The sequence below is a fragment of the Cetorhinus maximus genome, unplaced genomic scaffold, assembly GCF_964194155.1.
Source record: "Cetorhinus maximus unplaced genomic scaffold, sCetMax3.hap1.1 HAP1_SCAFFOLD_215, whole genome shotgun sequence".
NCBI lineage: Eukaryota > Metazoa > Chordata > Chondrichthyes > Lamniformes > Cetorhinidae > Cetorhinus > Cetorhinus maximus.
Genome location: NW_027596187.1, coordinates 599,786 through 670,317, shown reverse-complemented (window position 1 = coordinate 670,317; position 70,532 = coordinate 599,786). Strand labels below are relative to the sequence as shown.

Sequence of the window (70,532 nt, the reverse complement as noted above, 5' to 3'; positions counted from 1 at the left end):
AATGGGGCAGTATATAAATTTTGGATTGATACACAGATGTGCGGAGTGAATGGGACTTTATATTAATTTTAGATTGATAGCGAGCTGTGCAGAGTGAATGGGGCAGCGGCTTAGTTTTGGTTTGATACAGAGCTGTGCAGAGTGAATGGGGCAGTGTATTAGTTTTGGAATGAATCAGAGCAGTGGAGAGTGAATAGGGCAGTGTATCAGTTTTGGATTGATACACAGCTGTTCAGAGTGAATGTTGCAGTATATTAGATTTGGATTGATACAGAGCTGTGGAGAGTGAATAGGGCAGTCTATTAGTTTTGGATTTATACACAGCTGTTCAGAGTGAATGTTGCAGTGTATTAGTTTTGGATTGATACAGAGCTGTGGAGAGTGAATAGGGAAGTGCATTAGTTTAGGATTGATACAGAGCTGTGCAGACGGAATGGGGCAGCGTATTAGTTTTGGATTGACACAGAGCTGTGCAGAGTGAATGGAGCATTGTATTAGGTTTGGATTGATACAGACCTGTGCAGAGTGAATGAGGCAGTGTATTAGTTTTGGATTGATACAGAGCTGTGCAGAGTGAATGGGGCAGTGTATTAGTTTTGTATTGATATACGGCTGTGTAGAGTGAATAGGGCAGTGTATTAGTTTTGGATTGATACAGAGCTGTGGAGAATGAATAGGGCAATGTATTAGTTTTGGATTGATACACAGCTGTGCAGAGTGAATGGGGCAGTATATTAGTTTTGGATTGATACAGAGCTGTGCAGAGTGAATGGGGCAGTGTATTATATTTGGATTGATACAGAGCTGTGCAGAGTGAATAGAGCAGTGTATTAGTTTTGGATTGATACACAGCTGTGCAGAGTGAATGGGGCAGTATATTAGTTTTGGATTGATACGGAGCTGTGCAGATTGAATGGGGCAGTGTATTAGTTTTGGATTGAAACACAGCTGTGCAGAGTGAATGGGGCAGTGTATTAGTTTTGGATTGGTACAGAGCTCTGCAGAGTGAATGGGGCAAAGTTTTTGTTTCGGATTGATAATGAGCTGTGCAGAGTGAATGGGGCATTGTATCAATTTTGGATTGATACACAGCTGTGCAGAGTGAATGGTGCAGTGTATTCGTTTTGGACTGATACACAGCTGTGCAGAGTGAATGGGGCAGTGTATTAGTTTTGTATTGATATACGGCTGTGTAGAGTGAATAGGGCAGTGTATTAGTTTTGGATTGATACAGAGCTGTGGAGAATGAATAGGGCAATGTATTAGTTTTGGATTGATACACAGCTGTGCAGAGTGAATGGGGCAGTATATTAGTTTTGGATTGATACAGAGCTGTGCAGAGTGAATGGTGCAGTGTATTATATTTGGATTGATACAGAGCTGTGCAGAGTGAATAGAGCAGTGTATTAGTTTTGGATTGATACACAGCTGTGCTGAGTGAATGGGGCAGTATATTAGTTTTGGATTGATACGGAGCTGTGCAGATTGAATGGGGCAGTGTATTAGTTTTGGATTGAAACACAGCTGTGCAGAGTGAATGGGGCAGTGTATTAGTTTTGGATTGGTACAGAGCTCTGCAGAGTGAATGGGGCAAAGTTTTTGTTTCGGATTGATAATGAGCTGTGCAGAGTGAATGGGGCATTGTATCAATTTTGGATTGATACACAGCTGTGCAGAGTGAATGGTGCAGTGTATTCGTTTTGGACTGATACACAGCTGTGCAGAGTGAATGGGGCAGTGTATTCGTTTTGCATTGATACAGAGCTGTGGAGAGTGAATAGGGCAGTGTATTAATTTTGGATTGAAATAGAGCTGTCCAGACGGAATGCGGCAGTGTATTACTTTTGGATTGATACAGAGCTGTGCAGAGAGAATGGGGCAGTGTATTAGTTTTGGATTGATACAGATTTGTGCGGAGTGAATGGGGCAGTGTATCAATTTTTGAAAGATACAGGACTGTGCAGAGTGAATGTGGCAGTGTATTAGTTTTGGATTGATACAGAGCTGTGCAGAGTGAATAGGGCAGTGTATTAGTTTTGGACTGATACAGAGCTGTGCAGTGTGAATGGGGCAGTGTATTAGTTTTGTATTGATACACAGCTGTGCAGAGTGAATGGGGCAGTATATTAGTTTTGGATTGATACAGAGCTGTGCAGAGTGAATAGGGCAGTGTATTAGTTTTGGATTGATACAGAGCTGTGCAGAGTGAATAGGGCAGTGTATTGGTTTTGGATTGATATAGAGCTGTTCAGACGGAATGGGGCAGTGTATTAGTTTTGGATTGATAAAGAGCTGTGCAGAGTGAATCGGGCAGTGTATTAGTTTTGGATTGATACAGAGCTGTGGAGCGTGAATGGGGCAGTGTATTATTTGTGGATTGATACAGAGCTGTGCAGAGTGAATGGGGCAGTATATTAGTTTTGGATTGATATAGGGCTGTGGAGAGTGAATAGGGCAGTGTTTTAGTTTTGGATTGATACACAGCTGTGCCGAGTGCATGGGGTAGTGTATTCGTTTAGGATTGATACAGTCCTGTGCAGAGTGAATGGTGCAGTCTATTAGTTTTGGATTTATACACAGCTGTTCAGAGTGAATGTTGCAGTGTATTAGCTTTGGATTGATACAGAGCTGTGGAGATTGAATAGGGCAGTGCATTAGTTTAGGATTGATACAGAGCTGTGCAGACGGAATGGGGCAGTGTATTAGTTTGGGATTAATAATGAGCTGTGCAGAGTGAATGGGGCAGTTTATAAATTTTGGATTGATACACAGATGTGCGGAATGAATGGGACTTTATATTAATTTTGGATTGAAAGCGAGCTGTGCAGAGTGAATGGGGCAGCGGCTTAGTTTTGGTTTGATACAGAGCTGTGCAGAGTGAATGGGGCAGTGTATTAGTTTTGGAATGAATCAGAGCTGTGGAGAGTGAATAGGGCAGTGAATCAGTTTTGGATTGATACACAGCTGTTCAGAGTGAATGTTGCAGTATATTAGATTTGGATTGATACAGAGATGTGCAGAGTGAATGGGGCAGTTTATTAGTTTTGGATTGTTACAGAGCTGTGCAGAGTGAATGGTGCAGTGTATTTGTTTTGGATTGATACAGAGCTGTGGAGAGTGAATAGGGCAGTGCATTAGTTTTGGATTGATACAGAGCTGTGCAGAGTGAATGGGGCAGTGTATTAGTTTTGGATTGATAAAGAGCTGTGCAGATTGAATCGGGCATTGTATTAGTTTTGGATTGATACAGAGCTGTGCAGAGTGAATGAGGCAGTGTATTAGTTTTGGATTGATACAGAGCTGTGCTGAGTGAATGGGGCAGTGTATTAGTTTTGTATTGATATAGGGCTGTGGAGAGTGAATAGGGCAGTGTTTTAGTTTTGGATTGATACACAGCTGTGCCGAGTGCATGGGGTAGTGTATTCGTTTTGGATTGATACAGTCCTTTGCAGAGTGAATGGTGCAGTCTATTAGTTTTGGATTTATACACAGCTGTTCAGAGTGAATGTTGCAGCGTATTAGCTTTGGATTGATACAGAGCTGTGGAGATTGAATAGGGCAGTGCATTAGTTTAGGATTGATACAGAACTGTGCAGACGGAATGGGGCAGTGTATTAGTTTTGGATTAATAATGAGCTGTGCAGAGTGAATGGGTCAGTTTATAAATTTTGGATTGATACACAGAAGTGCGGAATGAATGGGACTTTATATTAATTTTGGATTGATAGCGAGCTGTGCAGAGTGAATGGGGCAGCGGCTTAGTTTTGGTTTGATACAGAGCTGTGCAGAGTGAATGGGGCAGTGTATTAGTTTTGGAATGAATCAGAGCTGTGGAGAGTGAATAGGGCAGTGAATCAGTTTTGGATTTATACACAGCTGTTCAGAGTGAATGTTGCAGTGTATTAGATTTGGATTGATACAGAGCTGTGCAGAGTGAATGGGGCAGTTTATTAGTTTTGGATTGTTACAGAGCTGTGCAGAGTGAATGGTGCAGTGTATTTGTTTTGGATTGATACAGAGCTGTGGAGAGTGAATAGGGCCGTGCATTAGTTTTGGATTGATACAGAGCTGTGCAGAGTGAATGGGGCAGTGTATTAGTTTTGGATTGATAAAGAGCTGTGCAGATTGAATCGGGCATTGTATTAGTTTTGGATTGATACAGAGCTGTGCAGAGTGAATGAGGCAGTGTATTAGTTTTGGATTGATACAGAGCTGTGCTGAGTGAATGGGGCAGTGTATTAGTTTTGTATTGATATAGGGCTGTGGAGAGTGAATAGGGCAGTGTTTTAGTTTTGGATTGATACACAGCTGTGCCGAGTGAATGGGGTAGTGTATTAGTTTTGGATTGATACAGAGCTGTGCAGAGTGAATGAGGCAGTGTATTAGTTTTGGATTGATACAGAGCTGTGCAGAGTGAATGGGGCAGTGTATTAGTTTTGTATTGATATATGGTTGTGTAGAGTGAATAGGGCAGTGTATTAGTTTTGGATTGATACAGAGCTGTGGTGAATGAATAGGGCAATGTATTAGTTTTGGATTGAAACACAGCTGTGCAGAGTGAATGGGGCAGTATATTAGTTTTGGATTGATACAGAGCTGTGCAGAGTGAATGGTGCAGTGTATTAGATTTGGATTGATACAGAGCTATGCAGAGTGAATAGAGCAGGGTATTACTTTTGGATTGATACACAGCTGTGCAGAGTGAATGGGGCAGTATATTAGTTTTGGATTGATACAGAGCTGTGCAGAGTGAATGGGGCAGTGTATTAGTTTTGGATTGAAACAGAGCTGTGCGGACGGAATGGGGCAGACGATTAGTTTTGGATTGATACAGAGGTGTGCAGAGTGATTCGGGCCGTGTGTTAGTTTTGGATTGATACAGAGCTGTGCAGAGTGAATGAGGCAGTGTATTAGTTTTGGACTGATACAGAGCTGTGCAAAGTGAATGGGGCAATGTATTAGTTTTGGATTGATAATGAGCAGTGCAGAGTGAATGGGGCATTGTATCAATTTTGGATTGATACAGAGCTGTGCAGAGTGAATGGAGCAGTGTATTATTTTTGGATTGATACAGAACTGTGCAGAGTGAATGTTGCAGTGTATTAGTTTTGGATTAATACATAGGTGTGCAGAGTGAATGGGGAGGTGTATTAGTTTTGGATTGATACAAAGCTGTGCAGAGTGAATGGGGCAGGGTATTAGTTTTCTATTGATACAGAGCTCTGCAGATTGAATGGGGCAGTGTGTTAGTCTTGGATTGATACAGATTTGTGCGGAGTGAATGGGGCAGTGTATTAGTTTTGGATTGATACAGAGCTGTGCAGAGTGAATAGAGCAGTGTATTAGTTTTCGACTGATACACTGCTGTGCAGAGTGAATGGGTCAGTGTATTAGTTTTGGATTGATACAGAGCTGTGTAGAGTGAATGGTGCAGTGTATTAGTTTTGGATTGATAGAGAGCTGTGGAGAGTGAATAGGGCAGTGTATTGGTTTTGGATTGATATAGAGCTGTGGAGACGGAATGGGGCAGTGTATTAGTTTTGGATTGATACAGAGCTATGCAGAGTGAATGAGGCAGTGTATTAGTTTTGGATTGATACAGAGCTGTGCAGATTGAATGGGGCAGTGTATTAGTTTTGGATTGAAACACAGCTGTGCAGAGTGAATGGGGCAGTATATTAGTTTTGGATTGATACAGAGCTGTGCAGATTGAATGGGGCAGTGTATTAGTTTTGGATTGAAACACAGCTGTGCAGAGTGAATGGGGCAGTGTATTAGTTTTGGATTGGTACAGAGCTCTGCAGAGTGAATGGGGCAATGTATTAGTTTCGGATTGATAATGAGCTGTGCAGAGTGAAAGGGGAATTGTATCAATTTTGGATTGATACACAGCTGTGCAGAGTGAATGGTGCAGTGTATTCGTTTTGGACTGATACACAGCTGTGCAGAGTGAATGGGGCAGTGTATTCGTTTTGCATTGATACAGAGCTGTGGAGAGTGAATAGGGCAGTGTATTAATTTTGGATTGAAATAGAACTGTGCAGACGGAATGCGGCAGTGTATTACTTTTGGATTGATAAAGAGCAGTGCAGAGTGAATGGGGCAGTGTATTAGTTTTGGATTGATACAGATTTGTGCGGAGTGAATGGGGCAGTGTAACAATTTTGGAAAGATACAGGACTGTGCAGAGTGAATGTGGCAGTGTATTAGTTTTGGATTGATACAGAGCTGTGCAGAGTGAATAGGGCAGTGTATTAGTTTTGGACTGATACACTGCTGTGCAGAGTGAATGGGGCAGTGTATTAGTTTTGGATTGATACAGAGCTGTGCAGTGTGAATGGGGCAGTGTATTAGTTTTGGATTGATACACAGCTGTGCAGAGTGTATGGGGCAGTATATTAGTTTTGGATTGATACAGAGCTGTGCAGAGTGAATAGGGCAGTGTATTAGTTTTGGATTGATACAGAGCTGTGGAGAGTGAATAGGGCAGTGTATTGGTTTTGGATTGATATAGAGCTGTTCAGACGGAATGGGGCAGTGTATTAGTTTTGGATTGATAAAGAGCTGTGCAGAGTGAATCGGGCAGTGTATTAGTTTTGGATTGATACAGAGCTGTGGAGCGTGAATGGGGCAGTGTATTATTTGTGGATTGATACAGAGCTGTGCAGAGTGAATGGGGCAGTATATTAGTTTTGGATTGATATAGGGCTGTGGAGAGTGAATAGGGCAGTGTTTTAGTTTTGGATTGATACACAGCTGTGCCGAGTGCTTGGGGTAGTGTATTCGTTTTGGATTGATACAGACCTGTGCAGAGTGAATGGTGCAGTCTATTAGTTTTGGATTTATACACAGCTGTTCAGAGTGAATGTTGCAGTGTATTAGCTTTGGATTGATACAGAGCTGTGGAGATTGAATAGGGCAGTGCATTAGTTTAGGATTGATATAGAGCTGTGCAGACGGAATGGGGCAGTTTATTAGTTTGGGATTAATAATGAGCTGTGCAGAGTGAATGGGGCAGTTTATAAATTTTGGATTGATACACAGATGTGCGGAATGAATGGGACTTTATATTAATTTTGGATTGATAGCGAGCTGTGCAGAGTGAATGGGGCAGCGGCTTAGTTTTGGTTTGATACAGAGCTGTGCAGAGTGAATAGGGTAGTGTATTAGTTTTGGATTGATACACAGCTGTGCAGAGTGAATGGGGCTGTATCTTAGTTTTGGATTGATGCAGAGCTGTGCAGAGTGAATAGGGCAATGTATTAGTTTTGGATTGATACACAGCTGTGCAGAGTGAATGGGGCAGTATATTAGTTTAGGATTGATACACAGCTGTGCATAGTGAATGGTGCAGTCTAGCAGTTTTGGATTGATACAGAGCTGTGCAGAGTGAATAGGGCAGTGTATTAGTTTTGGATTGATACACAGCTGTGCAGAGTGAATGGGGCTGTATCTTAGTTTTGGATTGATACAGAGCTGTGCAGAGTGAATAGGGCAATGTATTAGTTTTGGATTGATACACAGCTGTGCAGACTGAATGGGGCTGTATATTAGTTTTGGATTGATACAGAGCTGTGCAGAGTGAATGGTGCAGTGTATTAGATTTGGATTGATACAGAGCTGTGCAGAGTGATTAGAGCAGGGTATTAGTTTTGGATTGATACACAGCTGTGCATAGTGAATGGGGCAGTATATTAGTTTTGGATTGATACAGAGCTGTGCACAGTGAATGGGGCAGTGTATTAGTTTTGGATTGAAACAGTGCAGTGTATTAGTTTTGGATTGATACAGAGCTCTGTAGAGTGAATAGGGCAGTGTACTGGTTTTGGATTGATACACAGCTGTTCAGAGTGAATGTGGCAGTATATTAATTACGGATTGATAGGGAGCTGTGCAGAGTTAATTTGGCAGTTTATTAGTTTTGGATTGATAAAGAGCTATGCAGAGTGAATGAGGCAGTGTATTAGTTTTGGATTGATACAGAGCTGTGCAGACGGAATGGGTCAGTTTATTAGTTTTGGATTGATACAGAGCTGTGCAGAGTGAATCGGGCAGTGTATTAGTTTTGGAATGATTAAGAGCTATGCAGAGTGAATGAGGCAGTGTATTAGTTTTGGATTGATACAGAGCTGTGCAGAGTGAATGGGGCAGTGTATTAGTTTTAGATTGATACTGAGCTGTGCAGAGTGAATGGGGCAGTGTATCAATTTTGGATTGATACAGAGCTGTGCATAGTGAATGGGGCTTTGTATTGGTTTTGGATTGATACAGACCTGTGCAGAGTGAATGGGGCAGTGTATTAGTTTTGGATTGATACAGAGGTTTGCAGAGTGAATGGAGCAGTGCATTAGTTTTTGATTAATACAGAGCTGTGCAGAGTGAATGGGGCATTGTATTAGTTTTAGATTGATACACAGCTGTGCAGAGTTAGTATTGCAGTGTATTAGTTTTGAATTGATACAGAGCTGTGCAGAGTGAATGGGGCACTGTATTAGTTTTCTATTGATACAGAGCTGTGCAGAGTGAATGGGGCAGTGTATTAGTTTTGGATTTATACAGAGCTGTGCAGAGTGAATGGGGCATTGTATTAGTTTTGGATTGATACGGAGCTGTGCAGAGTGAATGTTGCAGTGTATTAGTTTTGGATTGATACAGAGCTGTGCAGAGTGAATGGGGCAGGGTATTAGTTTTCAATTGATACAGAGCTCTGCAGATTGAATGGGGCAGTGTATTAGTTTTGGATTGATACAGATTTGTGCGTAGTGAATGGGGCAGCGTATCAATTTTGAAATGTTACAGGACTGTGCAGAGTGAATGTGGCTTTGTATTGGTTTTGGATTGATACAGTGCTGTGCCGAGTGAATAGGACAGTATATTAGTTTTGGATTGATGCAAAGCTGTGCAGAGTGAATGGATCAGTGTATTAGTTTTGGATTGAGACACAGCTGTGCAGAGTGAATGGTGCAGTGTATTCGTTTTGGACTGATACACAGCTGTGCAGAGTGAATGGGGCAGTGTATTCGTTTTGCATTGATACAGAGCTGTGGAGAGTGAATAGGGCAGTGTATTAATTTTGGTTTGATATAGAGCTGTGCAGACGGAATGGGGCAGTGTATTACTTTTGGATTGATAATGAGCTGTGCAGAGTGAATGGGGCAGTGTATTAGTTTTGGATTGATACAGAGCTGTGCAGAGTGAATGAGGCAGTGTATTAGTTTTGGATTGATACAGAGCTGTGCAGAGTGAATGGGGCAGTGTATTAGTTTTGGATTGATACAGAGCTGTGCAGAGTTAGTATTGCAGTGTATTAGTTTTGGATTGTATCAGAGCTGTGCAGAGTGAATGGGGCACTGTATTAGTTTTGTATTGATACAGAGCTGTGCAGAGTGAATGGGGCAGTGTATTAGTTTTGGATTTATACGGAGCTGTGCAGAGTGAATGGGGCACTGTATTAGTTTTGTATTGATACAGAGCTGTGCAGAGTGAATGGGGCAGTGTATTAATTTTGTATTGATATACGGCTGTGGAGAGTGAATAGGGCAGTGTATTAGTTTTGGATTGATACAGAGCTGTGCAGAGTTAATGGGGCAGTATATTAGTTTTGGATTTTAACAGAGCTGTGCAGAGTGAATGGTGCAGTGTATTAGTTTTGGATTGATACAGAGCTGTGCAGAGTGAATAGGGCAGTGTATTAGTTTTGGTTTGATACACAGCTGTGCAGAGTGAATGGGGCAGTGTATTAGTTTTGGATTGATACAGAGCTGTGCAGAGTGAATGGTGCAGTGTATTAGTTTTGGATTGATACAGAGGTGTGGAGATTGAATAGGGCAGTGTATTTGTTTTGGATTGATACACAGCTGTTCAGAGTGATTGCGGCAGTATATTAGTTTTGGATTGATACAGAGCTGTGCAGAGTGAATGGTTCAGTTTTTTAATTTTGGATTGATACAGAGCTGTGGAGAGTGAATAGGGCAGTGTATTAGTTCTGGATTGATACAGAGCTGTGCAGACGGAATGGGGCAGTGTATTAGTTTTGGATTGATACAGTTTGTGCAGAGTGAATGGGGCAGTGTATCACTTTTGGATTGATACAGGACTGTGCATAGTGAATGGGGCTTTTTATTGGTTTTGAATTGATACAGAGCTCTGCAGAGTGAATAGGGCAGTATATTAGTTTTGGATTGATACAGAGCTGTGGAGAGTGAATAGGGCAGTGTATTAATTTTGGATTGATACAGAGCTGTGCAGACGGAATGGGGCAATGTATTAGTTTTGGATTGATACAGAGCTGTGCAGAGTGAATGAGGCAGTATATTAGTTTTGGATTGATACAGAGCTGTGCAGAGTGAATGGGGCAGTGTATTAGTTTTGTATTGATATAGGGCTGTGCAGAGTGAATGGGGCACTGTATTAGTTTTGGATTGATACAGAGCTGTGCAGAATGAATGGGGCAGTGTATTAGTTTTGGATTGATACAGAGCTGTGCAGAGTGAATGGGGCAGTGTATTAGTTTTGGATTGATACAGAGCTGTGCAGAGTGATTGGGGCAGTTTATTAGTTTTGGATTGAGACAGCTGTGCATAGTGAATGGGGCAGTGTATTAGTTTTGGATTGAGACAGAGCTGTACAGAGTGAATGGAGCAGTGTATTCGTTTTGGATTGAGACAGAGCTGTGCAGAGTGAATGAGGCATTGTATTAGTTTTCGATTGATACAGAGCTGTGCAGAGAGATATGTGGCAGACTATTAGTTTAGGATTGATGCGGACCTGTGCGGAGTGAATGGTGCAATTTATTAGTTTTGGATTGATACAGAGCTGTGCAGAGTGAATGGAGCAGTTTATTAATTTTGTATTGATGCAGAGCTCTGCAGAGTGAATGGAACAGTGTATTAGTTTTGTATTGATGCAGAGTTGTGCAGAGTGAATGGGGCAGTGTATTAGGTTTGGATTGATACAGAGCTGTGCGGAGTGAATTGGGCCGTGTACTAGTTTTGGATTGATACAGAGCTGTGCGGAATGAATTGGGCCGTGTATTAGTTTTGGATTGATACAGAGCTGTGCAGAGTGACTGGGGCAGTGTAATAGTTTTCGATTGATACTGAGCTGTGCAGAGTGAATAGGGCAGTGTACTAGTTTTGGATTAATACAGAGCTGTACAGAGTGAATGGGGCAGTGTATTAGCTTTAGATTGATACTCAGCTGTGCAGACTGAATGGGGCAGTGTATTAGTATTGGATTGATCCAAGGCTGTGCAGAGAGAATGGGGCAGTGTATTAGCTTTGGAATTATACTCAGCTGTGTAGAGTGAATGGGGCAGTGTATTAGCTTTGGAATTATACTTATCTGTGCAGAGTGAATGGGGCAGTGCCTTAGATTTGGATCTATACAGAGCTGTGTAGAGTGAATGGGGTAGTATGTTAGCTTTGGATAATTCAATTATGGTCAAAAGAAAAATCCATCCAAGTGTTAATACGCACTCTCCAATCTATCCATCTATTTATATTCACCAATGTAATATTAGATAACCGGCTGTTGGATTACATTGGTAGGCACATGATTGAATGTGATGTTTGTCCACTCACAGGAGAGAACACTACATCAGTGAGAATGTCTACTTCAGACCTGAAAGTCACAGCAAGGGTGAAATCTCTAAAGCTATATGTGATCTCCTTGAATTGTTACTGTTACTGTTCTGGAGGCTAGGATGTGCAGTCATTGTCCAATTTGTGAACTCTGGAATGCACCATGTGTCTGAGATAGACATGACTGCAGGTCACAACTTGCAATCGAATTCACGGTGTCTGAGAGTGCAGGACAGCAAAGGGACACTGTCACATATGGGAGGCTGAGGGACTATCTTTGCCTGAATCTTCCTCTGTAAAGCTCTTTCCAATAGTTGTATATGTTCAAGAAAAAAAAGATTTGTATTTGTACTACAATATAAAAGTATTTTAATGAATAAAAGGAGCAAAAAGAAGTATGTGTTGATGGGGTGAAACAGATTGTGTGGGAGCAGATGAGAAAAAGAGTGCAGTCTGAAAATATTTAGTAGGTCAGGCAGCATCTTGAGAGAGGAAAACCAAGTTAATGTTTCAGGTCGATGGCCCTTCATCAGAACTGGGAAATTCTAGAGACATAACCAGTTTTGAGCAAATGAAAAGGGGAAGGCTGGGAAAAAGTACAGAAGGGAGGTCTTTGATAGAGTGGAGGCCAGGAGAGCTTAACTGACCAAAGTTTAGTTGGTGCAATGAGATGATTAAAAAATAAAACGTGTCTAGAGATGGTGTAAATGGCAGAATGATGAATAGCTGCTGTGTGAAAGCCAAAAAAAAGAGGAAAATGAGTTAACCAAGACAGGCTAAGAAAAAGGAAACAAAATGCAAGCAGAAATTAACGTCTGAAATTGTTGACCTCAATGTTCTGTCCAGAAGGTTTCATTGCAACAGTGCGGGAGGCTGAGGACAGAGAGGTCAATGTGACAGCAAAGTGAATTAAAATATAAAGTCACCGGAAGTTTAAGGTCATACTTTCAGACTGAATGGGGGTACTGTACAAAGTGATCATCGAGTCAGCCTTTGGTCTGACCCAGTGTGGAACAAACTACACTGTGAGCAGAAAGTGCAATATACTAAATTGAAAGAAGCACATGTAAATCACTGGAAGGAGTGTTTGGGGCTCTGGACAGTGAGGAGGAGACTTATATGGAGCATAAACACTGACATAGATCAGTTTGAGTGAATGGCCTGTTTCGCTACTGTGTATTTGACAAAAAATGCTCATTTCCTGTCTGTTCTAACAGTGAATTTGGTAGCGATCACAATCCTGTGTCGAGGAAAGTGCGGCCTCTCCCGATGTGTTAGCCACTATTTGGTGGCCATGGCCGTGACGGACTTGCTCTTGGTCATCACCGCAGTGATAATGAACCGCATCAAGGCCATCTATTTCCCCTTCAGCCTCCTCTCCAGCACGCCAGCCTGCAGCCTCAGCACCGTGCTCATTTACACGACCAGAGACAGCTCCGTCTGGCTGACGGTGGCTTTTACTTTCGATCGGTTTACCGCCATTTGTTGCCAGAAGCTGCAAGTCAAATACTGCACCGAGAGAACGGCAGCAGTGGTTACCGGGACGGTGTGCACAATGTGCTGTTTGAAAAACATTCCCTATTACTTCACGTATGAGCCCCTGTACATGGTCAATGAGACACCGGTGTTTTGCAGTATCAAACCCATATTCTATTCTTCGCCTGCCTGGAAAGCATTCGATTGGGTTGATCGTGTCTTCACCCCGTGTGCCCCATTCGTTCTCATCCTCCTGCTCAACGCTTTGACCATCAGGCACATCTTAGCAGCGAACAGAGCCCGTGGGAGACTCCGAGCGCCCAGCGCCAGAGAGGGACAGACTGATCCAAAGATGGAGAATAGGAAGAAGTCCATTGTCCTGCTCTTCACCATCTCAGGCACCTTCATCCTGCTCTGGATGACCTACATCGTCAATTTCTTCTACGTCCAAACCCAGAAGGGCTCCTATTTCTCCGGTTTCAACTTCAGTGACCCGAGGTTTATTCTCCAGGAGAGTGCAAACATGCTACAGCTTCTCAGCTGCTGCTCGAATACCTGTGTTTACACGGTAACTCAGACAAAGTTCCGGCAGGAGCTGAAAGAAGGGCTGAGATATCCTCTGAATGTCCTTATTAAAGCACTTCAACAGTGACCGGCTCTGCTCCTTCCATATTCGATCCTATCTCACCTCTTCCTGTCTACGCTCTGAACCAAACCCCCCAGCACAAAAAACCTGACATTTTTTTGCCATAAGCCTCGTGATCCGTTTCATTTTGATCTCTGTCATCCAGCGGGATCTACTTTCGGGTATCCTCCCTTTTAGCTCCTTGGGAATGTGTCCTCCTCGTACGTGAACCATCTCCACATTGAAATCCTTGCAGCATTCGTCCTGCCTCCCTTCAACTCCAGTCCACCTGGGGCAGATCCCGCCTTCACCCACCAGAGGGAGCCTTTCTCCAGCAACTCAACCACTCCTTGTCCTTTTCCATCACCACCGCACTGAATATTGTGATCATTTTACCCCGAACACTGCACCGACTGAAACATCCTCCACTCGCCCAGCTTTATTCACTACAACCTGGGCTGCTTCTTTCATCTCTCAGCAGCCTCTTGTATACAATTCAGGAATTCCTCCCACTCCTTTTCCCATTACACACTCTTTTCCACAGGCGATAGAACAGGTGAAGTCCCCCAGTTATGAGTTAAGAAGAGAGGTTGAATAGAGTTGGGTTGTTTTCGTTGGAGCAGAGAAGACTGAGGGGGGGGACCTGATCGAGGTGTACAAGATTATGAGGGGCATGGACAGGGTGGATAGGGAGCAGCTGTTCCCCTTAGTTGAAGGGTCAGTCAGAAGGGGGCATAAGTTCAAGGTGAGGGGCAGGAGGTTTAGGGGGAATGTGAGGAAAAACTTTTTTATCCAGAGGGTGGTAACGGTCTGGAATGCGCTGCCTGGGAGGGTGGTGGAGGCGGGTTGCCTCACATCCTTTAAAAAGTACCTGGATGAGCACTTGGCACGTCATAACATTCAAGGTTATGGGCCAAGTGCTGGTCAATGGGATTAGGTAGGTAGGTCAGGTGTTTCTCACGTGTTGGTGCAGACTCGATGGGCCGAAGGGCCTCTTCTGCACTGTGTGAATCTGTGACTCTGTGATTATCATGAGTCCGTAGCGCTTGCATCTAACGGTCGTTATTTCATTCAAGTGTATAAAATTCCCACAGGGCTCAACAGGGTAGACGCAGGATGTTTCCCTTGGTTCATGGGGGGGCTGGGGGGGTGAAGAGGAGGAGGCCTTTCTTCAGTCAGAGAGTGGTGAATCTTTGGAATTCCCTCCCCCAGAGGGCAGTAGAGGTTCAGTCATTGAGTATGTTCAAAGCAGAGGCTGATAGATTTCTTGATACCAATGACATTAAGGGATATAGGGATAGTGCGTGAGTGTAGAGGTAGAAAATCACCATGATCCAGTTAAATGGCGGAGCAGGCTCAGGGGGTCAAATTGCCTACTCCTGATCCGATATTCCTCTGTTTGCTCTCTATTTCCTTCCTGCTATTTGTTTATCTATACCACACAGCCAGCGGTATAATAGCTCCACCTCCGCTTCAACCAAATTGATTGTGAATTTGAATTCTCAAGTACATCACCGTCTTTCCAGGTGCAATCTATTATCAATGATGCAATTTGGTCTTTCACCATTGTGATCTAAACAATTGCAGCCAGGGATGTTAAGCGGCCGTACCCAGTCTTTGTAATTGCCACTCCAAAACCTATTTTAGTCCAGCTTGCATTTCTCCCCTGTCTGTCTGATTGCACCTATCACAGAATCACACAGTGCAGAAGAGGCCCTTCGGCCCATCGAGTCTGCACTGACATGTGAGAAACACTTGACCGACCTACCTACCTAATCCCACTGACCAGCACTTGGCCCATAGCCTTGAATGTTATGACGTGCCAAGTGCTCATCCAGGTACTTTTTAAAGGATGTGAGGCAACCCGCCTCCACCACCCTCCCAGGCAGCGCATTCCAGTCCGTCACCACCCTCTGGCTAAAAAAGTTTTTCCTCACATCCCCCCTAAACCTCCTGCCCCTCACCTTGAACTTGTGTCCCCTCCTGACTGACCCTTCAACTAAGGGGAACAGCTGCTCCCTATGCACCCTGTCCATGCCCCTCATAATCTTGTACACCTCGATCAGGTCGCCCCTCAGTCTTCTCTGCTCCAACGAAAACAACTCAAGTCTATCCAACCTCTCTTCATAACTTAAATGTTTCATCCCAGGCAACATCTTGGTGAATCTCCTCTGCACCCCCTCCAGTGCAATCACATCCTTCCTATAATGTGGCGACCAGAACTGCACACAGTACTCCAGCTGTGGCCTCACCAAGGTTCTTATATAGAACCTTGGCTAGGCCACACTTGGAATATCGTGTGCAATTCTGGTCGCCACATTACCAGAAGGATATGGAGGCGTTGGAGAGGGTGCAGAGGTTTACCAGGATGCTGCCTGGCCTGGAGGTTATCAGCTATGAGGAGAGGTTGGAGAAACTCGGATTGTTCTCACTAGAGCGACGGAGATTGAGGGGCGACTTGATAGAAGTTTACAAAATTATGAGTGGCATGGACAGAGTAGATAGTCAGAAGCTTTTTCCCAGGGTGGAAGAGACAATTACTAGGGGACATAGATTTAAGGTGAGAGGAGAAAACTATAGAGGAGATGTGCGGGGCAAGTTTTTTTACGCAGAGGGTAGTGAGTGTCTGGAATTCGCTGCCAGAGGAGGTGGTGGAAGCAGGTACGATAGTGGTGTTTAAGAGGCAGCTTGATAAATACATGAATAGGATGGGAATAGAGGGATACGGACCCCGGAAGTGCAAAATGTTTTAGTTGACGGGCAATATGATCGGCGCAGGCTTGGAGGGCCGAAGGGCCTGTTCCTGTGCTGTACTTTTCTTTGTTCTTTGTTCTATACAACTCCAACATGACCTCCCTACTTTTGTAATCTATGCCTCGATTGATAAAGGCAAGTGTCCCATATGACTTTTTCACCACCCCACTAACATGCCCTCTGCCTTCAGAGATCTATGGACACACACGCCAAGGTCCCTTTGTTCCTCAGAACATCCTAGTGCCATGTTGTTCATTGAATATTTCCTTGTCAAATTACTCCTTCCAAAGTGTATCACCTCACACTTTTCAGGGTTAAATTCCATCTGCCACTTATCTGCCCATTTGACCATCCCGCCTATATCTTCCTGTATCCCAAAACACTCAATCTCACTGTTAACCACCCGACCAATATTTGTGTCATCCGCAAACTTACTAATCCTACCCCCCACATAGTCATCTATGTAGTTTATATAAATGATGAATAACAGGGGACCCAGCACAGATCCCTGAGGTACGCCACTGGACACTGGCTTCCAGTCACTAAAGCATCCTTCTGTCATCAAGCTCTGTCTCCTACAACTAAGCCAATTTTGAATCCACCTTATCAAATTACCCTGTATCCCATGTGCCTTTGCCTTCTTTATAAGTCTCCCATGTGGGACCTTGTCAAAGGCTTTGCTGAAATCTATACAAACGACACCAACTGCACTACCCTCATCTACACACCTGATCACCTCCTCAAAAAATTCAATCAAATTTGTTAGGCATGACCTCCCTCTGACAAAGCCATGCTGACTATCCCTGATCAAACCTTGCCTCTCCAAGTGGAGATAGATTCTCTCCTTCAGAATTTTCTCAGTTTCCCTACCTCCGACGTGAGACTCACTGGCCTGTAGTTCCCTGGCTTATCTCTACAACCCTTCTTAAGTAGCGGAACCACATTAGCTGTTCTCCAGTCCTCTGGCACCTCCCCCATGGCCAGAGAGGAATTAAAAATTTGGGTCAGAGCCCCTGCGATCTCCTCCCTTGCCTCCCTCAGCAGTCTGGGACACAAATCATCCGGACCTGGAGATTTGTCCACTTTTAAGCCTGCCAACACCTCCAATACCTTGTCACTCCCTGTATCAATTTGCTCAAGAACCTTGCAGTCTCTCTCCCCGAGTTCGATACCTTCATCCTCATTCTCTTGGGTGAAGATGGATATGAAGAATTCATTCAACACTCTATCAATGTCCTCTGGCTCCACCCATAGATTTCCCCCTTGGTCCCTAATGGGCCCTACTCTTTCCCTGGTTATCCTCTTCCCATTGATATTCTTATAAAATATCTTGGAATTTTCCTTACTTTTACCAGCCAGAGCTTCCTCATATCCCCTCTTTGCTCTCCTAATTGCTTTCTTAAGCTCCACTCTGCACTTTCTGTACTCCACAAATGCCTCTGCTGATTTGCTTCCCTTGTACCTGCTAAAAGCCTCTCTTTTCCATCTCATCGTAACCTGAATATCTCTGGTCATCCATGGTTCTCTGGGCTTGTTACTCCTTCCTATCACCCTAGAGGGAACATGTTGAGCCTGTACCGTCCCCATTTCCTTTTTGAACACCCCCCACTGTTCCTCTGTAGATTTCCCCACAAGTAACTCTTCCCAGTCTACCTTGGCCAGATCCTGCCCTATTTTACTAAAATTCACTCTCCCCCAATCCAAAACAATTTTTTTGCAACTTGTCTATTTCTTTGTCCATAACAAACTTAAACTGTACCATGTTGTGGTCGCTAAAATACTCGCCCACCACCACCTCAGCCACCTGTCCGGCTTCATTCCCCAGAATTAGGTCCAGCAATGCGCCATCCCTTGTTGGACCCTCTACATATTGACCTAAAATGTTCTCCTGTACACATTTCAAGAAATCCACTCCATCCAATCCCTTAACACTATGTCTATCCCAATTAATGTTGGGAAAGTTGAAATCACCTAATATAATTACCCTATTGTTATTGTTTTTACACACCTCCACAAATTGTGCACATATTTGCTCCTCAATTTCCCGCTGACTATCTGGGGTTCTATAATAAACACCTAACAATGTGGCTGTCCCTTTTTTATTCCGAAGCTCTACCCACAAAACTTCATTCGATGCCCCCTCCAAGATATCATCTCCTTACTGCAGTAACTGACTCCTTAACTAATAACGCAACACCTCCTCCTCTTTTACCCCCTCCCCTGTCTCGCCTGAAGATTCTATGTCCCGGAATGTTGAGCTGCCAATCCTGCCCCTCTCTCAACCATGTCTCTGTGATGGCTCCTATATGACAATTATGTCGCGGGACTACTTATTACCCTCGTGTTGTTTTGTCTTGTCCCCCCCCTCCCCGCCCCCCCCAAGACTCTGGTTCAGCAACATTTCATCCCGGTACCCATTTCACAGAAGGGACAACACGAGAGTCAGTCAGTCTGTTTGTACCTGTTGTGACACGCTTAATCCCGAAGCTTCCGGCCGCATGGTCCTGAATCACGAAAACCACCAACTTCCACCTCTGTCAGATCACCCAACTGGATACCTGTCTAAGCTCACTTCCAGCTGAAACCCTTAGTCACCTCTCAATGTGGCTGCTCCCGTACACTCCTGGCTGGTCTCTCACATTCTACCCTCTGTAAATTCGCAAACCTCAGATGCCCGTCTCTTAACTTCCACAAAGTCCCGTTCCCTGAGCGCGCAGTTCTCGCAAACCTACACTGGTTCCTGATCAAGCAATCCCTTGATTTTAAATTTATAGTCCTTGTTTTCAAATCCCTCCGTAGCCTCATTCCTCCCTATCTCTGGAATCTCCTCCGGCCCCGGGATACCCTCCAAGGAGTTTGGGCTCATCGAATTTTGGCCTCTTGCGAATCCCTGTTTTTAACAGCTCCACCAGCAGTGGCCGGGCCTTCAGCTCTGCACAACACTCACGACAGGGAGAGAGGATCAAAATGCAGTTTGACTGGGCTGCTACGCTCAAGAGAACCTCATGTACCTGGGGGTGTGACCCTTCTCTCCTGGTGACAGCACAATTAAAACTCAGATTGGTGGTCTCCAATTCCCAGGAAAGGGGCACCCATCATTTCATCAGGACCAGTCTCCAAAGGCATGGGCATTCCTGCTACATCTCTGGTTGTCACCGGAGGCACAGCACGATCACAGCAAGGAGAATCTGCTCAGAGAACAACTCCAAACTGTGCTGTACCTGTCCTGGGAGCGTTTGATAGGGACAGTGTAGAGGGAGCTTTACTCTGTATCTAACCCCATGCTGTACCTGTCCTGGGAGTGTTTGATGGGGACGGTGTAGAGGGAGCTTTACTCTGTATCTAACCCCGTGCTGTACCTGTCCTGGGAGTGTATGATGGGGACGGTGTAGAGGGAGCTTTACTCTGTATCTAACCCCATGCTGTACCTGTCCTGGGAGTGTTTGATGGGGACAGTGTAGAGGGAGCTTTACTCTGTATCTAACCCCATGCTGCACCTGTCCTGGGAGTGTTTGATGGGGACAGTGTAGAGGGAGCTTTACTCTGTATCTAACCCCATGCTGTACCTGTCCTGGGAGTGTTTGATGGGGACAGTGTGGAGGGAGCTTTACTCTGTATCTAACCCCGTGCTGTACCTGTCCTGGGAGTGTTTGATGGGGACGGTGTAGAGGGAGCTTCACTCTGTATCTAACCCTGTGCTGTACCTGTCCTGGGAGTGTTTGATGGGGACAGTGTAGAGGGAGCTTTACTCTGTATCTAACCCTGTGCAGTACCTGTCCTGGGAGTGTTTGATGGGGACAGTGTAGAGGGAGCTTTACTCTGTATCTAACCCTGTGCAGTACCTGTCCTGGGAGTGTTTGATGGGGACAGTGTAGAGGGAGCTTTACTCTGTATCTAACCCCGTGCTGTACCTGTCCTGGGAGTGTTTGAAGGGGACAGTGTAGAGGGAGCTTTACTCTGTATCTAACCCCGTGCTGTACCTGTCCTGGGAGTGTTTGATGGCGACAGTTCTTTACTCTGTTCCTAAGCAGCCTCATTTTTAAGTAGGGAGGGGGGGGAACGGTTTGCTGATGTTAATAGTATGTTAATGATACTGTTCAAGTACACAGGTGAAGGGCTTTGTTTTATTAAGTACTTTGAGCACATATAAATAGGGAACACTCCGTGCGCTGTGGGAGCTGGGCTCCTTTACTGACCCCCTTGATCATGTTTTGATTTGAATATTTTAAGTTTCCTTTAAGATTTTGTCTTTCTGTTTTTTACAGTATCCTTTAAGAGGCTGTCTTTGAATTTGTCCTTGGTTTGTTAATTTGGTTTAATGGGCTCACTCAAAAGAGTAGAAACAGGGAACAGCTCCGACACTGGGTGTGGAGATTGAACGAAGCGAATAAACTCTCTCGGTAAAGAGAAGGTGTGTGTCTTGGCTTTGAGTTCTGTTCACAGTCAGCCTGGGGCCTCTGAAACCTCACATCCTGAAAAAGAATCGTTCAAACTGTAAAGGAAATATTCTGCACACTTTTATTACACATCATTTCTGTTAAATTCTCTGTTCCCCATTCCCCCTGCTGCCTGTCCCTCACCACCTTTATACCCTAAATGCCCCCATTGGCTGACTGAAGTTGGCCTGGGGCAGGAGTTGTTGTGGGGAGTGGGGGGAGTGGGGGTGGGGAGGATCACAGATCTTCCGTTTAGTCTCTCTGCCTCCACTCCCACCACCCCACCCTCCGCTGCAGGTGTTCCCCAAGTCCTCTGCTGAAGTCCCAGTGATGGTGGAGACCAGTTGCCTTGCCCAGGGGGTAGGAGCGGAGGCACTGCTGAGACCCGGCACGTTCCAACCGCCGAGGAGCAGCACACAAAGCCTCTCCGTCTCCGTGCGCGCCAGGCCACAGAGAGAGCCCGGCTACTGGGGAGAGGAAACCCCGCTCCCCGCTTCAGGGGGAGGGGCAGAGGGAACGGGGAAGAGGAAGGGGCAGCGATCGGAGGAAGAGCCCGTCAATGTTTGGAATGGTTCACACAGAGCACAAGGAGCTGAGGGGGTGTCCAGCAGGAAGTGGCAGGTGATGATGCTGCACGTCCTCCACAGTCGCCTCACCGCAGACTCTCCCGGAGTCCCCACTCTCCTCCTAGCTCTTGTCCTGTCCTTCTTTGTGTTGGATGAATCCTTTAGTGATCAGCTCTGGGATCTCCACGGCGAGCCAGGGTCCTAACTGGGAGGGAAACAGACAAGCAATTGTCAGTCTAACCCTGCCACCCTATACACCCAGCCCACCCTGTACACCCAGCCCACCCTATACGCCCATCACACCCTGTACACCCAGCCCACCCTGTACACCCAGCGCACCCTGTACACCCAGCCCACCCTGTACACCCAGCCCACCCTGTACACCCAGCCCACCCTATACGCCCATCACACCCTGTACACCCAGCCCACCCTGTACACCCAGCGCACCCTGTACACCCAGCCCACCCTGTACACCCAGCGCACCCTGTACACCCAGCACATCCACACCAGCCCACCCTGTACACCCAGCGCACCCTGTACACCCAGCCCAACCTGTACACCCAGCCCACCCTGTACACCCAGCCCACCCTGTACACCCAGCCCACCCTGTACACCCAGCCCACCCTGTACACCCAGCCCAACCTGTACACCCAGCCCACCCTGTACACCCAGCCCACCCTGTACACCCAGCGCACCCTGTACACCCAGCGCACCCTGTACACCCAGCGCACCCTGTACACCCAGCCCAACCTGTACATCCAGCCCAACCTGTACATCCAGCCCAACCTGTACACCCAGCCCACCCTGTACATCCAGTCCACCCTGTACACCCAGCCCACCCTGTACACCCAGCCCACCCTGTACACCCAGCGCACCCTGTACACCCAGCCCAACCTGTACACCCAGTCCACCCTGTACACCCAGCGCACCCTGTACACCCAGCGCACCCTGTACACCCAGCACATCCACACCAGCCCACCCTGTACACCCGGCCCACCCTGTACACCCGGCCCACCCTGTACACCCGGCCCACCCTGTACACCCGGCCCACCCTGTACACCCAGCCCACCCTGTACACCCAGCCCAACCTGTACACCCGGCTCACCCTGTACACGCACCCTGTACACCCAGCCCACCCTGTACACCCAGCCCATCCTGTACACCCAGCCCACCCTGTACACGCACCCTGTACACCCAGCCCATCCTGTACACCCAGTCCACCCTGTACACCCAGCGCACCCTGGACACCCAGCCCACCCTGGACACCCAGCCCACCCTGGACACCCAGCCCAACCTGGACACCCAGCCCAACCTGGACACCCAGCCCAACCTGGACACCCAGCACATCCACACCAGCGCACCCTGTACACCCAGCCCACCCTGTACACCCAGCCCACCCTGTACACCCAGCACATCCACACCAGCCCACCCTGTACACCCAGCGCACCCTGTACACCCAGCGCACCCAGCCCACCCTGTACACCCAGCCCAACCTGTACGCCCAGCCCACCCTGTACGCCCAGCCCACCCTGTACGCCCAGTCCACCCTGTACACCCAGCCCACCCTGTACACCCAGCCCACCCTGTACACCCAGCCCACCCTGTACACCCAGTCCACCCTGTACACCCGGCCCACCCTGTACACCCGGCCCACCCTGTACACCCGGCCCAACCTGTACACCCGGCCCACCCTGTACACCCGGCCCACCCTGTACACCCGGCCCACCCTGTACACCCGGCCCACCCTGTACACCCGGCCCACCCTGGACACCCGGCCCACCCTGGACACCCGGCCCACCCTGGACACCCGGCCCACCCAGTACGCCCAGACCACCCAGTACGCCCAGACCACCCAGTACGCCCAGACCACCCAGTACGCCCAGACCACCCTGTACACCCGGCCCACCCTGTACGCCCAGACCACCCTGTACGCCAACCCACACACACCTGCCCTCCAGCAAGACCCCAAACAAGCCCGCCGTGATCGCAATGGTGTACAGGTGAAAATCTTGTTCCCAGTACAGCTCTCCCACAGACAGGCCCGCCAGGTACTGAGGAGGGAATCTGGATCTGAATTCAGAACACGTGGATAGTCTTTCAGTTTCATTCCAAGTCACACAACCATTTTGTCAGAGACGAGTGGGTGCAAATGGAGCCAAGGGGTACCTCCCATTTTATCAGGCGATTGGCGGGGGGGGAACTCACACTGCCAGAGGTCTCACCTGCTGCACAGGGCTAGACACTGGGATAAACACCCTCTACATTCTCCCCATCACTGAAAACAAGCATACAGGTGCAGCAAGCAGTTAGGGCAAATGGCCTTCATTGCGAGAGGACTTGAGTACAGGAGCAAGGATGTCTTACTGGAGCTGCACAGGGTCTTGGTGAGACCACACCTGGAGTGTGCAATTTTGGTCTCCTTACCTAAGAAAGGATGTACTTGGTATAGAGGGAGTGCAGCGAAGGCTCACCAGACTGAATCCTGGGATGGCAGGATTGTCGTATGAGGAGAGATTGGACTGACTAGGCCCTGTATTCACTGCAGTTTAGAAGAATGAGAGGGGATCTGGTTGAAACGTATAAAATTCTGACAGGGCTCGACAGACTGGATACAGGGATGCAAGCGCCCTCTACACTGTCCCCATCAAACACTCCCAGGACCGGTACAGCACGGGGTTAGATACAGAGTAAAGCTCCCTCTACACTGTCCCCATCAAACACTCCCAGGACAGGTACAGCACGGGGTTAGATACATAGTAAAGCTCCCTCTACACTGTCCCCATCAAACACTCCCAGGGCAGGTACAGCACGGGGTTAGATACAGAGTAAAGCTCCCTCTACACTGTCCCCATCAAACACTCCCAGGACCGGTACAGCACGGGGTTAGATACAGAGTAAAGCTCCCTCTACACTGTCCCCATCAAACACTCCCAGGACAGGTACAGCACGGGGTTAGATACATAGTAAAGCTCCCTCTACACTGTCCCCATCAAACACTCCCAGGGCAGGTACAGCACGGGGTTAGATACATAGTAAAGCTCCCTCTACACTGTCCCCATCAAACACTCCCAGGGCAGGTACAGCACGGGGTTAGATACAGAGTAAAGCTCCCTCTACACTGTCCCCATCAAACACTCCCAGGACAGGTACAGCACGGGGTTAGATACAGAGTAAAGCTCCCTCTACACCGTCCGCATCAAACACTCCCAGGGTAGGTACAGCATGGGGTTAGATACAGAGTAAAGCTGCCTCTACACTGTCCCCATCAAACACTCCCAGGACAGGTACAGCACGGGGTTAGATACAGAGTAAAGCTCCCTCTGCATCGTCCCCATCAAACACTCCCAGGACAGGTACAGCACGGGGTTAGATACAGAGTAAAACTCCCTCTACACTGTCCGCATCAAACACTCCCAGGACAGGTACAGCACGGGGTTAGATACAGAGTAAAACTCCCTCTACACTGTCTCCATCAAACACTCCCAGGACAGGTACAGCACGGGGTTAGATAGAGAGTAAAGCTCCCTCTACACTGTCCCCATCAAACACTCCCAGGACAGGTACAGCACGGGGTTAGATACAGAGTAAAGCTCCCTCTACACTGTCCCCATCAAACACTCCCAGGGCAGGTACAGCACGGGGTTAGAAACAGAGTAAAGCTCCCTCTACACTGTCCCCATCAAACACTCCCAGGACATGTACAGCCCGGGGTTAGATACAGAGTAAAGCTCCCTCTACACTGTCAGGACCTTTCTGATCTTGAATTGATGCATCATCATTATTCGTGTTGATCCCTCGCCTCCAGGAGGGTGGGGACTCGCTGAACTCCGCACTGTCACTCACTGACGTTCAGGCCTGAGTGTAATCCCCATTTGACAGTTTCCAAGATGGCCCTGCACTGTGTTACTCACTAATGCCAGGGATTCGAATGTTTGAAGAATGATTCAGGAACTTACCCCCAGGGCCATCAGGTGCCCCAAGCCGAACTTGGGGACATTGCGTGCCCACAGTGGCTTGAAGTGGTCTGTCAGACAAATCTTTCCACCTCTGCATGAAGAGAAGAGAGATGTTGTGAACATGCAGTAGCAGTGGGCAGGCAGTCACTCCGTGCTCAGCTAGGCTGGGGCTTGTGGACTGAACTGCCAGAGGTTGCATGAGTATTTCAGAACATCGATTAAATTCTCACTCGCACTCTCTGTATCTCCATGTCCCTCCCTGTCTTTATCTCTCTCTCTCTTCCTGCCTCTTACCCTTCTCTCTCTCTCCCCATCTTTCACTCACCCTCATCACACTCTCTCACCTCTCCGTGTCTCTCGCTCCCACTCTCCCCATCACTCAGTCCTTCACTCCCACTGTCATTCTCTCTCCCCATCTCATCCTCTCTCTCCGCGTCTCTCTCTCCCTGTCACACTCTCGCTCTCTCCGCATCTCTCTCTCTCTCTCCCACTGTGACTCTCTCCCCGTTTCTCTCTCCCTCTCTCCGCATCTCTCTCTCTCTCTCTCCACATTCTCTCTCGCCCGTCACTCTCTCTCTCTTGGCCATCACTCTCTATCTCTCCCTCCACTCCCTCTCTTCCCCCGTCACTCGCTCTCTTCCCCCGTCACTCGTTCTCTTCCCCCGTCACTCACTCTTTCCCCCGTCACCTTCTCTCTCTCCCCGTCATTCACTCTCTCTCCTCGTCTTCTCTCTCCCAGTGTGTAAATCAGTGATTCTCTCTCTCTCTCCATCCTGGGACTCTCGCCCTCTCTCTCTGTCTCCCCCAGTGTGTAAATCAGTGTTTCTCTCTCTCTCTCTCCATCCTGTGACTCTCGCCCTCTCTCTCCCCCAGTGTGTAAATCAGTGTTTCTCTGTCTCTCTCTCCATCCTGTGAATCTCGCCCTCTCTCTCTCCCAGTGTGTAAATCAGTGTTTCTGTCTCTCTCTCCATCCTGTGACTCTCGCCCTCTCTCTCTCCTAGTGTGTAAATCAGTGTTTCTCTCTCTCTCTCCATCCTGTGACTCTCGCCCTCTCTCTCTCCCAGTGTGTAAATCAGTGTTTCTCTGTCTCTCTCTCCATCCTGTGACTCTCGCCCTCTCTCTCTCCCCCAGTGTGTAAATCAGTGTTTCTCTCTCTCTCTCTCCATCCTGTGACTCTCGCCCTCTCTCTCTCTCCCAGTGTGTAAATCAGTGTTTCTCTGTCTCTCTCTCCATCCTGTGACTCTCGCCCTCCCTCTCTCTCCCCCAGTGTGTAAATCAGTGTTTCTGTCTCTCTCTCCATCCTGTGACTCTCGCCCTCTCTCTCTCCACCAGTGTGTAAATCAGTGTTTCTCTCTCTCTCTCCATCCTGTGACTCTCGCCCTCTCTCTCTCCACCAGTGTGTAAATCAGTGTTTCTCTGTCACTCTCTCCATCCTGTGACTCTCGCCCTCTCTCTCTCCCCCAGTGTGTAAATCAGTGTTTCTCTGTCTCTCTCTCCATCCTGTGATTCTCGCTTTCCCTCTCTCTCCCAGTGTGTAAATCAGTGTTTCTCTCTCTCTCTCCATCCTGTGACTCTCGCCCTCTCTCTCTCCCAGTGTGTAAATCAGTGTTTCTCTCTCTCTCTCCATCCTGTGACTCTCGCCCTCTCTCTCCCCCAGTGTCTAAATCAGTGTTTCTCTCTCTCTCTCTCCATCCTGTGACTCTCGCCCTCTCTCTCTCCCCCAGTGTGTAAATCAGCGTTTCTCTGTCTCTCTCTCCATCCTGTGACTCTCGCCCTCTCTCTCTCCCCCAGTGTGTAAATCAGTGTTTCTCTCTCTCTCTCTCCATCCTGTGACTCTCGCCCTCTCTCTCTCCCCCAGTGTGTAAATCAGTGTTTCTCTCTCTCTCTCTCCATCCAGTGACTCTCGCCCTCTCTCTCTCCCCCAGTGTGTAAATCAGTGTTTCCCTGTCTCTCTCTCCATCCTGTGACTCTCGCCCTCTCTCTCTCCCCCAGTGTGTAAATCAGTGTTTCTCTCTCTCTCTCTCCATCCTGTGACTCTCGCCCTCTCTCTCTCCCAGTGTGTAAATCAGTGTTTCTCTCTCTCCATCCTGTGACTCTCGCCCTCTCTCTCTCCCAGTGTGTAAATCAGTGTTCCTCTGTCACTCTCTCCATCCTGTGACTCTCGCCCTCTCTCTCTCTCCCCCCCAGTGTGTAAATCAGTGTTTCTCTCTCTCTCTCCATCCTGTGACTCTCGCCCTCTCTCTCCCCCAGTGTGTAAATCAGTGTTTCTCTGTCTCTCTCTCCATCCTGTGACTCTTGCCCTCTCTCTCTCCCCCAGTGTGTAAATCAGTGTTTCTCTCTCTCTCTCCATCCTGTGACTCTCGCCCTCTCTCTCTCCCCCAGTGTGTAAATCAGTGTTTCTCTGTCTCTCTCTCCATCCAGTGACTCTCGCCCTCTCTCTCCCCCAGTGTGTAAATCAGTGTTTCTCTGTCTCTCTCTCCATCCTGTGACTCTCGCCCTCTCTCTCTCTCTCCCCCAGTGTGTAAATCAGTGTTTCTGTCTCTCTCTCCATCCTGTGACTCCCGCCCTCTCTCTCTCACCCAGGGTGTAAATCAGTGTTTCTCTCTCTCTCTCTCCATCCTGTGACTCTCGCCCTCTCTCTCCCCCAGTGTGTAAATCAGTGTTTCTCTGTCTCTCTCTCCATCCTGTGACTCTCGCCCTCTCTCTCTCCCCCAGTGTGTAAATCAGTGTTTCTCTCTCTCTCTCTCCATCCTGTGACTCTCGCCCTCTCTCTCCCAGTGTGTAAATCAGTGTTTCTCTCTCTCTCTCTCCATCCTGTGACTCTCGCCCTCTCTCTCTCCCAGTGTGTAAATCAGTGTTTCTCTCTCTCTCTCCATCCTGTGACTCTCGCCCTCTCTCTCTCCCCCAGTGTGTAAATCAGTGTTTCTGTCTCTCTCTCCATCCTGTGACTCTCTCTCTCTCTCTCTCTCTCAGTGTGTAAATCAGTGTTTTTCTCTCTCTCTCTCTCCATCCTGTGACTCTCGCCCTCTCTCTCTCCCAGTGTGTAAATCAGTGTTTCTCTCTCTCTCTCCATCCTGTGACTCTCGCCCTCTCTCTCTCCCAGTGTGTAAATCAGTGTTTCTCTCTCTCTCTCTCCATCCTGTGACTCTCGCTCTCTCTCTCTCCCCCAGTGTGTAAATCAGTGTTTCTCTGTCTCTCTCTCCATCCTGTGACTCTCACCCTCTCTCTCCCAGTGTGTAAATCAGTGTTTCTCTCTCTCTCTCCATCCTGTGACTCTCGCCCTCTCTCTCTCCCAGTGTGTAAATCAGTGTTTCTCTCTCTCTCTCCATCCTGTGACTCTCGCCCTCTCTCTCTCCCCCAGTGTGTAAATCAGTGTTTCTCTGTCTCTCTCTCCATTCTGTGACTCTCGCCCTCTCTCTCTCTCCCAGTGTTTAAATCAGTGTTTCTCACTCTCTCTCTCTCCATCCTGTGACTCTCGCCCTCTCTCTCTCCGCGTGTGTAAATCAGTGTTTCTCTCTCTCTCTCTCCATCCTGTGACTCTCGCCCTCTCTCTCTCCCAGTGTGTAAATCAGTGTTTCTCTCTCTCTCTCCATCCTGTGACTCTCGCTCTCTCTCTCTCTCCCAGTGTGTAAATCAGTGTTTCTCTCTCTCTCTCCATCCTGTGACTCTCGCCCTCTCTCTCTCCCAGTGTGTAAATCAGTGTTTCTCTGTCTCTCTCTCCATCCTGTGACTCTCGCCCTCTCTCTCCCCCAGTGTGTAAATCAGTGTTTCTCTCTCTCTCTCTCCATCCTGTGACTCTCGCCCTCTCTCTCTCTCCCAGTGTGTAAATCAGTGTTTCTCTCTCTCTCTCTCCATCCTGTGACTCTCGCCCTCTCTCTCTCCCCCAGTGTGTAAATCAGTGTTTCTCTCTCTCTCTCTCCATCCTGTGACTCTCACCCTCTCTCTCTCCCAGTGTGTAAATCAGTGTTTCTCTCTCTCTCTCTCCATCCTGTGACTCTCACCCTCTCTCTCCCCCAGTGTGTAAATCAGTGTTTCTCTCTCTCTCTCTCTCCATCCTGTGACTCTGACCCTCTCTCTCTCCCCCAGTGTGTAAATCAGTTTTTCTCTCTCTCTCTCTCTCCATCCTGTGACTCTCTCCCTCTCTCTCTCCCAGCGTGTACATCAGTGTTTCTCTCTCTCTCTCTCCATCCTGTGACTCTCGCCCTCTCTCTCTCTCCCAGTGTGTAAATCAGTGTTTCTCTCTCTCTCTCTCCATCCTGTGACTCTCGCCCTCTCTCTCTCCCAGTGTGTAAATCAGTGTTTCTCTCTCTCTCTCTCCATCCTGTGATTCTCGCCCTCTCTCTCTCCCAGTGTGTAAATCAGTGTCTCTCTCTGTCTCTCTCTCCATCCTGTGACTCTCGCCCTCTCTCTCTCCCCCAGTGTGTAAATCAGTGTTTCTCTGTCTCTCTCTCCATCCTGTGACTCTCGCCCTCTCTCTCTCCCAGTGTGTAAATCAGTGTCTCTCTCTGTCTCTCTCTCCATCCTGTGACTCTCGCCCTCTCTCTCCCCCAGTGTGTAAATCAGTGTTTCTCTGTCTCTCTCTCTCCATCCTGTGACTCTCGCCCTCTCTCTCTCCCAGTGTGTAAATCAGTGTTTCTCTCTCTCTCTCTCCATCCTGTGACTCTCGCCCTCTCTCTCTCTTCCAGTGTGTAAATCAGTGTTTCTCTGTCTCTCTCTCTCCATCCTGTGACTCTCGCCCTCTCTCTCTCTCCCCCAGTGTGTAAATCAGTGTTTCTCTCTCTCTCTCTCCATCCTGTGACTCTCGCCCTCTCTCTCTCCTCCAGTGTGTAAATCAGTGTTTCTCTCTCTCTCTCCATCCTGTGACTCTCGCCCTCTCTCTCCCCCAGTGTGTAAATCAGTGTTTCTCTCTCTCTCTCTCTCCATCCTGTGACTCTGACCCTCTCTCTCTCCCCCAGTGTGTAAATCAGTTTTTCTCTCTCTCTCTCTCTCTCCATCCTGTGACTCTCTCCCTCTCTCTCTCCCAGTGTGTAAATCAGTGTTTCTCTGTCTCTCTCTCCATCCTGTGACTCTCGCCCTCTCTCTCTCTCCGAGTGTGTAAATCAGTGTTTCTATCTCTCTCTCTCCATCCTGTGACTCTCACGCTCTCTCTCTCCCAGTGTGTAAATCAGTCTTTCTCTGTCTCTCTCTCTCCATCCTGTGACTCTCGCCCTCTCTCTCTCTCTCCCAGTGTGTAAATCAGTGTCTCTCTCTGTCTCTCTCTCCATCCTGTGACTCTCGCCCTCTCTCTCTCCCCCAGTGTGTAAATCAGTGTTTCTCTGTCTCTCTCTCTCCATCCTGTGACTCTCGCCCTCTTTCTCTCTCCCAGTGTGTAAATCAGTGTTTCTCTGTCACTTTCTCCATCCTGTGACTCTCGCCCTCTCTCTCTCCCCCAGTGTGTAAATCAGTGTTTCTCTGTCTCTCTCTCCATCCTGTGACTCTCGCCCTCTCTCTCTCCCAGTGTGTAAATCAGTGTTTCTCTCTCTCTCTCTCCATCCTGTGACTCTCGCCCTCTCTCTCCCCCAGTGTGTAAATCAGTGTTTCTCTGTCTCTCTCTTTCCATCCTGTGACTCTCGCCCTCTCTCTCTCCCAGTGTGTAAATCAGTGTTTCTCTCTCTCTCTCTCCATCCTGTGACTCTCGCCCTCTCTCTCTCTCCCAGTGTGTAAATCAGTGTTTCTCTGTCTCTCTCTCTCCATCCTGTGACTTTCGCCCTCTCTCTCTCTCCCCCAGTGTGTAAATCAATGTTTCTCTCTCTCTCTCTCCATCCTGTGACTCTCGCCCTCTCTCTCTCCTCCAGTGTGTAAATCAGTGTTTCTCTCTCTCTCTCTCCATCCTGTGACTCTCGCCCTCTCTCTCTCCTCCAGTGTGTAAATCAGTGTTTCTCTCTCTCTCTCTCCATCCTGTGACTCTCGCCCTCTCTCTCTCCCAGTGTGTAAATCAGTGTTTCTCTCTCTCTCTCTCCATCCTGTGACTCTCGCCCTCTCTCTCTCTCCGAGTGTGTAAATCAGTGTTTCTCTCTCTCTCTCTCCATCCTGTGACTCTCACGCTCTCTCTCTCCCAGTGTGTAAATCAGTCTTTCTCTGTCTCTCTCTCTCCATCCTGTGACTCTCGCCCTCTCTCTCTCTCTCCCAGTGTGTAAATCAGTGTCTCTCTCTGTCTCTCTCTCCATCCTGTGACTCTCGCCCTCTCTCTCTCCCCCAGTGTGTAAATCAGTCTTTCTCTGTCTCTCTCTCTCCATCCTGTGACTCTCGCCCTCTCTCTCTCTCTCCCAGTGTGTAAATCAGTGTCTCTCTCTGTCTCTCTCTCCATCCTGTGACTCTCGCCCTCTCTCTCTCCCCCAGTGTGTAAATCAGTGTTTCTCTCTCTCTCTCCATCCTGTGACTCTCGCCCTCTTTCTCTCTCCCAGTGTGTAAATCAGTGTTTCTCTGTCACTTTCTCCATCCTGTGACTCTCGCCCTCTCTCTCTCCCCCAGTGTGTAAATCAGTGTTTCTCTGTCTCTCTCTCCATCCTGTGACTCTCGCCCTCTCTCTCTCCCAGTGTGTAAATCAGTGTTTCTCTCTCTCTCTCTCCATCCTGTGACTCTCGCCCTCTCTCTCCCCCAGTGTGTAAATCAGTGTTTCTCTGTCTCTCTCTCTCCATCCTGTGACTCTCGCCCTCTCTCTCTCCCAGTGTGTAAATCAGTGTTTCTCTCTCTCTCTCTCCATCCTGTGACTCTCGCCCTCTCTCTCTCTCCCAGTGTGTAAATCAGTGTTTCTCTGTCTCTCTCTCTCCATCCTGTGACTCTCGCCCTCTCTCTCTCTCCCCCAGTGTGTAAATCAGTGTTTCTCTCTCTCTCTCTCCATCCTGTGACTCTCGCCCTCTCTCTCTCCTCCAGTGTGTAAATCAGTGTTTCTCTCTCTCTCTCCATCCTGTGACTCTCGCCCTCTCTCTCCCAGTGTGTAAATCAGTGTTTCTCTGTCTCTCTCTCTCCATCCTGTGACTCTCACCCTCTCTCTCTCCCCCAGTGTGTAAATCAGTGTTTCTCTCTCTCTCTCCATCCTGTGACTCTCACCCTCTCTCTCCCCCAGTGTGTAAATAGTGCACAGAGATGGTTTGATGAAACATGATGCTGAGCATTCAGTTTTAGCGATGAGGACCCCAGTGGGGAGTCCCCATCCCTCCTGTCAGTCCCAGGAGTGAGCTCACACCCCTCCCATCTCCCTCTCTCCAGCAGCCTCTCCCACACCCATCCGGTCTCCCCACCCTCCCATCTCCCTCTCTCCAGCAGCCTCTCCCACACCCATCCCGTCTCCCCACCCACCCATCTCCCTCTCTCCAGCAGCCTCTCCCACACCCATCCCGTCTCCCCACCCTCCCATCTCCCTTTCTCCAGCAGCCTCTCCCACACCCATCCCGTCTCCCTCTCTCCCACACCCATCCCGTCTCCCCACCCTCCGATCTCCCTCTCTCCAGCAGCCTCTCCCACAACCATCCCGTCTCCCCACCCTCCCATCTCCCTCTCTCCAGCAGCCTCTCCCACACCCATCCCGTCTTCCCACCCGCCCGTCTCCCCACCTTCCCATCTCCCTCTCTCCCACACCCATCCCGTCTCCCCACCCTCCCATCTCCCTTTCTCCAGCAGCCTCTCCCACGCCCATCCTGTCTCCCCACCCTCCCATCTCCCTCTCTCCCACACCCATCCCGTCTCCCCACCTTCCCATCTCCCTCTCTCCCACACCCATCCCGTCTCCCCACCCTCCCATCTCCCTTCCTCCAGCAGCCTCTCCCACACCCATCCCGTCTCCCCACCCGCCCGTCTCCCCACCCTCCCATCTCCCTTTCTCCAGCAGCCTCTCCCACACCCATCCCGTCTCCCCACCCTCCCGTCTCCCTCTCTCCAGCAGCCTCTCCCACACCCATCCCGTCTCCCCACCCTCCCATCTCCCTTTCTCCAGCAGCCTCTCCCACACCCATCCCGTCTCCCCACCCTCCCATCTCCCTTTCTCCAGCAACCTCTCCCACACCCATCCCGTCTCCCCACCCTCCCGTCTCCCTCTCTCCAGCAGCCTCTCCCACACCCATCCCGTCTCCCCACCCTCCCATCTCCCTTTCTCCAGCAGCGTCTCCCACACCCATCCCGTCTCCCCACCCTCCCATCTCCCTTTCTCCAGCAGCCTCTCCCACACCCATCCCGTCTCCCCACCCTCCCATCTCCCTTTCTCCAGCAGCCTCTCCCACACCCATCCCGTCTCCCCACCTTCCCATCTCCCTCTCTCCCACACCCATCCCGTCGTTCCCACCCTCCCATCTCCCTTTCTCCAGCAGCCTCTCCCACACCCATCCCGTCGTTCCCACCCTCCCATCTCCCTTTCTCCAGCAGCCTCTCCCACACACATCCCGTCTCCCCACCATCCCATCTCCCTCTCTCCAGCAGCCTCCCACACCCATCCCATCGTTCCCACCCTCCCATCTCCCTTTCTCCAGCAGCCTCTCCCACACACATCCCGTCTCCCCACCCTCCCATCTCCCTCTCTCCAGCAGCCTCTCCCACACCCATCCCGTCTCCCCACCCTCCCATCTCCCTCTCTCCAGCAGCCTCCCACACCCATCCCGTCTTTCCTACCTGTACATTTTGGCTGTCTTCCCATCCAGTTCTGGGATGGCGATCTCCGGCGCCGTCGTGGGGTATGTGACGGGAATCTGCGGAAGGCGAGATCTCAGTCAGTCCCGGAAGTGTACACGACAGGCTGTACCAACCCCATCGCTGGTGAGCACGTCCCATCACCACTGATCCTCTGGGACCTCACACAAGGGGGACACTCTTCGCGTGAGCACCCAGAGGGGCAACTCCAAAACAAGGGACAGAACAAGCCTGATTGCCTCCTCGCCATTCCCAGCCTGGGCTGCAGGAGAGATTGACTGGGAGAATCCCAGGGATCAGAGGCTGGAGTTCAGAGGAGAGGTGAGAGAAACAGAGGCTTTTCTCATTGCGACAGAGAAGGTGAAAAGAGATTGGGAACCGCAGTATTGTGCAGTCTCCCTCCGCTTAAAAAATATACCGCTTTCCTAGTGTACACCTCACATATTCCCACGTTAAACCCCATCTGCCAATATTGTGCCCTCTCACTTAACCCGTCTATACCCTTTTACAGACACTTTGTATCCTCCACACAACTTCCTTCCTGATCTATCTTTGTACTATCAGCAAACTTGGGCTCAATACAGTCAGACCCTTCATCCAAGTCATCAATTTAGACAGTAAAGAGTTGAGGCCCCAGCACTGATCCCAATGGCGCTCCACTAGTTACAGTTTGCCAACCTAAAAATGACCCATTTATCCCGGCTCTCTAGTTCCTGTTAGTTAGCCAATCCTCTATCCATGCTACTATATCATCCCCAACACCAGGAGCTCTGATTTTGTGTAGTAACCTTTTATGTGGCACATTACCCTTTTTGAAATCCAAGTACACCACATCTACAGGTTCCCCTTTATCTACCTTGCTTGTCACATCCTCAAACAACTCTACAACCGGATATAGATCGGTTGGAGACTTGGGCGGAGAAATGGCAGATGGAGTTTAATCCGGACAAATGCGAGGTAATGCATTTTGGAAGGTCTAATACAGGCAGGAATTATACAGTAAATGGCAGAACCCTTAAGTGCATGGACGGGCGGAGGGATCTGGGTGTACAGGTCCACAGGTCTCTGAAAGTGGCGACGCAGGTGGATAAGGTAGTCAGGAAGGCATATGGCATGCTTGCCTTCATTGGCAGGGGTATTGAGTATAAAAGCTGGGAAGTCATGCTGCAGCTGTATAGAACCTTGGTTAGGCCACACTTGGAATATTGCGTGCAATTCTGGTCACCACATTACCAGAAGGATATGGAGGCATTGGAGAGGGTGCAGAGGAGGTTTACCAGGATGCTGCCTGGTCTGGAGGTTATTAGCTATGAGGAGAGGTTGGAGAAACTCGGATTGTTCTCACTAGAGTGACGGAGATTGAGGGGCGACCTGATAGAAGTTTACCAAATTATGAGTGGCATGGACAGAGATAGTCAGAAGCTTTTTCCCAGGGTGGAAGAGACAATTACTAGAGGACATAGATTTAAGGTGAGAGGAGAAAACTATAGAGGAGATGTGCAGGCCAAGTTTTTTACGCAGAGGGTAGTGAGTGTATGGAATTCGCTGCCAGAGGAGGTGGTGGAAGCAGGTACGATAGTGGTGTTTAAGAGGCAGCTTGACAAATACATGAATAGGATGGGATTAGAGGGATACGGACACCGGAAGTGCAAAATGTTTTAGTTGACGGGCAATATGATCGGCGCAGGCTTGGAGGGCCAAAGGGCCTGTTCCTGTGCTGTACTTTTCTTTGTTCTTCTAATGAATTCATCCAACTTGATTTTCCTTTCACAAAACCATGTTGACTCTGCCTGATTGTATTATATAACAACATGGATAAGAAATTTGCTGAGTGACAGGAAACAGGGAGTAGTGGTTAATGGACAGTATTTGGGCTGGAGGAAGGTGTGTAGAGGAGTTCCCCAGATGTCAGTGTTGGGACCCTTGCTCTTCCTGATTTATATTGATGACCTGGACTGTGGTGTACAGGGCACAATTTCAAAATGTGCGGATGATACGAAACTTGGAAATAGAGAGGTAGAGAGAGAGAGCGTGTGTGAGCGTGTGTGTGGAAGAGAGAAAAAGAGAGTGCGAGTGTGTGTGTTTATGTGAGAGTGGAAGTGTGAGAGATTGAGAGAGAAGAAGAGAGTGTGTGTGTTTGAGAGAGAGAGAGCGAAAAAAGAGTCTGAGTGCGTGTTTGTGTCAGTGTGTGTGTGGGAGTGAAAGAGTGTGAGTGTGTGAGAGTGAGAAAAAGAGAGAGTGTGTGAGAGAGAGAGTGTGTGTGTATATGTGTTTGTGTGAGTGTGTAATGTATATGTGAGAGAGAGAGAGAAGAGGAATGAGAGAAGAGAGAAAAAGACAGTGAGAGTGTGTGTGTGTGTGTGTGTGTGTGACAGAGAAAAAAGTGTGAGTGTGTGTAACAGAGAGGGGGTGAGTGTATGAGAGATAGGGAGAGAACAACAGTGAGAGTGTGTGTGCATGTGTGTGAGAGAGAGAGTGTGTGTATATGTGTGTGTCTGTGTGTGAGAGAGAGAGTGTGTGTATATGTGTGTGTCTGTGTGTGTGAGAGAGAGAGTGTGTGTATATGTGTGTGTCTGTGTGTGAGAGAGAGAGTGTGTGTGCATGTGTGTGTCTGAGTGAGAGAGAGTGTGTGTGTATGTGTGTGAGAGAGAGAGTGTGTGTATATGTGTGTGTCTGTGTGTGAGAGAGAGAGAGTGTGTGTGCATGTGTGTGTCTGTGTGAGAGAGAGTGTGTGTGTATGTGTGTGAGAGAGAGAGAGAGTGTGTGTATATGTGTGTGTCTGTGTGAGAGAGAGAGTGTGTGTGCGTGTGTGTGTCTGTGTGAGAGAGAGTGTGTGTATGTGTGTGAGAGAGAGAGTGTGTGTATATGTGTGTGTCTGTGAGAGTGTGTGTGTATGTGAGAGAGAGAAGAGAGCATGTGTATGAGAGAGAGAAAAAGACAGTGAGTGTGTGAGAGAGAGAGAGAGAAAGATAGTGTGAGTGTGTTTGTATCAGTGTGTATGAGAAAGAGAAAAGTGACAGAGAGCGAGAGGGTGAGTGTATGAGAAACAGAAAGAGAAAAATACAGTGTGTGTGTGTAAGTGGGAGTGTGATTGTGTGTGCGAGAGAGAGAGAAAGACAGTGTGAGTGAGTGTGCGTAAGTGGGAGTGTGATTGTGTGTGTGAGAGAGAGAGAAAGACAGTGTGTGTGTGTGTGTGTAAGTGGGAGTGTGATTGTGTGTGTGAGAGAGAAAGACAGTGTGAGTGTGTGTGTGTGTGTAAGTGGGAGTGTGATTGTGTGTGAGAGAGAGAAGACAGTGTGTGTGTGTGTGTGTGTGTGTGTGTGTAAGTGGGAGTGTGATTGTGTGTGAGAGAGAGAAGACGACAGTGTGTGTGTGTGTGTAAGTGGGAGTGTGATTGTGTGTGCGAGAGAGAGAGAAAGACACTGTGAGTGAGTGTGTGTAAGTGGGAGTGTGATTGTGTGTGTGAGAGAGAGAGAAAGACAGTGTGAGTGAGTGTGTGTGTAAGTGGGAGTGTGATTGTGTGTGTGAGAGAGAAAGAGTGTGTGTGTGTGTGTGTAAGTGGGAGTGTGATTGTGTGAGAGAGAAAGACAGTGTGAGTGTGTGTGTGTGTGTGTAAGTGGGAGTGTGATTGTGTGTGAGAGAGAGAAGACTGTGTGTGTGTGTGTGTGTGTGTGTGTGTGTAAGTGGGAGTGTGATTGTGTGTGTGAGAGAGAAAGACAGTGTGAGTGTGTGTGTGTGTGTAAGTGGGAGTGTGATTGTGTGTGAGAGAGAGAAGACAGTGTGTGTGTGTGTGTGTGTGTGTAAGTGGGAGTGTGATTGTGTGTGAGAGAGAGAGAAGACGACAGTGTGTGTGTGTGCGTGTGTAAGTGGGAGTGTGATTGTGTGCGTGAGAGAGAGAAGACGACAGTGTGAGTGTGTGTTTGTGTGTAAGTGGGAGTGTGATTGTGTGTGTGAGAGAGAAGACGACAGTGTAAGTGAGTGTTTGTGTGAGTGTGTGTGTGTGAGTGTGTTTGGTGTCTATCTATTGGATATGTTTGTCTGTGTGATGTATTGATGTATAAGTGAGAAGTGGAAAAGATTTAAATGAGTTGCGCAGTGAAAGGAAAGTTATTACTCACATCAAACTCAATGTCAAATTCATATTTCAAAAGCTCGTGTATAAACCAGCACTTTCCAAACCACCTGAGAGAGAGAGAGAGACATGTTGAAAACTCCTCCACATCTGATCAAAGCAACTTCCCCAGCGCTCCCTCCCTCCGCCAGCGCTCCCTCCCTCCGCCAGCACTCCCTCCCTCCGCCAGCGCTCCCTCCCTCCGCCAGCACTCCCTCCCTCCCTCCGCCAGCGCTCCCTCCCTCCGCCAGCGCTCCCTCCCTCCGCCAGCGCTCCCTCCCTCCCTCCGCCAGCGCTCCCTCCCTCCGCCAGCACTCCCTCCCTCCCTCCGCCAGCGCTCCCTCCCTCCGCCAGCGCTCCCTCCCTCCCTCCGCCAGCGCTCCCTCCCTCCGCCAGCGCTCCCTCCCTCCGCCAGCGCTCCCTCCCTCCCTCCGCCAGCGCTCCCTCCCTCCCTCCGCCAGCGCTCCCTCCCTCCGCCGGCCTCCCTCCTCCCTCCCTCCGCCAGCCTCCCTCCCTCGCTCCGCCGCCCTCCCTCCGCCGCCCTCCCTCCCTCCGCCAGCCTCCCTCCCTCCGCCAGCCTCCCTCCCTCCGCCAGCCTCCCTCCCTCCCTCCCTCCGCCGCCCTCCCTCCGCCAGCCTCCCTCCCTCCGCCGCCCTCCCTCCCTCCGCCGCCCTCCCTCCCTCCCTCCGCCAGCCTCCTTCCCTCCCTCCGCCGCCCTCCCTCCCTCCGCCAGCCTCCCTCCCTCCCTCCGCCGCCCTCCCTCCCTCCCTCCGCCAGCCTCCCTCACTCCCTCCCTCCGCCCTCCCTCCCTCCACCCTCCCTCCCTCCGCCAGCCTCCCTCCGCTGGCCTCCCTCCCTCCCTCCCTCGGCCAGCCTCCCTCCCTCCCTCCGCCGGCCTCCCTCCCTCCCTCACTCCGCTGCCCTCCCTCCCTCCGCCGGCCCTCCCTCCCTCCGCCGGCCCTCCCTCCCTCCCTCCGCCGCCCTCCCTCCCTCCGCTGGCCTCCCTCCCTCCGCCGCCCTCCCTCCCTCCCTCCGCCGCCCTCCCTCCCTCCCTCCGCCGCCCTCCCTCCGCCGCCCTCCCTCCCTCCCTCCGCCAGCCTCCCTCCAAGGATTGATTATTGGTTCCCTCCTTTTCCTCATCTACAGGCTGCCCCTCGGTGACATCGTCCCAAATCCCAGCGCCTGTTGTCACATGGACGCTGACACCACCCAGCTCAACCTCACCAGCACCTCTGTGACCCCCCCCTCCCCCACCACCCCCACCCGCCTCCCCCACCTCCACCCCCCACCCCCACCCTCCTCCCCCACCTCCACCCCCCACCCCCACCCCCCTCCCCCTCCACCACCACCCCCCCCACCACCACCCTCCTCCCCCTCCCCCACCACCACCCTCCTCCCCCTCCCCCACCACCACCACCCCCCCACCACCACCACCCCCCCTCCCCCTCCCCCACCACCCCCTCCTCCTCCCCCACCACCCCCACCACCCCCCCCACCACCACCACCACCCCCCTCCCCCTCCCCCACCACCCCCACCCCCTCCCCCACCACCATCACCACCCCCACCCCCACCACCCCCCTCCCCCACCCCCCCACCCCCCCCTCCCCCACCACCCCCCTCCCCCACCACCACCACCCCCACCACCCCCACCCCCTCCCCCACCACCACCACCACCCCCCTCCCCCACCACCACCACCACCACCCCCACCCCCACCCCCTCCCCCACCACCCCCCACTGTCTAGAAATTGTCCGACTGCTCCTCCGGTATCCGGTCCTGGAAGGGCAGAAACTTCCTCCAATTAAATATTGGGACGACTCCGGCCATCGTTCCCAGTGCCTGCTCCAAACTCCAACCCCCTAGCTCCTGACCCCGTCCCTCTCTCCAGTCTGCGACCAAGCCTTGATTTGTAACCTTACTGTTCTGCCGCTGCAAAACTGCCTCTGTAACATCACCTAACCTCACCTGGCTCAGCTCATCGGCTGCTGTAACCCTCATCCATGGCCTCCGGACACCATCTATCCCCACGCACTCCTGGCGCAGCTCCCCCATCCCAGTGCCTTAACCCGAGTCCCACTCCCCTGAACCCCTGTGCCCTCTGATCTCTCTTGGCCTGCACTCAAGCAACCTCTGGATTTTAAAATTCTCATCCTTGTTTTCAAATCCCTCGATGGCCCCACAAACCCCCCCCTGTCCTCCGAGATCTCCGGGCTCCTCTAATTCCGGCCTTTACAGCATCCCAAAATTTTAACCGCTCCACAACTTGGTGGCCGTGCCTTAACCCCAAAGCCTGGAATAGCCTCGCTGCACCTCTCCGCTATTCTCTCCTCCTTCGGAAAGCCTGCGGAATGACCAAGCCTTTTCTTCAGCGAACCCTCTAACTCACTGTTACTCGGTGACATGTTCTGTTTTCTAACACTCCACCCAGACAGGTCTTCTTATGTTAAAGGTGCCAAATAAATATAAATGATTGTTTACATTGCATTCCACAGGCAAAGGAAGAGGTCATTTGGCCCAACACTCCATGCTGGTGTTAATGCTTCACTCCAACCCCCTCCCATTTTCTCTCACCTGTATCTATTATCGTAACCCTCTATTCCCTTGTCCCTCATCTACTCATCTTGCTTCCCCCTAAATGCATCTGTATTATTCGCTTCACCCACTCCCCGTGACACATTCTCACCAGTCTCTGGGTGAAAGGGCTTCTTCTGAATGCTTAGTGACCATCCTACACGGACAACCCTCCCGTTCCGCTTTTCCCCACGAGACAAAGCATTCTCTCCGTCTTCACTCAGCCAAACCCTTTTGTCGTTTTAAATTAGCTCACCCCTGTCAGCCTTCTTCCCTCAAGAGAGAAGGGCCGCAGCCTGTCAATCCTTTCCTGAGGTGTTATACCCACTCATTTCCGGTTTCATCCTGTAAATCTTCTCCGGGCCCTCTCCAGTGCCTCGATAATCCTTTTTAATAACGTGGCGACCAGGACTGCACACAGGGATCTAACCGAGGTTCAATACAGGTCCAGCATACCCTTCTCTACTCTCCAATTCTCTCCCCATAGAACCCTAGAACCACAGAACACTACAGCACAGAAAACAGGCCATTCGGCCCTTCTAGTCTGTGCCGAAATATTATTCCACTAGTCCCATTGACCTGCACCTAGTCCATAATCCTCCAGACCTCTCCCATCCATGTATCTATTCAATTTATTCTTAAAGCTTAAGAGTGAGCCCGCATTTACCACGTCAGATGGTAGCTCGTTCCACACTCTCACCACTCTCTGACTGAAGAAGTTCCCCCTAATGTTCCCCCTAAACCTTTCCCCTTTCACCCTAAAGCCATGTCCTCTCGTGTTTATCTCTCCTAATCTAAGTGGAAAGAGCCTACTCGCATTTACTCTGTCTATACCCCTCACAATTTTGTAAACTTCTATCAAATCTCCCCTCATTCTTCTACGCTCCAAGGAATAATGTCCTAACCTGTTTAATCTTTCCCTGTAACTCAACTCCTTAAGACCCGGCAACATCCTAGTAAATCTTCTCTCCACTCTCTCAATCTTACTGAAATCCTTCCTGTAGTTAGGTGACCAGAACTGCACACAATACTCCAAAGTTGGCCTCACCAATGTCTTATACAACCTCACCATAACATCCCAACTCCTATTCTCAATACTTTGATTTATGAAGGCCAGTATGCCAAAAGCTTGCTTTACAACCTTGTCTACCTGTGACGACACTTTCAGGGAATTATGTATCTGAACTCCCACATCGCTTTGTTCCTCCCCCTACAAATCAAATGCTTAGTTTGACCTTGCTAAGCTGTGGTGCATCTTTTCCTCTACCCCCAACTAGGTTCACACTTTCCAAATGATAAGTGACCTCCCCATTCTCCTTATCAAAATATCTGACCTCATATTTTTCCCTGTTGAACTTCACTGGCCAACTCTTTACCCATTCTGCAAGTTTATTTGTGTCCTTCTGTAACCTGTTGCCGTGCTCCTCGGTATTAACTATTCCCCTCAATTTGGTCTCAACTGCTAATTTAGAATTTGCACTTTTGATTCCAGGTTTTGAAGTTCATGTAAATTGTGAGTGGCAGCGGTCCCAGCACTGACCCTTGTGGAACATCTTCTGTCACTCTGCAGAACTACCCTTTGCTCCCAATAATGGGGAGATGGTGGTGGTCATGGTGAAGTCACTAGACTCATAATCCACAGGCTGATGCTCTGGAGGCACCAGTTCAAATCCCACCACAGCAGCTGGTGGAATCTCAATTCAATCTGGAATGTAAAGTGAGTCTCGGTAATGGTGACCCTGAAACTACCATCGATTGTTGTAAAAACCCATCTGGTTCCCCTTTAGGAAAGGAAATCTGCCGTCCTTACCCGGTCTGGCCTACATGGGACTCCAGACCCCACAGCCACGTGGTTGGCTCTTAACTGCCCCTCTGAACCCAGTTCAAGGATAAATAGGGATGGGCAACAAATGCTGGCCTTGCCAGCGACGCCCACACCCCGTGAAAGAGTAAAGGAATCTCTGCTTTCTGTCATGAAGCTAACTGGCAATCTATTCTGCCACTTGTCCCCTGGCTCCACATTCTCTGACCATATTCGTTATTCTAACAATGCAGCACCTTATCGGAAAATCCAGATAAATGACATTTACTGCATTACCATGGTCTACCTTCTTGTTGGTGATGTTGTACAAGAGGGTCAGGTTATTTGAAACGGCCGAAGGACCAGCCTAGCCCTTTTGGCTGTCTGAAGTATGTCACACGGATCCCTGGCTGCGAGACCTTTAGACTACAGGCAGGTTCCTAGGGAAGTCCTGTCTGACATCGATAGTCACTCACCGTGTTCCGTCTTTGTTTGACTCCAGTCTGAACCAGTCATTGTCTGCCCGCTTGTTATTCTCCACATACTGAAACAGAGAACAAATATTTCAGAATGAACAGGAGTTGTATCATCGACCAACACATGTCCCGCTTTCACTTCTGGCTCTACCTCCCACCACCCCCCAACCCCGCTGCCTCCTGCAGAGCCAGACTCTGAATCACAAACTGCGAGAAACAATAATAGACATGGGTTATTCTCCGGAATACCGAGCGGAATCCTGGGCAACACGCTTCAGGCAGGAGGTCAGCCCCTTGGAGTGGTGCAGAGATATTCACCAGATGCTATCAGGGATGAGGGACTTTGGTTTTAGGGAGAGGAAATATGAAGGGTACAATTCTAAAGGAGGTACAGGAGCACATGGGCCAGTGGCTATATCTGCACAGATCATTGGAAGTGTCAGAGCTGGTTGAGAAAGCGGCTAAGGGCGATGGCGCGGTGGTATTGTTGCTGGACTAGAGACCCAGGGTATTGCTCTGGGGACCCGGGTTCAAATCCCACCACGGCAGGTGAGTCCAATAACAATCTGGAATTAAAAGTCTCATAATGGCCATTAAACCATTGCCGATTATTGGAAGAACTCACTGGGGGAAGGAAATCTGTCATCCTTACCCGGTCTGGCCTACATGTGACTCCAGACCCACAGCAATGTGGTTGACTCTTAAATCCCTCTGAAAAAGGGTAATTAGGGATGGGCAAGGCCTGGCCAGTGATGCCCACATCCTGTGAATGATTAAGAAAAAACCAGAATGGTCACAGTGGATGTGTGAGGATGGTACAAGTGTGACATAGCACAATGGCAGATCACCTGGTCAGAGTAGCTCCAAGTAAAGGAGAAGAGTCAAGTGGTCCCTGGATGAAATGCATTCTCGGTTACACAATAAATGGGAATATACTAAGAGGGATAGATGAAGTGAGAGATCTTGGCGTACAGGTCCCTGAAGGCAGCAGTTCAAGTGGACAAGGTTGTAAAGAAGGCATATGGAATGCTCTCCTTCATTGGCAGAGGTATAGAATATAAAAGTAAGGATATAATGTTGGAATTGTATAAAACACTGGTGAGGCCACAACTGGATTATTGTGTGCAGTTCTGGTCACCACATTACAGGAAGGACGTAATAGCTCTGGAGAGAGTGCAGAGGAGGTTTACAAGAATGTTGCCAGGGTTAGAAAAGTGTAGCTACGAGGAGAGATTGGATAGGTTGGGGTTATTTTCCCTGGAACAAAGAAGGCTGAGAGGTGACTTGATTGAGGTGTACAAAATTATGAAGGGAATAGAGTGGACAGGATAATATTGTTTCCCTTGGTGGAGAATTCTAGAACCAGGGGACATAGATTCAAGATAAGTGGCAGAAGGTGTAGGGGGGACATGAGGGAGAACTTTTTTACGCAGAGGGTAGTGGGTGCCTGGAATTTGCTGCCCAAGTTGGTGGTAGAGACAGAAACTTTAAACTCTTTTTAAAAAGTACCTGGATCTGCACCTTAAGTGCTGTAAGCTGCAGGGCTATGGGCCGGGTGCAGGAAGGTGGGATTAGAAAGGGCACCTGGGTGTCCTTGGGCTGGCATGGACAAGATGGCTGAATGGCCTCTTTCTGTGCTGTCACTTTTCTCTGGTTCTACGGGGAGGGTGAGGTAGTTACTGCACTGGTCACCAACCCTCCTCTGATACAGGGCTGGTGCCGAACACAAGTGTCACAACCTTTTTTAAAAATAAGAACAAAGAGATAAAGCCAGCAACGACAGGACAGCCAGTCCCGCACAGCTGGTGGAGGAACTGTTCCTGGACAAAACGAATTGGTATTTGGAAAATTACCAGTTAATAAATGAAAGTTATCTGGGGTTTGATGGAGGCAGTTGCTGTTCCAGCTGTTTGATTGAGTTATTTGACAGAGTAACAGGCAGAACAGACGAGGTTAGTGTGATTCGTGTCGTGTATTTGGACTTTCAAAAGGGATCTGATAAAGTGTCACCTAAAGGGAGTGTGAGCAAAATTCGAATGCATGGGAATAAAGAAACAAGCGGTAACTGGAATGTAAATCTGGCTAAGGGGCTGGCAACAGGGCGGTATAAGTGAATGTTTGTCAGCCAGTCTGGAGGGCAGTGTACAACAGCGACAACAGAAAATGATGGAGATGCTTAGCAAGTCTAGCAGCATTGCTCTGGAGGGCAAGGTCAACAAGCCTTTGCCAGAATTGAAATGTTAACTCTCTCTCTCTCTGCACACCTGCTGCCAGACCTGCTGAGTATTCCCAGCGTTTCCTGCTTTCATTTCGGATTGCCAGCAATGTTTAGAACCTTGCTCTTGCGCAGCAGGCAGTGCGGATGCCCAGGGGTCAGTATTAGGACCACTGCTCTCCCAAAAAAAAAAGGAATTTAATGCGGAAAAGTGTGAGGTGTTGCATTTTGGAAGGACAAACCAAGGTAGGACATACACAGTAAATGGCAGGGCACTGAGGAGTGCGGAGGAACAAAGGGATCTGGGAGTTCAGATACATAATTCTCTGAAAGTGGCGTCACAGGTAGACAGGGTTGTAAAGAAAGCTTTTGGCATACTGGCCTTCATAAATCAAAGTATTGAGTATAGGACTTTGGACGTTATGGTGAGGTATAAGACATTGGTGAGGCCAACTTTGGAGTATTGTGTGCAGTTCTGGTCACCTAACTACAGGAAGGATATCAGTAAGATTGAGAGAGTGCAGAGAAGATTTACTAGGATGTTGCCGGGTCTTAAGGAGTTGAGTTACAGGGAAAGATTAAACAGGTTAGGACTTTATTCCTTGGAGCGTAGAAGGATAGGGGACATTTGATAGAAGTTTACAAAATTGTGAGGGGTATAGACAGAGTAAATGCGAAAAGGCTCTTTCCACTTAGATTAGGAGAGATAAAGACGAGAGGACATGGCTTTAGGGTGAAAGGGGAAAGGTTTAGGGGGAACATTAGGGGGAACTTCCTCACTCAGAGAGTGGTGAGAGTGTGGAACGAGCTACCATCTGATGTGGTAAATGTGGGCTCACTCTTAAGTTTTAAGAATAAATTAGATAGATACATGGATGGGAGAGGTCTGGAGGGTTATGGACTAGGTGCAGGTCAATGGGACTAGCGGAATAATATTTTGGCACAGACTAGAAGGGCCGAATGGCCTGTTTTCTGTGCTGTAGTGTTCTATGGTACAATCTTACAGGGGGGTTGCAGAAACAGAGACATCAGGGGGGAGGGTAACGAAATGGTACAATCTTACAGGGGGCTACAGAAACAGAGACATCAGGGGGGAGGGTAACGAAATGGTACAATCTTACAGGGGGCTACAGAAACAGAGACATCAGGGGGGAGGGTAACGAAATGGTACAATCTTACAGGGGGTTACAGAAACACAGACATCCGGGGGGAGGGTAAGTACAGAAATCTTTGAAGGTAGCAAGACGAATTGAGAGGGCAGTTTGGAAAGCATGTGCAGGTCTAGGCTTTATAAAGAGAGGGAACAGTGAAACATTTATAAAACAATGGTTATGCCTTTGCTGGAGTTCTGTGTTGAATTCTGTGCAGCACACTTTAGGAAGGCAGAGTGGTACCTGGGATGAGACTGGGCAAGCCGGAGTTCTTCTCCTTAGGGCAAGGGGGGTTAGTGGGAAGTTAATAGAGATGTTCAACATCATGACTGATTTTGATAGACTTGAGAGAAACTTTCCAATGACAGGATAAGGTAATTGGTAAAAAAAAAACAGAGAGGGGAAATGAGACATTCTTTTAAAGGACTCAGGTCGGGAAGGCGCTGGCTCCAAGGATGGTGGAAGCAACTTCAAAAGAAGCTTACCAAAAAAAATTGGAGAAATAATCGAGGGGAAAGTTACAGGCCGGTAGAGATAGAGCAGGGGAGTGTGGTTAAATAGAAGCTGCACCACAGGGAAGATGGGCTGAATGGCCTCCTTCTCTGCTGTGTCATTCCATGCACAACGAGGCAGTGAGCATCTTAAATGCCCTACCCAAAATCAACTCTGAAAGTGCTGAAACCACTCGACAGCATCTGTGGAGGCAGAGACAGAGTCCACGTTTCCAGTTGAATATAGCCCTTCTCCAGGACTCTCCAGCACCTTTTATTTCAGGTTTCCGGCACCCGCAGTGTTTCGATGTTCTTCTCCTGCCAGCCCTGGGGGAGGCGGAGATTCATACGGACTCGAAACGGTAACTCTGCTTCTCTCTCCACAGACGCTGCCTGGCCTGCTGAGTTTTTCCAACACTTTGCGTTTATTATCCACACACTCAGCACTGGCTGCAGGAATCGCTGGCTGACTATCCTCACCCCTAATTCAAGGGTGATGTGGCTATTTGCGTTGACAGGGTTTCCAACTGTGATTAACGTACTCCTGGAGGTTTCACCACATGACGCGCCCTCACGCTCCAGCCATGAGTTGGCCAACACATCAAACCTTGTGATGTACTGAAACAGAAGCAGAAAGTGCTGGAAAAGCTCAGCAGGTCTGGCAGCGTCTGTGGAGAGAGAAACAGAGATAACGTTTCGAGTCTGTAAGACTCTTCTTCGGAGCTGTTAAGCAGTATAACATCCATCACATTTCTGCCTCTCTGAAGAAGAGTCACACCAGCTCGAAACGTTAACTGTTTCTCTCTCCACAGAGGCTGCCAGAGCTGCTGAGCTTTTCCAGCATTTTCTGATTTTATTTCAGATTCCCAGCGTCCACAGTGTTTAGCTTTCACCTTGTGATGTGCCGCGCTCCTACAACAATTGGAAAGCAAGAAGACTCATTCCCTAATTGGACTGTCAGCCGAACAAGCCTTTTCCCCCCATGTTCAACATTTTTATATCTGGGAAAAAGTGAAGAAAATTTCGAAGATAACGACAATAAAAACCCCCCCAATCTTCTTTAACGTCCCAGCCATTTTACTCCAGGGTTGTGCACAGCAGTGTCTTTGGAGATTGGTCTTCAATTCCTGGAGGCTCCTGGAGAGTTGGAAAATCTATATTGGCCTGTTTTTTTAAAAATTCACCAGCTAGGCCAGCATTTATTGCCTAATTGCATTTAAGAGTCAACCACACTGCTGTGCATCTGATGTGGAGACACAGACTCCAGACCAGACCAGGTAAGGACGGCAGATTTCCCTCCTTAAATGACATTTGTGAACCAGATGGGTTTTTATGACAATCAGGGAGAGCTTCATTACTGAGACTTGCTTTACATTCACAGATTCACACAGTGCAGAAGAGGCCCTTCGGCCCATCGAGTCTGCACCGACACGTGAGAAACACCTGACCTACCTACCTAATCCCATTTACCAGCACTTGGCCCATAGCCTTGAATGTTATGACGTGCCAAGTGCTCATCCAGGTACTTTTTAAAGGATGTGAGGCAACCCGCCTCCACCACCCTCCCAGGCAACGCATTCCAGACCGTCACCACCCTCTGGGTAAAAAAGGTTTTCCTCACATTCCCCCCTAAACCTCTTGCCCCTCACCTTGAACTTATGCCCCCTCATGACTGACCCTTCAACTAAGGGGAACAGCTGCTCCCTATCCACCCTATCCATGCCCCTCATAATCTTGTACACCTCGATCAGGTCGCCCCTCAGTCTTCTCTGCTCCAGTGAAAACAACCCAAGTCTATCCAACCTCTCTTCATAACTTAAATGTTTCATCCCAGGCAACATCCTGGTGAATCTCCTCTGCACCCCCTCCAGTGCAATCATATCCTTCCTATAATGTGGCGACCAGAACTGCACACAGTACTCCAGCTGTGGCCTCACCAAGGTTCTATACAACTCCAACATGACCTCCCTACTGTTGTAATCTATGCCTTGATTGACAAAAGCAAGTGTCCCATATGCCTTTTTCACCACCCCACTAACATGCCCCTCTGCCTTCAGAGATCTATGGACACACACGCCAAGATCCCTCTGTTCCTCAGAACTTCCTAGTGTCATGCCGTTCATTGAATACTTCCTTGTCAAATTACTCCTTCCAAAGTGTATCACCTCATGCTTTTCAGGGTTAAATTCCATCTGCCCATTTGACCATCCCATCTATATCTTCCTGCAGCCCAAGACACTCAACCTCACTGTTAACCACCCGGCCAATCTTTGCGTCATCTGCAAATTTACTAATCCTACCCCCCTACATAGTCATCTATGTCGTTTATTTAATGACAAATAATAGGGGACCCAGCACAGATCTCTGTGGTACGCCACTGGACACTGGCATCCAGTCACTAAAGCATCCTTCTGTCATCACCCTCTGTCTCCCACAACTAAGCCAATTTTGAATCCACCTTATCAGATTACCCTGTATCCCATGTGCCTTTGCCTTCTTCATAAGTCTCCCATGTGGGACCTTGTCAAAGGCTTTGCTGAAATCCATATAAACTACATCAACTGCACTACCCTCATCTACACACCTGGTCACCTCCTCAAAAAATTCAATCAAATTTGTTAGGCATGACCTCCCTCTGACAAAGCCATGCTGATTATCCCTGATTAAAATCTTCCCTCTCCAAGTGGAGATAGATTCTCTCCTTCAGAATTTTCTCCAATAGTTTCCCTACCACTGACGTGAGACTCACTGGCCTGTAGTTCCCTGGCTTCTCTCTGCAACCCTTCTTAAATAGCAGAACCACATTAGCTGCTCTCCAGTCCTCTGGCACCTCCCCTGTGGCCAGAGAGGATTAAAAATTTGGGTCAGAGCCCCTGCGATCTCCTCCCTTGCCTCCCTCAGCAGTCTGGGACACAAATCATCCGGACCTGGAGATTTGTCCATTTTTAAGGCTACCAACACCTCCGATACCTCGTCACCCCCCATATCAATTTGCTCAAGAACCTCGCAGTCTCTCTCCCCGAGCTCGATACCTTCATCCTCATTCTCTTGGGTGAAGACGGATGTAAAGTATTTGTTACTTATTGCTGGAGTCACCAGACCAGGAAATGACAGCAGATAACCAGATGGGTTTTTCCAACAATCAGCAATGGTTTCATGTTTATCATCCCTATTAATTCCACATTTTTATTGAATTCAAATTTCACCATCTGCCAGGGTGGGATTCGAACCAGGTTCCCCAGAGCATGACCCTGGGTCCAGGGACAATACTATGGAGCCACCGCCTGCCCCCATAATGCTTTGCTCTAAGACGTGCAACTTCAGCACAGCACGAGGATGGCGGAGCCAATCAGAACGGGGGAAGGTGGCCGAACCCACAAACCGGAAGTGCGCCGCCGGACACTATTTGAGGGTGACACCCAGCCGAATCCACCCTTGCGCTGGCACCGGAAGTGGCCGAACGGAAGTTGTTCCGTCGAACGCCTTTCACAGTGACACCAGGCTCCGAGCTCCCGGGCGGCGGGGCCGGGAGTAAAGGCGGCAGACGTTACCTTGATGAGCGCCTGGTACTCCTCCTTCAGCCGCTCCAGCCAGCGCTCGCCGTCGCGCGGGCCCGCGTTGGCGCGTAGCAGCGGGATTCCGCTCAGGATGCGGCGAGTAGTCTCGTCCGCCATGTTCCCTCCGACAGAGAGAGAGGGAGAGAGCGCGAGACAGTAATGTGCAGACTCAGGCTGCCGCTGGTTGGCAGTGCCGGAGGTGACGTCAGCACGATGACCATCTGACCGGATATCACTTATAAGGGGATTCTGGGAGTTGTAGTCCTTCCTGGAACACTGCCTTCCCTGAGGACTAATTCTGACAGTGAGATGAAACCATTCCCAATGGACAGGTTAATGGGGTGGAGAAGTGCCACCCATTGCATGAGACAGCAGGTTTTATTTCTATTCATTCATAGGATATGGGCATTGCTGGCTGGGCCCAGCATTCATTGCCCATCCCTTATTGCCCCTTGAGAAGGTGGGGGTGAGCTGCCTTCTTGAGCCGCTGCAGTCCATGTGGTGTAGGTACACCCCCAGTGCTGTTAGGGAGGGAGTTCCAGGATTTTGTCCATGTGGTGTAGGTACACCCCCAGTGCTGTTAGGGAGGGAGTTCCAGGATTTTGTCCGTGTGGTGTAGGTACACCCCCAGTGCTGTTAGGGAGGGAGTTCCAGGATTTTGTCCGTGTGGTGTAGGTACACCCCCAGTGCTGTTAGGGAGGGAGTTCCAGGATTTTGTCCCTGTGGTGTAGGTACACCCACAGTGCTGTTAGGGAGGGAGTTCCAGGATTTTGTCCGTGTGGTGTAGGTACACCCCCAGTGCTGTTAGGGAGGGAGTTCCAGGATTTTCACCCGGCGACAGTGAAGGAACAGCCGATATATTTCCAAGTCAGGCTTGGAGGGGAACTTCCAGGTGGTGGTGTTCCCATCTCTCTGCTGCCCTTGTCCTGCTAGATGGTAGCGGCCGTGGGTCTGGGAGGTGGCGGATCAGCCCTGATCTCATTGAATAATGGAGCAGACTCGAGGGGTTAAATTCCTTCCTCCTGCCCCTATGGTGCTGTTGGAGGAGCCATGTTGATACAGCACAGAAGGAGGCTATTCGGCCCATCTGGCTCTTTGCCTGTGCAAATGTTTCACCCTTTTAAGCAAATATTCAATTCCCTTTTGAAATGTATTGCCCTGTTGGACAGCCCGTTCCAGATCACAACAACTGGAAAGGAATTCTCATCCCTTCGCTGCTTCTATTGACTATTAACTTAAATCTGTGTCCTCATCACCGGCACTGCTGCAGTGAATCAGTTTCTCTCTATTTAGTCTATCAAAACCCCTGACAATATTAACCAGCCCTCTTAAATCTCCCCTTAATATTTCTGCTTGAAGGAGATCAGTCCCGGCTTCTCTCATCTCTCCATGTAACTGAAGTCCCCCTACCTGTTATGGCAAAAAGGGGTTGAAGCACAAGAGGAAGGAAGCTGTGCTGCAGTTTCATGGGACTTTGATGTAACCACAGTTGAAGTACAGTGTGTAACTTTAGCCTCCAAACATAAATCGAGGTGTATCGGACAAAAGTAAAGAAGTTAAGGAAAGATGGGGATGCCACAAAGGTTCACCAGATTGATTCCTGGGATGGGAGGCTTGTCCTGTGAGGAGAGATTTGACTAGGACCGGCCTGTACTCACTGGAGCCTAGAAGCTCGAGAGGTGTACTCAATGAAAGGTAGAAGATTCCGAGGCTGGAGAGTCTAGAATACTATGAGGCACAGTCTCCAGATAAGGGATTGGCCATTTCGGACTGAGATGGGGAGAAACCGCTGTACTCAGAGGCTCGTCCCCTACCCCAGAGGACTGTGGATGCTCAGTTGTTGGGCACACTCAAGGCTGAAATCAACAGGTTTTTGGACTCGAAGATAATCAAGGGATTTGGGGATCAGGTAGGAAAGTGGAGCTACGATGGAGCAGGCTCTTTGACCTACTCCTGCTCTTACTAGGCGACATAGTTACAGAATAAGGGGACACTCATTTCAAACTGAGTTGCGAGGGAATTTCTTCTCTCTGAGGGTAGTGAATGTCTGGAATTCTCTGCCCCAGAGAGTTGTGGAGGATAGATCACTGGAAGGATTTAAAGAGGAGGTAGGTAGATTTTTGAAGTATCGGGGAGTTGAGGATTATGAGGAGCTGGCATGAAAGAGGAGTTGAGGCCTGGGGCAGCTCAGCCATGATCTTATTGAATGGCGGGGCAGGCTTGAGGGGCCGAATGGCTTACTCCTGCTCATATTTCTTATGTTCTTATTTCTCACAGTCTCACCATTCTAGTAAATCTCTTCTGCACCCCCTCCAATGTCCTGACATCCTTCCTAACATGCCCAGAACTGGACACCATCCTCCAAGCTGAGGCTTGATCAGTGATTTGTAAGGGTTGACTACAACTTCCTTCTTTCTGTACACTACACCTCGATTTATAAAAGCAAGGGGGCTTGTTACATTTTTTTGAAGGAAGCAGCCTGATCAACTTGCCTTGACAGCTTCAAACATTTGTGTAGCTGAATCTCTCTGTTCTCACACCACCATTAAAATTGTTCTGTTTCAGTTAGATTACCCCCTCCTTTGCAGATGCTCAATGGAGTTTAGAAGGATGTGGGGGGATCTGATTGAAACTTACAGAATACTGAAAGGCCTGGATAGAGTGGAGGTGGGGAAGATGTTTCCATTAGTAGGAGAGACTAGGACCCGAGGGCACAGCCTCAGAGTAAAGGGAAGACCTTTTAGAACAGAGATGGGGAGAAACTTCTTTAGCCAGAGAGTGGTGAATCTATGGAATTCATTGCCACAGAAGGCTGTGGAGGCCGGGTCATTGAGTGTATTTAAGACTGAGATAGATAGGTTCTTGATGGGGAAGGGGATCAAAGGTTACAGGGAGAAGGCGGGAGAATGGGGTTGAGAAACTTATCAGCCATGATTGAATGGCGGAGCAGACTCGATGGGCCGAATGGCCTAATTTCTGCTCCTATGTCTTATGGTCTTATGCATCAACCTAACCCAACCTTGCACAATCTTAAATGTCCTGGAATCTGCACTGTTCCAAAGAAAATAAATCCCACTAACTTAAGTCTTTCTTTGATGTTTGTATTTCTTCGTGTTTCTTAAATGTTCCTTCATGGGATGTGGCTGTTGCTGGAGTGGACAGAATTTATTGCCCTAGCTGTTTTCTTGAATACAGCTGAGTGACTTGCTCGGCCATTTCAGAGGGCAGTTCTGATTTAACCACGTTGCTGTGGGTCTGGAGTCACATGTAGACCAGCCTGGATAAGAAAAGGAAATTCGACTTCTCAAGGACATCAGTGAACCAGATGGGGTTTTAACAACAACATGGTCACCGCTACTGATGCTCACTTTTTATTCCAGTTTAATTTGAATTCCCCAGTCACTCTGAAGGGATTTGAACTCATTTGCCTGGATCGTTGGTGCTGGCCCCCTGCATTCCGGGTCCCGTTACAGAATCTCAGAACGGTTACAGCAGCGGGAGGTCCCTCCTGCCTATTCCAGCTCTCCAAAGGAGCAATACCCCTCGAGCGATTCCCTCGCCTTCTCCCTGTAACCCTGCGCATTCTTCCTTTTCAGATAACCCAACTCCCTCTTAGAAAAGTTACAGTGCAGAAAGAGGCCATTCAGCCCATCATGCCTGCGCTGGCCAAAAAGAGAGAAAGGAAATTGGCCATTCATTTTTAATCCCACTTCCCGGCACCTGGTCTGTAGCCTCGCAGGTTCCAGCACTTCAGATGCAGATCCAAGTACCTTTTCAATGAGTTGAGCTTTTGGGCCTCAACCACCAATTTCGGCAGCCAATTCCAGACACCCACCACCCTCTGGGTGAAAAGGTTTTTCCTCATGTCCCCTCTAATCCTTCTACCAATCCCCTTCAATCTATGCCCCCCTGGTAATTGACCCCTCAGCTAGGGGAAACAGGTCTTTACTGTCCACCCTATCTAGACCTCTCATAATTTTGTACACCTCAACTAGGTCGTCCCTCATCCTCCTCTGTTCTAAGGAAAACAACCCCAGCCTATCCAATCTCTCCTCATAGCTGCAATTTTCAAGCCCTGGCAACATTCTTGTAAATCTCCTCTGCGCTCTCTCCAGAGCAATAATGTCTTTCCTGTAACGTGGTGACCAGAGCTGTACTGACCTGGCCTCCACCACACTCAGGCAGTGCAGTCCACTGGCTGCATGAAAAAAAATGTCATCATATCGCCAATCCTCCTCTTGCCGATTATCTTAGATCTGTGCCCTCTGAATCCCGATCCTTCGACCAATGGGAAGAGTTTCTCCCTATCTGCTCTGTTCAGGCCCCTCATGACTTTGAACACCTCAACCAAATCTCCTCTCAACCTTCTCTTCACCGAGGAAAACAGTCCTAACTTCTCCTTCAATCTGTCTATCGTTGAAGTTCCTCCACCCTGGAACCATTCTCGTGAATCTTTTCCGCACCCTCTCCAATGCGCCACATCCTTCCTAAAATTTGGTGCCCACAGCTGGAAGCAACATTCCCTTTGAGGCTGAACCAATGTTTTATACAAACTTCACGTAACTACCTTAAGTATTGCTGAGAAAAGGGACATGCCGTTAAAGCTTTTCGTCTTGCACTCATCAGGACAGTTGTGCAAGATAAACCAATAGTAAAGGGAACAACAATTTACACTGCATGAGAAGAGAGTACCGTTTGGTTGGCAGTTTACTTGCCAACCAATCAGCACTCTCATGCAGTGTAATGTTGATCTATTTGCACAGCAGTCCTGATGAGTGCAAGAAGATTTAACAGCATGTCTCTTTTTTCAGCAATACTAAAGTTCTGTACTAACAAATGACTATAACTCCCTAGGTTTTGTACTCTGCCTCTATTAAAGATGCTGGATGCTTTAGGAACTATGATCTCAACCTGTCCTGCCATCTTCAATGATTTAAGCACATCACTTTTTAAAAATTCATTTAAGGGATGTGGGCTTCGCTGGCTGGGCCAGCATTTATTGCCCATCCCCAATTGCCCTTGAGAAGGTGGTGGTGAGCTGCCTTCTTGAACCGCTGCAGTCCATGTGGTGTAGGTACACCCACGGTGCTGTTAGGGAGGGAGTTCCAGGATTTTGACCCAGCGACAGTGAAGGATATATTCACAAATCAGGATGGTGTGTGGCTTGGAGGGAAACTTCCAGATGGTGGTGTTCCCATCTATCTGCTGCCCTTGTCCTTCTAGATGGTAGTAACTGTGGGTTTGGAAGATGCTGTCTAAGGAGCCTTAGTGAGTTCCTACAGTGCATCTTGTAGATGGTACACACACACTCCTGCCACTGTGTGTCGGTGGTGGAGGGAGTGAATGTTTGTGGATGGGGTGCCAATCAAGTGAGCTGCTTTGTCCTGGACGGTGTTGAGCTTCTTGAGTGTTGTGGGAGCTGCACTCATCCATGCAAGTGGGGAGTATTCCATCACACTCCTGACTTATGCCTTGTAGATGGTGGACAGGCTTTGGGGAGTCAGGAGGTGTGTTATTTGTCGCAGGATTCCTAGCCTCTGACCTGCTCTTGTAGCCACAGTATTTATATGGCTGGTCAGGTTCAGTTTCTTAGCAATTGTAACCCCCCTCAGGATGTTGATATTACCACTGTGCTATCATTTCTTCATGAGGTATCATCCCAATGACTCTGTATTGTACCCTCTTTAAAACCTCAATAACTCCATTAGAGCAACCCAAACTATTATTTAATGCATGCAAATAAATAAAACACACTTCACGTCACAGAGAATCATTTATTTGTTGCAGAAAGAAAGGGCAACCAGTTGTCAGGCAGGACTTAATACTTGTTTCTTCTTTCAAAAGGCTCTAACTACAGATCTGAAAATTGTGCCACATGTATGACAATCAAAACCTTGTGCAGGATGGCACTGAATCATAGCTATGGCAAATTTCACGGGCATTTATGTAGGATTTTCACTACACCTTTAGACTGTGGCATGGTAGGAAGTATCACGTGAAATAACCTAGTACCATGCAGGCTAAAATAACAAATCGCATTTATCTACATTCAACTAGTATACAGAAGCAAAGATTCTCAGATTATACTGGAAATTACTAGGCTGTAATTTATAATAACAGTCTCTTGGAATAACATCACTATCCAATTGGTAAGGTGTTTCAGGTGAATTATATTCGACAAACACAGAAAGAATCCATTACCCTGTTAAACATCCTCCTTTGGAAAATGAATAGAATAAAGGATCTATTCAAAGCACCTTCCATCTCCTTTAGCTCCTTAGCATCAATGTAAACTCAGTTGACATCTTAATTTTGTGACGTATTACCTACACCCTTCAATATGCAGCAACTATTTCACGTACAACATTCATTAGAAATCATACTGCTGACTGACACCAAACTCCAGGTCCCTACATTTGTTCAGGTCTGTCTTTATATACAAGTCCTTGAGTTTGTAATGAAGTCACACCCTTAAGTTCATCGCCATCAATGGGTAACACCGAAATTCTTGTTTTCTCCTGAGGCAGTGCTGTTGTGTTGTTATACTTTTTTCCTCCAGTAGTGGCAGTGTCACTGCCTGATGGCCTGTTACAACAAAGCTAAAATAACCAGGCAGTCTTTCCAGGTAGCAGCAATGCCATGGGGGTGGGTTCCTGTGGGCCCTGCCAGAAGATGTGGGTGAGGTAGGTGTAACTCCTTGGAGAAAGCGAACTTCAAAGACATGAGCCTCCTCGCAGAGATAAACCACGATGAAATGCAGCCCAATGAATATTTACACGATGGTCACCGAGCACTGGGTATTCCAGCTGACTATTCCAGGCCCGACGTCCCCCAGTCCAGAACTAAGCAGGTCTCGCAGCCGGAGAGCCAAGGACTTGCCTCCTCAGTGGAAAGACTCCCACAGGCACCATTCGAAAAGCAGGGGGGTCCACCACATCCCTCCCTCGATCAACACGGGACGGCCCAGTCGTTTATCTTGCCGCCGCGTGCGGGATCTTGCTGTGCACGAGCCGCCCGCCACGTTTCCTACATTGAAAATAAATGGACTGTGCTGGCTGCGAAGCACTTTGGGGTGGTCCCGGGGTGGAATGCAAGGGTGGTCCCGGGGTTGAATGCAAGGGTGGTCCCGGGGTGGAATGCAAGGGTGGTCCGGGGTAGAATGCAAGGCCAGCCTCGCTTCAGGGGACATCAGAATTCGAAGCGTCCACTAACCCTCGGGCCGAGGTCAGATTGGAGTGTGACAGAAGCCCCCCAGTCCCCCTCCCCCCACCCCCACCCCGTCGAGCATCCCTCCGTCCCTCTAGGGGGCATGGGTCCGCTGGTGCACCCGTAGCCCGTTGGAGGTGCAGAACCGCTTGGTGCACCGGGCACACTCGAAGGGCTTCTCCCCCCTGTGGACGCGCAAGTGGGCGTCCAGCAGGCTCGGCCAGCGGAACCACTTGCCGCACTCAGTGCAGCAGAAGCCGCAGCCCTCCCGGGTGGCAGGGCCACCTGCACCTTTGGGCGCTCCCGACTCCGTCGCCGTCTCCTTGCCGCTCTGCCTCTTGGAGTTTCTCGCATCATCTCGATCTACCCAACAAAGAGAGAATACAGAGAGATCAGCCGCCGACAATCCAGCCGGTGTTGAAGATCAGGCTGAAAATTCCCCTCACCCCCTTCACCCCGAGATCGTTCAACTTTCTCCCACTGCAGCTCAAAATATTCCTCATCCCTGTGACCCCGAGTGAGAAAAGATTCAATTTGCTCAACCAGACTGACTGAGCCAAGACTTATGTAGAATCAGAAAATGATGCAAAGCATACAAAGCAAAGGCTATTCAGCCCATCATGTCTCTGCTAGCCCTTTGAAAGAGCGATTCAAATAGACCCTATTCCCCTGCTCTTTCCTCACAGCCTTGCAAACGTTTCTTCTCAAGTATTTCACCCATCCCCTTTTTGAAGCTACTATTGTACACTGAAAGTGGCGTCACAGGTAGACAAGGTTGTAAAGAAAGCTTTTGGCATACTGGCCTTCATAAATCAAAGTATTGAGTATAGGAGTTGGGATGTTATGGTGAGGTTGTATAAGACCAACTTTGGAGTATTGTGTGCAGTTCTGGTCGCCTAACTACAGGAAGGATGTCAGTAAGATTGAGAGAGTGCAGAGAAGATTTACTAGGATGTTGCCGGGTCTTAAGGAGTTGAGTTACAGGGAAAGATTAAACAGGTTAGGACTTTATTCCTTGGAGCGTAGAAGGATGAGGGAAGATTTGATAGAAGTTTACAAAATTGTGAGGGGTATAGACAGAGTAGATGCGAGTAGGCTCTTTCCACTTAGATTAGGAGAGATAAACACGAGAGGACATGGCTTTAGGGTGAAAGGGGAAAGGTTTAGGGGGAACTTCTTTACTCAGAGAGTGGTGAGAGTGTGGAACGAGCTACCATCTGACGTGGTAAATGCGGGCTCACTCTTAAGTTTTAAGAATAAATTGGATAGATACATGGATGGAAGAGGTCTGGAGATTATGGACTGGGTGCAGGTCAATGGGACTAGCGGAATAATATTTCGGCACCGACTGGAAGGGCCGAATGGCCTGTTTTCTGTGCTGTAGTGTTCTATGGTTCTATTGAATCTGTTCCCACCACCCTTGTCAGCGGCACATACACTGCTTCTTTTACCAATCAGGTCAATGTCGTGTCTCCTGGTTACTGACCCTCCTGCCACTGCAAACCACTTCTCTTTACTCACTCGAACCGCTTCTCTGCTCTAAAGTGGAATGATCCCAGCTCCTCTACTGCCTCTCTTCATAAGGCCAAGGATCCTCAGCACTGTTTTCTCCCCCCACCCAGCCCCGCCCCTCACCGAAATAGCTTTCTCAACCTGTCCTGTCTCCTCCAAGGGATGAAGACACGTCACTGCTTTATGAAGAGAAAGAGGCAGGGAGGAGAGGTGGAGTGAGAAAGGTGGAGTCCAGTGGAGCCAGGGAGGGAGGGAGAGAGAGAGAGGGGGGATGAGTCAAGCCACAGAGAGAAAGCGAGACAGAGAGTCAGTTTACATAGGATTGTGTTGGATACACAGCACAGAAACAGGCCATTTGGCCCAACTAGTCCATGCTACACTCCAGCCTCCTCCCATCTCTCCTCATCTAAATCCATCCTCGTTACCCTTCGTTCTTTCTCCCTCACATTCATGTCTAGCTTTTCCGTTATTCGCCTCGACCACTCCCTGCAGGAGTGAGCGCCACGTCCTCCCCACTCTCTGGATAAGGACGTTTCTCCCGAATTCCCCGGAATGGGTGATTTCTTGGGGACCGTCTCACACTGACGGCCTCTAGCTCCACTCTTCCCCACAAGGGGAAACATTCTCTCCGTCTCTCCGCGCGTCATTCTAAAAGCCTCCATTACTCCCTCAGCCGCCGGTTTTTTTTTGGAAGAGAAAGGATTCCCCAGCCTGTTCACCCTTTCCTGAGTTGCGCACCCCCTCGTTTCGGGGATCATCCCCAGAAATCTCTGCACCCTCTCCAATGTCTCGAGATACTTTTTATAGTATGACGGCTGGAACTGCGCACCTAACTGAGGGTTTGATACATGCTCGGCCAAACTTGTCAATTCTATCCTAGAAAAAAAGACTAGAACTCGATTTTCTGTCCTTTCATCACCTTCCTGAGCTGGTGCAACTTTAACGTTTGCTGTATTTGAACTCTGAAATCCCTTTGCTCCTCTACCTAGATAACAGCTTCCAAATAATGTGATCTCTCTATCCCTCCGACCGAAATGTACAACCTCACCGTTATATATGTTGAACTTTGTTTTCCAGTGAGGGAGGGAGAGTGGAAGGGGATGGAGGAGGGTGGGGGGGTGGGGTGGAATCAAAGTGAGCCAGAGATAGAGAGAAGGAGAGAGATCGAGACAGAAGGAGAGTTGAGGAGAGAGTGAAGTGTGCACCGTACATTTCTCACTGTGTCCCTCACTGCGTTGATGGCGGGTCAGGTTGCTGGAGCGGTAGAATCTTTTCTTGCAGATGGGGCACTCGAAGGGCTTCTCTCCGGTGTGGATGCCCTGGTGCTGAATCAGGTTGCTGGAGCGATAGAACCGCTTGGCGCAGACGGAGCACTCGAAGGGCTTCTCGCCGGAGTGGAGCCGCTGGTGCACCACCAGCTCGCTGGGCCGGTTGAACTGCTTGTGGCACTCGCTGCACTCGGGCCGGTTCTGGCCCGTGTGGGTGCGCCGGTGCACGGTCAGGTCGCCCACCCGGTTGAAGCGCTTGGCACAATCGGCGCAGCCGTAGGGCTTCTCGCCGGTGTGGACCCGCCGGTGGACGGCCAGCTCGCCGGGGCTGTAGAAACGCTTGCCGCAGTCGGTGCAGCCGTGAGGCTTCTCGCCGGTGTGGACCCTCTGGTGCCGGCTCAGGTGGCTGGAGGTGAAGAAGCACTTGTGGCACTCGCTGCACTGGAAGGGCTTGATGCCAGTGTGGAAGCGCTGGTGCCGGCTCAGGTGGCTGGAGCGGTAAAACCTCTTGCCGCACAGCGGGCAGGCGAACGGCTTCTCACCCGTGTGCACCCGCTGGTGCACCCGCAGCTCGCCCGACTTGCTGAAGCGCTTGGGGCACAGCGGGCAGGCGAAGGGCTTCTCGCCCGTGTGCACCCGCAGGTGGGCGTCCAGCAGGCAGCGCCAGCGGAAGCCCTTCCCGCACAGCAGGCACCAGAAGCCGCGGCCCTCCTGCACCCCCAGCACCGCCAACTGGCTGGGCCCCGGGACCTCAGGCTGGCCGCTCGGAGATTCCTTCGCCCCCTCCATCGTCTTCCGATCCAAAGCCTCCTCCTGCGCATCAAACCTGAAAAATAAACAGGCATCGGCCGGTAAGTTATCGGATTAGGTCGTTGGTGTGGGCAGAGATCCAGTAAGAGTCACAGGTCATTCAAAGGAGGCCACTCGGCCCATCAGGTCCATGCCAGCTCCCTGTTTACCATTCCAGTCAGTCCCGTTGCCCTGCTCTCTGCCCTCGTTCACAGGGCATTGTTAAGAGTCAACCGCATTGCTGTGGGTCTGGAGTCAGGCCAGACCAGGTAAGGGTGACAGATTTCCTTCACTGTGTGAACCAGATGGGTTTTTACAACAATCAGGAATGGTTTTCATGGTCTTTCTAATTCCAGACTTTTGACTGAATTCAAATTTCACCATCTGCCGTGGTGGGGTTTGAACCTGGGACCCCAGAGCATTACCCTGGGTCCCAGGAATATTAGCCCAGTGACAATATCATTACGCCATCGCCTCCCCTCCCCCACTTCCCTCACCCAATTTCCTGTTGACATCATCCACTGCCTCCACCTCCCTCGCAGGCAGCAGCGAGTTCTGGGTCAATAGAGAGAATTGTTTGCCTCAGCTTGGGGGAGGTGTGGGGGTGGGGGCATGGGGGATGTGGGGAGTTCAGAACAAGGGCCATAACCTTAAAGTGAGAGCCAGGCCGTTCAGGGGTGATGTCAGGAAGCACCGAGGGGAGTGGAAATCTGGAACTCTCCCCTCCGCCCACCCTACCGAGGAGCTGTCGAGGCTGAGGTGGAACTGAACACTCCAAATCGAAGTGTTCTGTTGGCTGAGGGTATGAAGGGTTATTGGACCAATGTGGCTAAAAGGAGTTAAGGTCCAGATCGGCAACGGGTTAACCGAATAACACAGGAGACCCCAGGGGATGAATGATCTGCTTGTTCCCATTTTCCTATCAGACAGAGGGAATGCAAAAACACACAGTGAACAGGCTTCACACAGTTTGGTGTTTTGAGCGTTGTTCTCATATTTACTCCCTCTTCTCTTCGAGCATAAAAGCTTGCATTGGCTTAGCACCTTCACGAGCATGGCAATTAGGGGCAGGAGTAAGGCCACTCGGCCCCTCGAGCCTGCTCCGCCATTTGATAAGCTCCTGGCTGATCTGCCTGCGGCCTTCCTTGGCTAATCCAATAGCCTGTGATTCCCTCGTTGGTCAAGAATCTCTCTGCCTCTGCTTTCAATGACCCTGCCTCCAGCGCTCTCTGGGGGGGAGAGAGCTCCACAGGCTCACGGCAAGAACATCTGGCACTTCTTAGTTCAAACGTTCAGAAAGAACATACAGTCCGGACTTCCAACTGCTTCTTAAATCATCCCAGTGCTGTGGAAAGCCACTCTGCATGCTCAACACTCATTTTGTGAAGATCTACTTCATTGGTCCAGTTTGGCGTTCACTCCCTTCCCTATCCTGTTTCTTTTTACTCATTAACATGATGTCCTCTCATCCTAAAGTCAGAGCTAAGCTTTAACTCGTGATCTGGATTTACATTTTCTGTATCGAGTACTATTTAATATAACTCAACAGGATCACCTTGCCATTTGCCTCTTCTCAAGGCTACAACGTCCAGCTTTGTCCAACCTCTCGTCAAAACCCGGTCCTCTGACACCAAGTTATCAGTCACATGTCTCTCAGCAGTACTGGGATACCTCAAATGTCTTGGTGCATTGCTGGTCAAAGACAGCGAGTGGTTCTCGGTGAAGGTCGATGTCCACTGCGCCTCCTGATGGATGGAATCCGCATTGTGACTCCGGTAGGAGCTCTTCAGCCATGGGGAGAAGGCGATTGAGAAGGCCTCTTGCAATGACCTTCCCGGTGCCGGTCAGCAGAGACGTCCCTCTGTAGTCACCGCAGTCAATCCTGTCTCCTTTTTTTGAAGATGGTCACCATTACAGGGTTCAGAGGTCACCTGGCATGCTCTCCTCCAACCACATGAGGTCATGTCTCCATACCAGCAGGAGGAGGCCATTCAGCCCTACAAGTCTGCTCCGCCATTCAGTTCCACCATGGCTGATCTGTGTTTTTGCTTCATCCTTGGTCCCGTAACCCTTAGCAACAAAAAAAATCTCTCCTCAGTTTTGAAATTGTCAACTGAGCTCCATCCTTGACAGCATTTTGGGGGAGAGGGACTCTAGATGAGCCTCTTGTGTGAAGAAGTGTTTCCCTGGCAGCCTGGCTCGAACTTTAAGGTAATGCCCACATGTCCTGGACTCGCCCCAACCCCTAGTTTCCTTCTATTTACTCCATCAAACCCTTTAATTATCTTAAATGCTGAAATTCGATCACCCCTTCACCTTAAATTAAGGATGCAATTTTTAAAACATTATTCTTTCCTGGAATGTGGGCATTGCTGGTGAGGCCAGCAGTTCTGGCCCATCCCTAGTTGCTCTTGAACTGAGTGTCTTGTTTGGCCATTTCAGAGGGTAGTTAGAGGTCAGCCACATTGTTGTGGGTCTGGAGGCACATGTAGGCCAGACCAGGTAAGGATGGCAGATTTCCTTCCCTAAAGGGACAATACTGAACCAGATGGGTTTTTACAACAATTGATGATAATTTCATGGTCACCTTCATGGTCTGAATGCCTCTGTCACATCCCCACCCCCCCTCCACCTTAACCTCCTCAACGAAGGTTTGTTACCTCTCTCTGTTAACTGGATTGGCCAGGGCAGGTTCTGGCCTCAATGACGAGTCACTCCCACCAACACTCAAGCTTTATTTTTCCCTCACCTGCCCCAGCTCCATCCCAACAGCTCGAGGACCCCAGACCACCAATATCCCCTTCCCCTGAAATGAACCCACTATCACCAATTCAACTCACCGAGATACGAACATACGGATTAGGAGTAGGCCACTCGGCCCCTCTCGAGCCTGCTCTGCCATTCAGTAACATCATGGCTGATCTGAATCTAACCTCCACCCCACATTCCTGCCTCCCCCCGATAACCTTTCACCCCCCTTGTTCATCAAGAATCTATCTAGCTCTGCCTTGAAAATATTCAAAGACTCTGCTTCCACTCAGGAAGAGAGTTCCAAAGACTGAGAACCCTCTGAGAGAAAAAAAATTTCTTTAAATGAGCGACACCTATTTTTAAACAGTGATCCCTAGTTCTAGATTCTCCCACAAGAGGAAACATCCTCTCCACATCCACCCTATCAAGACCCCTCAGGGTCTTAAAGGTTTCAATTAAATCGCCTCTTACTCTTCTACATTCCAATGGATAACCCTGTCCAGCCTTTCCTCATAAGACAACCCAGTTGTCCTGGTACTAGTTTAGTAAACCCTTTATGAACTGCTTTTAATGCATTTATATCTTGCTGTAAATAAGGAGACCCAATATTGTACACAATACTCCAGCAGATGTAGTCTCACCAGTGCCCTGTACAACTGAAGCATAACCTCCCTACTTTTGTAATCAGTTCCCCTCACAATAAATGATAACATTCTATTAGCTTTCCTAATTACTTACTGTACCTGCAAACTAACCTTCAGTGATTCATGCACTAGGACACCCAGATCCCTCTGTACCTCAGAGCTCTGCAATCTCTCACCGTTTAGATAATAAGCTTCTCTTTTATTCTTCCTGCCAAAATGAATGCTTTCCACAGATATCCATCTGATAACAACTCTGGCAATGCAATTGCTGAAACATGGTGCTTAAGGGTGTCAAAGCATTGTTGAAACTGAATCAAACTACCCTCAGAAGCAAAAGGAGGCCTATATTTTGGAACCTGCACTGGCAAAGCAGCGCTCGTTCCCCGCTCCATTCATTACAACTTCAGGACTTGCGAGGCCAGTTTGAAGCTGATGTGTAAACCAAACATGGCATCGGTGAATCCGTTGGGTACATTTTTGGCAGCAATGTCAGTGGCGATTACCACACTTGGTAAACCCAACATGCTCCTTGCTGGCATTTTGAACTCACCAAATCCTCCAATTCAATGTGGGCACCAGACTGATAAGCCCTACACCCTCAACAATGTATATGGCGCCTTTGACATAGTGAAGATGCCCCAAGGCTTCACAGAAGCAGCGAGCTACATGGGGAGACATTAGGGCAGGCGACCAAAGGTTCAGTTAAAGAGGAGCATTCGAAAGGACAGGGGAGAGGGGACAGAGGAGCGGAGAGGTTTGAGGGAGGGCGTTCCTGAGCTTACAGGGCCCAGGTAGCCAAAGACACGACCACCAACAGTGGAGCAATGGGAGCTGGGGGCAGTGTGGATGCACCAGACACCAGAATTGTAGGAGTGCAGAGGCACTGGAAGGCTGCAGGAGTTTAGAGAGATGATCAAACACACATGAGTATTTTGAAGACTGCATTAATAAGCTCCCTGCAAAATTATATACTTTACTAAAATCCTTAGCAAACAGAATTGTTCAATGAAAGATGATGCATAAAATGCAGCCTCTACCGTAAAATAAAATTACAATCTGGATTAAACAAGAATTTCTCTCTCTTTCCCTTTCCCCACCCCCTAGGTCCAGCCCTACCTACCGGGCCTCCCAGCTCTTGCTGGGATCCACTGGGCAGCTCTGTCTGGGGTCCACTGGGCAGCTCTCGCTGAGATCAACTGAAGGCAGTTCTTGCTGGGATCTGCTGGGTAGCTCCTGCTGGGATCTGCTGGACAGCTCTGGTTGGGATCTGCTGGGCAGCTCTTGCTGGGATCTGATGGGCAGCTCCTGCTGGGATCTGCTGGGCAGCTCCTGCTGGGATCTGCTGGACGGCTCTGGCTGATGTGTGCTGGACAGCTCTTGCTGGGATCTGCTGGGTAGCTCCTGCTGGGATCTGCAGGGCAGCACTTGGTGGGATCTGCTGGGCAACACTGTCTGGAAGCTACTGGGTAACGCTTTCTGGGATCTGCTGGGCAGTTCTTGCTGATTTTTGCCAGACAGCTCTTGCTGGGATCTGCTGGGCAGCTCCTGCTGGGATCTGCTGAGAAGCTCTTGCTGGGATCTGCTGGGCAGTTCCTGCTGGGATTTGCTAGGCAGCTCTTGCTGGGATTTGTAGGGCAGCTCTGTCAGGGATCCGCTGGGCAGCTGTTGCTGGGATCTGCTGGGCTGCACTTGCTGGGATCTGCAGGGCAGCTCTTTCTGGGATCTGATGGGCTGCTCTTGCTGGGATCCCCTGGGTAGCATTTTTTTTTAAGATCAGCTGGACAGCTATGGTTGATGTGTGCTGGACCGCTTTTGCTGAGATCTGCTGGGCAGCTCTTGCAGGGATCTGCTGGGCACCTCTGTCTGGAATTTGCCTGGTCGCCCTATCTGGGATCTGCTGGGCAGCACTTGCTGGGATCTGCTAGGCAGCTCTTGATGGGATCTGCTGGGAAGCTCTGTCTGGGATCTGCTGGGCAGCTCTTGCTGGAATCTGCTGGGCAGTTTTTGCTGGGATCTGCTGGGCAACTCCGTCTGGGATCTGTTAGGCAGTGCTTGCTGGGATCTGCTGGGAGGCTCTGTCTGGGATCTGCTGGGCAGCTCCGTCTGGGGTCTGCTGGGCAGTTATTGCTGGGATCTGCTGAGCAGTTCTTGCTGGGCAGTTCTTGCTGGGATCTGCTGGGCAGTTTTTGCTGGGCAACTCCGTCTGGGATCTGTTAGGCAGTGCTTGCTGGGATCTGCTGGGAAGCTCTGTCTGGGATCTGCTGGGCAGCTTTGTCTGGGACCTGCTGGACAGTTCTTGCTGGGATCTGCTGGGCAGTTCTTGCTGGGGATCTGCTGGGCAGTTCTTGCTGGGGATCTGCTGGGCAGTTCTTGCTGGGGATCTGCTGGGCAGTTCTCGCTGGGGATCTGCTGGGCAGTTCTTGCTGGGATCTGCTGGGCAGTTCTTGCTGGGGATCTGCTGGGCAGTTCTTGCTGGGGATCTGCTGGGCAGTTCTTGCTGGGGATCTGCTGGGCAGTTCTTGCTGGGGATCTGCTGGGCAGTTCTTGCTGGGGATCTGCTGGGCAGTTCTTGCTGGGATCTGCTGGGCAGTTCTTGCTGGGATCTGCTGGGCAGTTCTTGCTGGGATCTGCACGGCAGCTCCTGTTCTACCCCTGGTCCCAGCCCCTGTCCTTGCACCAAGCTCGCGAAGCCCAGGCTCAGCTCCCTGACCCACACTGCACCGCAGTCCTTTGTGCAGCCGGCTCCCATGCAGCTGATACAGCGCTTTCTGGCCCGCTGTGCACTATGGGAAGGCGCGCCGCCATAGCCGGATGGGCGGAACTCCTTTAAAAACCAACCTACTGAATACTCTTCCGCTCAAAACTCTCGGAAACATAGGCAAGTATTGCCCAACGCCTTGCGATTATCTTGTAATGAACAAACTCAAGGTCTGAACGCAAACATTATGAGAAGGTGGTGCACAAATCCTTGATTTCCGCTCCATTCCTGCGGTATTTATCAGCAAGTGTGGCAACTTTAAAATTGGAATTGCAGCAGTGAGCGCACTGCAAATTACCTTCTCTGCAACCTTTCTCTTCCTCGCCTTTCTTACCTCCAGACTGGAATATTCCCATTCTTCCCTGGCTGGCTTCCCACTTTGCAACCCCCTCCCCCCCGCATCTCATAGCATCCAAAACTCTGCCAATCGCCTTCCCTCATACAGGAAGGCTTTGGATCAGTGGAACATAGAAGCAGTGACGTCCCATTCATCCATCGCCCATTTTATCCACATTATTCACTGGTCCAACGTTGCCTTGGTTTTAAAATTCTCAGTCTTGTTTTAGAATGCCTCCACAGCCTCACTGCACCCTACCTCTGTAATCTCCTCCAGCCCTGCAACCCTCCCAGATCTCTGCACTCCTCTAATTCTGGCTCTTTGTGCATCAGCAATTTCCATTGCTCCCCCATTGATAGTCCTGCCTTCGGCTGCTTGGGCCCTAAGATCTGAAATTCTCAGCTGTGACGATGTTTGACCTCAAGCAGAACAGTAAGTAAAATTTGTAATTTCTTTAAAATGTCGGGAGTCTCGAATTGCTTTTAAGAATGTTTGAAAAGGAATGTCAAGGGTTTGCATCAATTATAAAGGCATCAATTGTAATCTTCTGGGATAGCAATAGATACTGGTCCATGTGATCTGGTAACCCCTGACCTGGAAGTAGTACCAAAACGAAGGCAGTTAAGAAAGAAACCATGTAGCCTAGCAGAAATGAAGGAGAGCTGCAGACACAAAGGAGAACTACACGCAGAGGAGCTGGAGGATGAAGAGACACATGCAGACAAAAAGCAAAAGCAGACAGTGATAGAAAGAGGAGCACGTCGAATTCTTGTGGTGAGAAGAAGTAAATCACTCTCAGGAAGAGGTCCGTTTTTTTCTGTTTGGCAGAAAAGGAGGCAGGAGGTACTATACGAGCTGACAAAGGAAAGGTCTAAAACCTGGAAAGCTGTGTGAGTAGCTCAGGGATGCTAAAGAGCTGAATGTTTACCCAAAAGTGACCAAACCATGAAGCAGGCTGTTATTGGTTGGTCAGTTGAAAAGAACCTCTGGAAAGCAACATCATCAGGACTGTTGTAACTCAAGGAAGAGAGGGTTCATAGGAGAGGGTCTTGCTGATGATATCGTATCCGTGAAACTCCAAGGTAAAAGCTGTTGTCAGATCGGACTCTTGTCATTACCCTGCATGAATAAAGAACAGTGCAGTGTGGAACTTTGTAGCTATGTAGTTCCACTTTTGTGCTAGAAATGATAGGATTGCTTTTGTTCTGTAAGACATATCGTTCTTGTATGACTATTTAAAATGAAATTTATCTTTTTTTTAATTTGAAATATAATTGGCCTTTTGATTCATGTATAATTTGCATTTGTTCTGATCTGTGTTAAAGCGAAAGCTACAAAATGTGGAATCTTGTTAGTAATTTGTTCATTTTGGGTCGTTCAGTAAATTTGGTTATTTTGATTACAGTTCCCCCATGGGGATCATAACACTGCTGAAACCTCTTCACCTCTCTCTCTCTCTCTCTCTCTCCTTTAAGACACTCCTTAAAACTTTTCTATTGTTGAAAGAAGAGACATGCTATTGAAGCTTTTTGTCTTGCACTCATCAGGACTGCTTGCAAGATAAGCCAATAGTAAAGGGAACAACAATTTATACTGCATGGGAAGAGAGTGCTAATTGATTGACAAGTGGACTCTGATTGGTGGACGCATTGTCATGGAAAATGCAGCAGAGAACTGTTAGCTGTCAGTTTTTCTTCAAATTTAAACCAGGCAGGTCGACCCTGATTGGTCAAGGCATTGCCATGAGAAACAAAGGGAATGGCTGTCCCCCACACTTTTCTCTTTGGCAATTGGTAATTGCTCATGTGAAAAGCCTTGGGACATTTTACTATGTAAAGACACTTTATAAATTCAAGTTGTTGTTGTTGAAGAGCACTTTGGGCTGTCCTAAGATCCTGAAATGTGCTATATGCATGCAACTCGTTATTTCTTATTTCATCAGTTTATCCTTTGTATGAATTAAAAATATATGTAAATTCTCTTAGGCTGGAATTTTCCAGCCCCGTTGGCATTGAGCATCATGACGGGCATGGGGGGGACATTTTGGCGAGAAGGCCAAACATCGGTTTCATGCTGTCGTGAAACCAGTTTCCGACCATCCGCTCCACCCGCATGGGCCGCGTTTCCCACCACCGCATGTCAGGAACCTCATTTCAATGCTTTAGCAGCTCATTATAAGCTCTGCTCTCCTGAATCATCGACCCTACTGGATCATCTGGGCACACGCCGACATGTTTCACAACTGTACGTAAGCGACACGCACCTGGCGAGCTACACGTCGCTCGGGACTGCGAGGTTTGTTTGCCTACCTTGCTTCGAGCAGCACTCGCAGTCATCAGCACCAAGCTTCACACACAGCACCACATCACTTCTAGAGGGGCTCACATGCTGGTCTCTACCTACCAAACCAGCCATAAAGCGGGGGCGGTTTTTCATTGGCTGCAGGTCTAGGGCTTGCTTGGGGAAGGGGGAGAAGTGGCCTCAGGCAAGGCAAGAGGCTGCAGGACGATGGCTGTACTAGAGGAGGGGGTATGTTGTGTGTTTGTGGGGCACATATTGAGATGGGCAAGTGGCCTCAAGATGGTGAGGGCTGAGGAGGCAGTCTCCAGAGGAGTTCAGGCCAGATGGAGATGTGAGGGTGCGTGTGAGAGTGTGAGTGGTGATGTCCCTTGAGCTGGCAGTGGGTGAGATGCCAGTGAATGTGTGATGAGCTTGTTGGGTGTATGAGTTCAGGGTGATGAGATGGTTTCCTTACCCTGGTGGCACAGATGAGATCATTTATCCATTCTCTGCAATGGATGGCCAACCTCTTGTCAGCACAGACCACATCTACCAGCACCT

At 49.2% G+C, this 70,532-nt stretch overlaps 2 protein-coding genes across 2 annotated transcripts; both read right to left on the bottom strand.

Annotated features, from left to right (window-relative positions):
• Positions 1-20,541: 20,541 nt before the first annotated feature.
• Positions 20,542-50,589, bottom strand: ufc1 (ubiquitin-fold modifier conjugating enzyme 1). Its single transcript, XM_078535047.1, has 6 exons — positions 50,421-50,589; positions 43,013-43,080; positions 38,172-38,235; positions 34,036-34,112; positions 25,396-25,486; positions 20,542-21,644 (listed from the first exon to the last, which is right to left on the bottom strand). The coding sequence occupies exons 1-6, from the start codon at positions 50,541-50,543 to the stop codon at positions 21,561-21,563; spliced, it is 507 nt and encodes a 168-aa protein (XP_078391173.1). The 5' UTR covers positions 50,544-50,589; the 3' UTR covers positions 20,542-21,560.
• A 7,122-nt stretch (positions 50,590-57,711) lies between these two features.
• LOC144673041 (uncharacterized) lies at positions 57,712-65,120 on the bottom strand. The gene is made up of 3 exons (XM_078535037.1): positions 64,996-65,120; positions 60,355-61,238; positions 57,712-57,995 (listed from the first exon to the last, which is right to left on the bottom strand). Exons 1-3 carry the CDS (start codon positions 65,118-65,120, stop codon positions 57,727-57,729), a joined length of 1,278 nt encoding a protein of 425 aa, XP_078391163.1. The 3' UTR covers positions 57,712-57,726.
• Positions 65,121-70,532: the final 5,412 nt, after the last annotated feature.

What these genes read in the sequence shown, in the direction of transcription:
- LOC144673041 (XM_078535037.1), bottom strand. Translation starts at nt 65,120, where the DNA reads ATGTTGGGTTTACCAAGTGTGGTAATCGCCACTGACATTGCTGCCAAA. An exon ending in GCCTCGCAAGTCCTGAAGTT is followed by an intron (nt 61,239 to 64,995) that starts GTAATGAATGGA and finishes TTTATTTTTCAG; the next exon opens with GTTTGATGCGCAGGAGGAGG. An exon ending in TGAGGGACACAGTGAGAAAT is followed by an intron (nt 57,996 to 60,354) that starts GTACGGTGCACA and finishes TTTGTTGGGTAG; the next exon opens with ATCGAGATGATGCGAGAAAC.
- ufc1 (XM_078535047.1), bottom strand. Translation starts at nt 50,543, where the DNA reads ATGGCGGACGAGACTACTCGCCGCATCCTGAGCGGAATCCCGCTGCTA. An exon ending in TCAAACAAAGACGGAACACG is followed by an intron (nt 38,236 to 43,012) that starts GTGAGTGACTAT and finishes TCTCTCTCTCAG; the next exon opens with GTGGTTTGGAAAGTGCTGGT. An exon ending in GGCACCTGATGGCCCTGGGG is followed by an intron (nt 21,645 to 25,395) that starts GTAAGTTCCTGA and finishes TTTCCCTCCCAG; the next exon opens with TTAGGACCCTGGCTCGCCGT.